Source organism: Papaver somniferum, chromosome 6 (assembly GCF_003573695.1).
Source record: "Papaver somniferum cultivar HN1 chromosome 6, ASM357369v1, whole genome shotgun sequence".
Classification (NCBI taxonomy): domain Eukaryota; kingdom Viridiplantae; phylum Streptophyta; class Magnoliopsida; order Ranunculales; family Papaveraceae; genus Papaver; species Papaver somniferum.
The window spans coordinates 82,623,482-82,695,570 of NC_039363.1; the positions used below are offsets into that span (position 1 = coordinate 82,623,482).

Genomic DNA, 72,089 nt, shown 5'->3' on the forward strand with positions numbered 1-72,089 from the left:
ATATTTTGTCTTCCCTATTGGGTTTCATTAGGACTGCCACTCCTATCACGGTTGCTATTATTATCTACTCTCGGTGAGTTTTGATCAAGAAGTTTCTTGCTTTTATAACTTAATTTTGTCAAGATGTTCAGTTGATGTAATCAATAACCTTCGATAGGTTGAGTAACTTATACTTCCAGCTGAAATTCATCATCCAATACAAACCTTTATAGTAACAATTTTTGTGCCCATTCTTTAAGTGGTTCACCAAAAGTTTCTGCTTATAAATATGCCTTGATATGGGTAGCGAAGTATGATGGATTAGCTCTATTATTTCACGACAGACCACACATGATATCAAAAACAAAAAGGAATTGGTTCAGTTGATTTGGCAGTTTACAAAACACATGACATCGACGTAAAGGATGATTTCTCAGCTGTTACAGAAAAGTTGTAGAGACTTTAAGCACTACTATAAAAGCGCGTTTTGTGAAGAAGTTGACTTACTAACTTGTACGTATTGCGGTTTGCACAGGCTCTGAAGGATTCTAACAACATTTAGTTGTTATTCAAATTTTATTCTCAAAATATTGCTTACTCAAATAATCGGAAGATCGTAGTGGATGATTAATACAATTATTTCATACTACATGTCACTTATATGAAAGAGTTCAACAAGACATCTACATCGTCGTACATAATTTTAAAAATGTTTTTACACGTCAAGAACAAAAACTGAACTAAGAAATCTTTCCCAAAACCAGATAACTTAGAATCAAATGCCTCAAATAGGTCAGGAACAAAAACCCTGTCTAGATTATTCACTTTTGAAGAGTATTTTTTCAGTGTCAAAAAGGTGCATTCTTTTATCAATGCGGCAAAGTGCCTAAAAATTATATATTTGTGTCAGTCGACTTAACGGATGCATTTTGATTTGTATTATAAGATACGAGTAAATGATGGATGTAAGAGGTTGTGCCGTTGAAATTTTCAATCGTTAATTTTATTATCATAATTCTTATATTTATTCTGGAGAAAGGCTTCGATAACATGGCTACATTTTATAATTCGACTATTCTCATTTGGTTTCAAACAACCGTATCACCTGGGAAGAGTCAATTGTTACTGACTTTACTTAAACGTGCATTTTGATATCCAACAAGATAATTTAAGGTGATAGTATATATGATCACTACTACAATATCAGGTAAGATAAGGTCAAAGATAAGTTAACGTCAGATTTGATATTTATTTCTAATAATTCTACCTGTTGACGGGATTTCGGGCCAAATTGGCCAAGATTCATGATCAACTTTATAACCCATTTGGCAGTGCCATAACTGTAAAAATTTCCTTTGTTATTTTCCCCCTTTTTCTTTGAGGTTTTCATGGATCTTTTCTTTTTACCTTGCTCCAGTTTGTGAATTATAGTATTACCAAATTTATGTTTACGGTAATGATCAGAAGGATATCTTTTGCGTGTTTTCTTTGATCTGAAAATATGATTTACTATGAATATATTTAGTGTTGGTGAACATAATTATCATGTTGTAGTTGAGTTTTTATACTATCTTGATAAACCTGTAAAAAGCAACACAAAAACTGATATATATATATATATATATGCCCAAAATAGTCCTAGAAGGAAAATGGTAAAATGGGGGAATGGTGAGTCCTGGATGTATGCCGTGGGACCTGGAAAACAAAAAATCATGTGACAAAGCGATTTTTATGTGGTATCTTAACATGGTCGGTTAAGATTGTATTATCATCAAAATAGGTACATCATTTACTTTTTTTCACTGTGCAGAATAATAACGTCAAAGCAGATAATGATGCAAGCCAAGTGTCCTGCAATATTTCATAATCTATACGTATTCGTAATTTCAATTTTCTAGATGGTAAATTGATCTTTATTTTTGTGATGCCTCATTACTCATAAGCATCTCAACAAAACAAACCAGACCAACACTGGTGAAAGATGACTTTTGCAGGTGGGTTGTTTTAATTGTTGTTTAGACTTAAGCAGTCAAACCATATTCATTAGATAACTTACACTTTTAGGGCGCATCGAGCCATTAGCACATTCTTAATACACTAAAATTGTTTGCGAATGACGCGTTTTTAATTCAGACGACTTCGGCGCGTTTTGGTGGGATTAAAATACTTTCATGTATCTGCTGATTCACTAAGTTGTAATCAATTTCATAACAAAGGCTTCACACGATTCTATATTTGGTTTATTATTAGACTATATAATATATGAATATTCATGAAATGTCATGATATCTAATCATTGACAATGCACATAAATCTTTTGAATAAATTTTCTGTAAATATTATCATCCTCAAAATTGGTTTAGTTACTTCAGTGATCTTTTTTTTAGGGTCTAAATTGTGTTTCAGTAATTTGTCTGCAATATGAATTTCTATTTGTCAACTAAGTATTATTTATATGGATTCTAATCATATACTTATTTTGTAGTTGTCCCATGTAATTTTTTAGTGCTTTGTCATGCATATTTTCTATTCACCATATTGGAGGAGACCGAGTATGAGAACTATCAGACCACCTGAAAAATAAAATAATAAAACTGTGTATTGTGTTGCAAAAAATGCCTGCACATGTATGTGAAGTTGAGATTAATGAATGTGCTGTGATAACTGATATGCTAACATGAGTTTGTTTGTTTTTTAATGAGTTGAACGATTTTAATTATAAGGAGTCGTATTGGTAATTATAAAGGTTGTCAAGTTGAAAAATGTAAATATAATTCAAAAAAAATTGAGTTGTGTATGAAATGAGAAAATGGGAAGCTCATTCTCATATATAAGTTGGAAAGTGATGTGGCTTGGAGTTCTTCCCTCGAGGGTCCAAAGGAAAATTTATTGAAGATAGATGAAATCCTTAAAAAGGGATGGTTATCCTGAATTCCTTACATACGTCTGCTTTTTTGGTGAATGGAAAGTTTATATATTTGTTATGCATTAGATACCTAAAGGACATGGATATGTGTGGGGAAAATCCAATTTCAGTGGGCACTGGCAGATAGTTACAGTAAAAACCTGGAGGCCCTGAATAACATTTAAGCGTGCTATTTATTTCTCATGTCAATTTAGACCACACTAAGACGATTTAAGTAAATTAGATGATTTGTTATTTTCATGCCTGGTGATTAGACTCTAACGACCTTTGAAAATATTTTAAAACAAACTTTTTAACATAACAATATTTAAAAAATTTGTTAAACCGTGTCCTTTTTAAGGGTGTACGGGATAAATATATGCATCTCGAGTTGATATTCCAGTGTGGTTTAAGAATTTGTAATAAAAAATTATTTGGCATACAACTTAAAATATCATTTATGCTTTCCAGATACGTAAGATGTTTTCGGAATACTTAAGTCTTTTAAAAACTTCGCGGTGGAATCATTAAACGGTATTAAATCTTCCAACCCATAAATATAATAAGATTTTTTTTTAAAAATGTTTAAAAGCATTGGGACCACGGGGCGGGGGAAGCCCCGCAACACCTGATTGATAATCTCCATCACACTCGGCGCATAGCACGGATTAAATACTAGCGTTGTTAAGGGGGGATCGCGGTCCTTATGAGACGACAAACCTGCTTGATGTAATGATAAAATTAGATATTGAATGGCAGTGAACAAATAAAACCAACTGGAAAATTTTAACATAATCCAGAATGCAAATTTTAACATAATCCATTACCTACTGAATTCACTATATGAGTATACCCAGCGGCGAATCTAAGACAAAAATCTAATGGGGGAACAATATATTCTTGAAGACTGTTAGTGGCAGGATTAGTATCCCTCCCAGGTCTCATACAACTTAACTCAAAACTCATTATGCAACAAGGATTAACTAAAAAAACTTGTATTGTCTTTCTGTTTAGATCATTTCATAAACTAATTATAAAATGAAACAAGGAGGTTTTAGTATCTTTGTTAAATGTGAATAGAAGCAGATATCCAATGGCTCATGTAACCTAATCCATAAAATCATGCACCATATATATATACACACACATATATACGCATGGTATAATAAATGAATTAATCCATGAAAGAACAATTTTAAAATTTTCTAATTTTTGTTACCAATAACAAAAGCAAGTAATGAGGCACAGTTATAACACTTTTCCTCTAAGAATCGATAAATTCATAATCAAGTTATTTAATACATATACATGTGTTCTAAATAAAATTTTTAGAAACATTACTATTAGGTGAAGGAGCTAAGAGTGATTCACTGGAGACGGTGCTACAAGACGGCGGAGATGAAGAATCGTTGTTGTTAAATGAAGTTTGCTTGATCATAGATGTCGATGTTTCTTTGAAGCCATTGTCGAATAATTTTGCTTCCAGTAAATTAGGGAATATAAGTAAAAAGAAAATCACTAAATTGAGAATCTTCATTTTATCTTGCTGAAAGACAAAAAGAAGTGGAACTTGTTTTTGCAGGAACAAAAAGAAATGGAGAAAGCTGGTTTTATGAACAAACAATGGTGTAGGTGTGGAAAATACTACTACTACATCCAATGGATCTTAAGAACACATAACATAAGTAAACAAGCAAGAAATAAACAAGAACACAAGATATACATGGTTCTGTATGATTACCTACGTCCACAGGAGTAAAGGGATGATCTTATTGCTTGATTCAAGGTTACAAAGGGTGTATCTTACTAGCAAGCTCTCTATTCACTCTACAAAGCTCTTAGTATTCTTTTCTCTCTCACTGAATTGCTTGGTTCTTAACTCTTTATAAAGCTCTCTATTTATAGTAGCAGCAAATGATGTACACAAGATACAGTGTAAGTCCTGGTACATCTTCCTTGATGTTCTTCTCGGGTGATGAGCAATGTCTCTTCCGAGATGTTAAGCCGAGCTTAGTGAAGTCTTCTCCCGACGTCCTCATATCCGATGTTGGTTGTTTTGTTCAGTGGGGTATGACCGATATCGTCCTTCATCTTAACCCGATATCATTAGTCCCGAGTCTTGCTTTGACCAGATTCTTCTTATCTTCTCAACGGCCTTGTCAGAGCATTTATTACCCTAGTACTTGACAGGCGTCACATCCGATCTTTACCTTTACACGTACTATCTTCACGGGTTCTGCTGGTGCATATTTCCTCGTGCCGGGCTTGGATAAGATGATTCGGTACTTCGCACTTTCCCTCTTATTGATGGATCATTTCCTAGGATTGCCCTACCTAGATCTGTGGATTATTTACACCTACATTTATTCCCTTTCTTTCACTCGTGTAATCGACACGAGGGGAAGAAACCGCTTCGCCTCCCACATCTTTGGCCATGCCGTGTTTTCCACCACGCTGTTCCCCACTATCCCCGTCTTTATGACCTGTTACCTCCTTCTCCTGTTGCGATTGTTGGGACTATAAGTTCAGCAGGTAAACCCTTGGTCTTTCATTTACTCTTCTCAAAGAACATCACCCTATTCCTTAGTTATTTTTACTTTAACCGCTACTTCAGTGACCCTCTGTTTTCCGCTTTCTTTTTAAGAACCCTATTCATCCTTCGTTTTCACCATTACTCCTCCTTTTCTTCCGTTGTGATTATCTCCGCTTATTACCTTCTTCTTCGTATTCCAGTTCGAGTTTCTCCTTCAATTCTCCAATGGCTTCTTCAACTCCCTCCATGACTGAGAAGAGGTGTGTGAGTTATACTTTTTCTGATGATGATGGTGTTCCTCTTGATTCATTATTTATTATTGACATCCCATCGTATCATGATAATCGCGCTCTTAACTCTATCTTTTCTGATGGTTCTCCCCCCTTTTCATGTAGGAATGACAAGAAAACCGCCAAGGATTTAAATGATGAACAATTCGTCAAACAGCTGAAGGATGATTATGATCTTCGCGGATATGACGTCAGACTCTTGTCGGGTCAGAAAGATACTTTGAAGAAGGAGGAAGTTCTAAGGTTTCGTCACTCGGCCGAGGCGACTGTCATCACCAAGGGTCAGCTAGAGATTGGGTTGCGCTTTCCACTGTACGATCCTAGTCGTCCGTTCACGTATGAGGTCTTGTCCCAGATTCGTCCGCCTCGTTCCCTAGCTCAATGGAATGGTAACACCTTTCATCTCATAAGCGAGTGGGAGAGACGAGGGCGAGGCGAGCACACTGCTACTTCTTGGTCGACCTATGATTCCTCTCAATCGGGCGACTATACCTCTTCCAGCTTTGTTGCCAACTATCGAAGCGGAACTGCTACTAATGGTGATCTTGCTGGTTTCGCTGCTAGTCCTCACCGCAATAAGGTTCCAACTGGGGGCTTTCCGAAGTTGCTGTTGGACGAGGATCTTGAGGTAGTGGCGACTTCTAAACAATCATGCTCGTCATACTAGTGATGTTGCCCGGGATCGGGTTCCTCTCGTCATTTATGGTCCCCTTTTGAGTGGCAAATTTCTGCCTCCGGCCGAGCCTTATCCCTTCTGGATAGTTAATGTTGATAGGGTAAGTTTTTTCGTCTGTTTGACTGGTCGGCCCGAGTAACTAGTGAGATAATGTTTTGATATGTTCATGTTTTGCAGCTTAAGTTCAAGAGCAATCATCCTAAGGTTCCAAACCTTCGGAAGAGGGATAGGGGTCCTAGCACAGGGGTCGAGGAGGAGACAGGGAAGGTAACAAATATACTTATTTAACCACAGTACATGTACTTGACCCTATTTTTTGCCTTGAATGAATCTGACGATGACTCATGTGCAGAAGTCGAAAGTTGACAGAGGAGAGGTTGGAGGTGCGTCGGCGAAAGATGGTGAGGATCCCGATGATCGGCTTCCCCTATCCCATTTCTTGAGGAAGTCGCCTCAGAAATCTTCTGATATTTCATCTACCATTGTAGGTGGTAATCCTGATGGAAAGGGTAAAGAATCAAAGGGCGATGAGTCTGCTCCAAAGAAAATCATGCCGCAGCAGCGTGCTGTGTCCTCTGCTGGCAAATGTGTTATCATTGCCGATGATGTTTTTTTGTTATGTCTGATGATGATGATGACGAGGATATTTTTGGCGTGGAGGAATAAACTGATGGCTTAGGAGGGGAGGAGGAGGAGGAGCCGAAGAATGTAGAGGAATCTTTTGGTGGAAAGAATGTTGTTCACGGGGTGAGTTGTTGAAAAATCTGCCTCATGTTTCCCCTGCCCCGAGCTCGAGTGGGAATACCTTCTTCACCTTCTCGGTTCCAGTGTGTAATTCCCTAGGGGCTCTTACTTCTCCCAATTTTAGTTCCTTAACTGATGAGGAAATGATCAGTGTTGCGCCCCTTTATGTTGTCGGTTTGAAAGACAACTTTAATCAGATGGTGAGTCATCTCTCTTAAACTGCATACTTGTAATGGGGAGTGGTTGTTGATGTCGTGAAACGTAATATCCTCAGGCTATCAATAGACAACTGTTGGAGGGTGCTATACGGTGTAGGGAGATAGCAGGAATGGAAAGTCTTCGCGCCCAATTGCAGCAAGAGCAAGAACGAACCCAGGGATTGGAGAGGCATCTGGACGAAACCCAAGGTATTTATTCAAAACTTAAATATCTATGATTGATTTTTTAGTGCCAATATCCTGAGTTTAGTATTATCTTCCTAGCCTAGATGTCTAGTATAGATGCCGACGCTGCTTCGGAATATCGCATGTTAAAGAGAAAGTTAGACATTGAGCTAGACCATGTTGATAACCTCCGTCAAAGAATCGTCAATAAGGATGATAAGATAGATCTCCAGGATTCCAAACTCGAGCATCTGCGAGCCGAACTACTTCGTTATCAGAGATTTGAGTATGTACCCGATGAGATGGACAATCTTCGGGCGAACCTCTCCCGGGTTTAAGGAATTTTCGCCAATAAAACGTTGTTAACCGATAACTTGGAAAGTCAGTGTGACAGGTTGAGACTTCTGATTAGATATTTGCACGTTAATCGCAAGCGGATCTTGAAGGAGAAAGACACTGCTGAGGGGTCTAACCAAGAGTTGAGAGAGAGGCTTCGACAATTCGAGCAGGTATCCCAAGAGTTGGAGTGGGTTCAAGATCAGTTTTCGGGTCTGCAGTTGGCTCATGATCGACAAAAGGCTAGTTGGAGCGATCATAAGAAATATTGCCCCACTAACGAGTCCATTGAGCAGCGCTATAATGAGTTGACTTCGAAGATTTCAGCCCTTGAGTGTAGTTTACTTAAATCCGAGAAGACCGTTAAAGTAGTTTTACCCTTGCTTGAAGGTGTTTTTCCTAATATTGTGTTACCCTCGTGCTTATTTCAATGTTATGATGTTGTTGTCTCGTGTCTAACCGCCTCTTCGTATTTGCAGTTGAGCAAGAAAGGGTGAAATCTTTGGAGGAAGAAGCTGCTCGATTGAGGGAAAGGGAGACTCAGTTACTCGGACATGTAGCCACTGTTGAAGCTACGTCGGCTCAACTGACTTTTCAACTTTCCACCGAGAAAGAGAAGTTCAAGACTGAGCTTGTTTCCAAGGTCAAAGAAGGTGTGAGGCAGTTGTCGAGAAGAAGCGGGCTGATGTGGCTGCTAAGAAGGCGAACTCGGGGTCGATTCCGTCGAAGGAGTAGTTAGATCTTTTGTAGTATTGCGTCATTAGTGTTCCCTTTGCACTGGGCTGTAATTCGTTTGAACACCTTTAATTTTCCCGACATCTTTATCTTATGGGGTGTTGCATCGCCAATCGGTTGTTTTATCGTTTCTTGACATTTTCGCTTGTGTTACTTCGATCGTACCTTGTTGTTTGTTTATGGTGGGTCCATTTTTACTTGCATTAAAATGTTTAATTAGTTAGTGTAAATTCCATTTCTGTCGAACACGCTCAACAGGGAGGGTCATCGGCCCCAATGCCATGTCCCGATTGAGGTATCTCATCACTGTCAATTTGATCTAGTGGTGAGGTATTCGGTCATTCCTAAGTTTTATTGGTTCGATATCCCTAGGGAGTTATCAATTAACTAGCCTGGGAAAGTGATTTCGGCCACTTACAATGGGAGCAATGTTGTATGCTCGACTGTCGGGTACTCATGCCCCGATAATCGGTCACTGGTTTCCAACCACTAGGACCCTTAGACTACCCCGGCACTTGCACACTGCCACTGCCCCGAGTTCGAATAGCCCGTCGAGTGTAAGACACCTCGGCACTTGCACACTTCCATCGCCCCGAGTACGAATGTCCATTCGAGTATAAGACACCTCGGAACTTTCACACTGACATCGTCTCGAGTATGAATGTCCATTCGAGTGTAAGTCACCTCGGCACTTGCACACTCCCGTCTCCCCGAGTACGAATGACCATTAGACGCAATTTTCACATTCCCTACCCCACGTGGATTTTTAAGGAAATAGATGACAGAGTATCATACCTGCCCGTACACCTCTCATGGGTGATATAACTTCAAGTGTTGAGCGTTCCATGGACGCGGTTCTGGTGTTCCATCCGGTTTCAATATATTATACGCTCCTTCTCCCACTTTCTCCACGATGGTGTATGGTCCGCCCCATCTTGCCGCTAATTTTCCGCCTTTCTTGTCACGTTCATAACTGGGTAGTTCCTTTAGTACCAACTGTACAGGTTGGAACTCCCTTGGACGGACTCGTTTGTTGTATTCACGCTGTAGTCGCCTTTGGTAGTTTTCGATTTTTTGGAGAACCATTTCTCTAGTTTCTTCCAAGTCATCGAGCTTGGCCAAAATTAGATTTACCGAGATGTTCCGCCTCCATGCCTCAGTATTTGTGGTGGGTATCATTGCTTCAGTAGGAAGGATGGCCTCGGTTCCATATGTTAACATAAAGGGAAACAAGCCGGTCGCGTCCCTTCGGTTAGTTTTGTAATCCCATAGAACATTATAGAGCTCCTCACACCATTCGCCGTACTCCCCATCCAACTTATTTTTCAGATTGTCTGCTATTATTTTGTTTGTGATATTGGCCTGCCCATTACTTTGTGGGTAAGTGGGTGTCGCCTTACTCTTTCGAATTTTGTAGGTGTTAAATAGCAGGTCGATGTTCTTGCCTAGTAGTTGTTTCCCGTTGTCCGAAACGATTGCTTCCGGTACGCCGAAAAGATAGATGATGTGTTCCAAAATAAAACGAAACACATCCTTGTCCCGAATGTGCCTTAGTGGTGCATCTTCCACCCACTTGGTGAAATAATCAGTAGCCACGATCAAATACTTTCTTTGTCCCGACCCGACATGCAACGGTCCCACGATATCGATCCCCCACTTGGTGAAGAGCCAAGGGCTAATTACTGAGTTTAAGGTCACCGCAGGTGCGTGTATCTTCTTGCCAAACTTTTGGCACTCGTCGAAAATTAACACCATATGCTTTGCATCTTCGTTCATGTAGGGCCAAAAGTATCCCATGGTATTGGCTCGGGTTGCCAGACTTCGTCCCGAGCTGTGATTTCTCGCGGCGCCATAATGCAACTCATTCAAGATTGAGTGCCCTTCCTCTTTGCTTAAGCACCTCAGGAACGGTCCTAGGTAGGATTTTCTATATAGGATACCGTCTCGTAATTCATATGATACTGCTTTGCTTTTGATTTTGTTGATCTCGGGTCGTCCCTTTGGTAATTCTCCCGTTTCCAAATATTTATGAATGGGTTTTCGCCAATCGCCAGCTTCATACTTATCGGACGTGGTTACAGCTACATATGCTTTAGTTTCTACTGTTTCAGATATGGATGGCATCAAGATCCTCATGACTCGGATACCTTCAATAGTCGGGTTGGTTAACATTGAGGCGATGTAGGCTAGTGCGTCCGAGTGACGATTATCTTTTCTGCAGATGAGTCGGAACTTAATATTGGGAATCTGATTGATGTAAAATTGGGCGAGTTCCCAATATTTCTGCAATACAGGATCGTGGATAGCGTATTGTCCACTAATCTGAAGAATTACTAACTGGGAGTCACTAGTTAATCTTACATCATGAATCCCCATCTATACAATTAACCGTAAGGCATGTATTACGACCTCGTACTTAATGATATTATTTGTTGCCTTGACTCTAGCCTGAACGAATGGACCATCTTTTTCCCTTTTGGTGTAGTGAAGACTAACCCTAATCCCGATCCGTATTTATTGGACGACCCGTCCACGAATACTTCCCATCGTGTCGGGTTACATGTTTCAAGAAGTTCGGATGGATCTTATCGGTCTTCTTACATTCCCGGAATATCCTCGATTTTATCCTCATCGTCCAAAGGAAAATCTGCTAGAAAGTCGGCCACCGCCTGTGCCTTTACTGTTGTCCTCATTTCATAGAAGATGTCGAATTGCTTAATTTGAGCACTCCCATTTAGAGATCTGTCCCGACCTTGCCGCACTATCAAGCACTGATTTTATAGAATATTTTGTGAGCAATCGGATCTTGTGAGTTTGAAAATACGTCCGCAGCTTTTGTGTTGCAAATACTAGGGCGGGCATCAATTGTTCGATTTTGGTGTAGTTCTTCTCCGTCGGGTTCATAGTCTTCCTTATGAAGTACACGGGTTTCTCTTCTGCTCCGACATTTTTGGCTAAAACCGCACTTATAGCATAACTAGTTTCCCTGAGGTATAGGGTAAGCACTTCATAGGGCTCGAGTCTTTGTAATACGAGTAGACTTGCGAGATGTTGTTTAATCTTTTGGAAAGCTTACTCACATTCCTCGCTCCACTTGAACTTTTCTCATTTTCTTAACGTCCCGAATAATTCTTTACATTTGTCCGACGATTGTGAAATGAACCGTCCTAACGCCGCCAAGTTTCCGTTTAACCATTGCACGTATTTAATCAATACCAGAGATGGCATTTCCAGGACGGACCTAATTTTTTCGGGTTTGGATTCTATACCTTTATCAGTGATTATGTACCCCAGGAATTTACTCGAAGTTACCCAAAACGTGCACTTGTTCGGGTTCACTCTCATCTTATATTTTCTCATAGTTTGGAAAATTTCTCGAAGATCATCAATATGGCTGGATGCCATCCTGCTTTTTACTTGCATGTCGTCCACGTAGACCTCGATGGTGTCATGTATTTTATCCTCAAAGATGTCCTCCGCTAACCTCTGATAAGTGGAACCTGTATTTCTTAATCCGAACAATATTTTAGTATAACAATATAGCCCCCTTGGTGTAAAGAAAGATGTATATTCCTGATCGTCGGGTTCCAAAGGGATCTGGTTGTATCCTGAGTACCCGTCCATTAATGTTATCGCCTTGTATCCAACTATGGATTCCACTAGTTGATCGATACTGGCGAGAGGAAAGTTGTATTTTGGGCAAGCTTTATTCAAATCGCTGAAGTTGATACAGATCCTGACCTCATTCCTTTTAGGGACTATCATCATGTTTGATATCCATTGAGGGTAACAGGCCTTTCGAATGATTCCAGCAACTTGTAACTTCTTCAATTCATCCTCTACCGCTGCTTGTAGCTCGGGTGAAATTTTGCGCATCTTTTGTCGGATCGGCTTGAACTTGGGATCCATCCTCAGGTGATGTGAGTACACCTCCGGGTCAATCTCCTCCATGTCATGCATTTTCCAGGCGAATACGTCCATATGTTCTCGTAATAGAGTTGTCAGCTGCTCTGTCTGATCATCCGATAACAAGGTCCCGATTTTAACTAATTTCGGTTCTTCCTCGGTTCCTAAGTTGATCTCCCGAGTAGACTCTAGGGCCTAGAAGTTGGGCTTTGGTTCCTTGATAGGTACTATCTCCTTTGATTGCTATAAGATCTTTTTCTCGCCCTCTTCATAGGCCATGACTGCCTGCGAAATGACTTTCTATGGTTCTTCCCCCGCCTTGATTTCCTTAGATTTATTCTTTTGTCGACGCTGTCTTGATCGCTTCTCTTCGTTTTGTTGAATATCAAGTTGCATACATTGTCTCGCTGCCTGAGGATCACCTATCACTTCAACAACTCCCCGATAAGTAGGGAACCTCAACCTTTGGTGGTAGGCGGAGGCTACCCCTTTGATGCTTGCGATCCAAGGTCGGCCGCCAATCACCTCATAAGGTGATACGAAATCTACAACGTAAAAGGTGGTAAGGGTATCCAAGTACCCCTCCCCATCTGAGACTTTGAGAGTTACTTCTCCCTTTGGTACGGTTACTGTCTCATTGAAGCCATAAATCCGATATGTTGAAGGAATTAAGATGTCATCAGATAGTTCCATCCTTTTGAACGTGTCATAAAAGAGGACTTCGACTGAACTCACACTTTCCACCAATATCCTTTTGACTCCCAATTTTTCAATGAGTAAAGTGATGACTAGGGGGTCTCCATGTGCTTGGCCATTCATCGGGACATCTATAACAGAAAAAGTGATCGGCTGCATCATCCAGGATTCCATAGGTAAAGTTATTTCCACACTAAAAATCTCTTTTCCAACCCGATCTCTCTTGTGAATTCGTGATGTAATGACAGTCCCCAAGTCGAATCCTTGTGTGGCCGAATGCGGGATGGTGTTACAGACGAACTGGGTGCCCCGGTCGATCCTTACCTGATGCACAGGGGCGTCGGGTACGTTGGGTGTCGATGTTGTTTGTTTAACAAAGTGATGCAAGTATCCGTCCCGAATCAAATGTTGGACGATGTCCTTTACTTCCCGACAATTGTTGGTCGAGTGACCTCGGTATTGTTGATAATGGAAAAACTCGAGATGGTTCCTTGTCTCGTCGAACTGTTTCCCTCTAGTTTCCGGGTATCTGATGTCGCTTCTTTTCTTTACTTCCTTGAAGATTTCTTCTAGTGGTGCATTTAGGGGTGTGTAAGTTCTCGGCTCATGACGAGGCCTCTTTCCTTTTTCTATCCATTCCTTCTTTCTCGAACATTGGTGTGGTGCCATCGGCCTCTTTTCTGACCGTTTTGAGTCCCCTTGAGGAGTTTCCCCTACTGCCGCGCTAGCTTCTTGCACTCATTTATCTTTTGCTCCTTCATGTATTTCCTCCAGCGCAATGTAGTGTTCCCGAATCTTTCTCGTCTCCTTCAATGTTTGCGGTTTCTTGGTGTACATGGCTATCCAGATGGGATCGAACTTCCATAAAGAATTCTCGAACCCGAATATATGTTGGTCGACATGCACTTTCCCGATATCGGTGCACAGTTTTCTCCATATGTCCGTTAAAGATCTTAAGGGCTCCCGAAACCTTCGTGCCAAAGTGAATAACTTATTTATTCTTGGCCGAGAGATATTGTTATGCATGTAAGTTTCAAGAAATGTTCCGCCAAGACTCCATAACTGCCTATGGACTCGTAGGTTAAGGTATAAAACCAATTCCTCGCTTCCCCATCCAGGCTCGCCGGAAAAAATTTATGCATGACCACATCATAAATCTTCCATTGTAATAATGACATACCATACATCTTGATGTGCTCTCCCGCATCGCCCGTGCTGTCGAATCTGAATGGGAATGTGGGAAGTGTGCATTTCGGGGGAAACGGAGTTCGCTCTAGCTCTCGGGTGAACTGAGTCTTCTTTTTGCTTCACTAATTACCTCCGCTAACTTGTCATCCTCCCCATCTCTAGCCAACTTCATAACCATTTATTCAAGCTGCTCAAGCTTGGCTTTAGTCGAAGCATCGGGTCCACCATTTTGCACTTCTTCATCGGTCGAGGAATTCTCGGGAGGACCATATCCACTCCTCGCACGGTTGGGGTCGGTTTCCCTCCCTTGGCCGAGTGATGGAGTTCTGGTGAACCTTGATCGAGTGTGGTTGCTGGACGCCCCTTGGCTCGATGATCCTCATGACCTAGTCCTATGGTTCCGGAGTTGATAATTCTCGTGCTCTAGTACTAGGTTTCTTCTTTGTAATTCCCTCATTAGGTCGTCCTGCCTTCTCTGATTTTCTAGAATTGCCATCAATGTCGGGTTGGTGCTCTCATGGCTGGATGATTTCCTGTTGTGGTAGGTGGCGCTGTTGGAGGTGCGACAGAGGGGACGTCTCGGGATGTGTTATCTCGTCCCAAACGCACTCGCGTAAGCCTTTCTTCTTCTTGATCCAAAGCATATTGGTACTCTGCGCATTGCCGGGACCGCCTACGGTCCACTCGCATCATTTTCGCTTCCTCATCGTCCTCTGTGTCTGATGCGGTCATTCCATCTACCATATTCTCTGGTCTCATTTGGATCGGGCTGATGCGCAATCTTCTCGTGGGAAGATCATCGTCTCGGCCCAGATCGACTTCCTCTTTGACAGCGGCCATTCCTCCACCCGGTGCTCGGGATTCTTCCGGCTGGTGTTGTCGGCTATTTGGTTGTCGTGAATCTGTCACTCCTTCTTGTGCGCTAGTTCCTGCTACCATCTGATTCCTCAGGATCCTTCCTGTCCCTGAAGTGCTTGCCATCGGCTCGGGTGTGTTTTCTCCTACGAGTATTCGTCCCTACCTACATCAGCAAATACACAACACCTCACTTTTAACTGTTTTCAAAAAAGTTTAAGGATGAAGTGCAAGGGTTCTGATACCCAAAAGAGAAAAAAACCAATCAAGTACGATTTCCTTTTACTTTGACATGCTGAACTCAGCAAATTAGGCGGTTTTGACTAATATGACAGTTTTTTAAAGGGTGTTATGTTATGTCACTTTCGATACCTTTCACATGCATTAATCATTATTTGTCCTAAGATTCCTTGTACCAGAAATCATTAACCGTCCATACATCTGATCGGAAAGTTTCTTTCTTGGACAGGGTTTGTAGTGGTGACTTCCGCCAATCGTTTTGCCGGTGTCCCAACTACACAGGTTGCCAAAACAGGGTTTCTTGATTATTTCCTCGGAACTCCACAAGGATAGCTTTACCTTTGGATTCCTTTGGCTTTCTAGCGACGTTGTAAGGCTCTTGTCATGGGGTTAGGATGAGATCGTCATCGAAATGTTCATCATACCCTTTCTAGCCATAGTTTTGGTACCCCTAACTCAATGATTTTGAGTCGGTTTTGCCACTGCTACTGTTGTATTTTATTACTCTAGGACGAAAAATGACCAGCGAGATGAAGTTTCTCTTTAACTACTACCAAACATCAAAGATGATATTTTGGGAGCTTTTGAATCTTTCTAACAGCTCGTCATAGACATGTAAGGAAACGTGAAAGGAATAACACAATCGACCACAATTCATATCCGAGATCTTACTTATAATTTTTTCAAGGATCTTGATGTAAAGAACATGTTTTTTTGAAAGAGAGAACAACAAATAAGAAGTTTCCTTGACTCAGAAGATAAAGAAATTTTCCTTTGACTATAGGAAACGAAACGAGAAGACAATGACTTGATTACAATCATATGTTACCAAAGCTACTCGACTGAACAGAGATTCGAGCTCAACAAGTACAACAAACAAAACGATTGTAAAAGAGTTTAAGAAAAAGGTGCTTTCAAAGACTCATCTACCAACTTATATGTTGAACCACAAGAGTCTTTCACTTAGCATCGACTAACATCATGAGATGATTTAGGAGCTTTGGAATCTCTCTTAATGGCTTTTATGCAAGGTATCTAAAGATGTTACACGGTCCCCTTAGTTGGCACCAGAATGTAGATGTGGAAAATCCTATTACTAAATCCAATGGATCTTAAGAACACATAACATAAGTAAACAAGCAAGAGATGAACAAGAACACAAGATATACGTGGTTCGGTATGATTACCTACGTCCACGGGGGTAAAGGGATGATCTTATTGCTTGATTCAAGGTTACAAAGGGTGTATCTTACTAGCAAGCTCTCTATTCACTCTACCAAGCTCTTAGTATTCTCTTCTCTCACTGAATTGCTTGGTCCTTAACTCTTTACAAAGCTCTCTATTTATAGACGCACATCATGATACACACAAGATACAGTGTAAGTCCTGGTACATCTTCCTTGATATTCTTCTCGGGTGATGAGCAATGTCCCTTCCGAGATGTTAAGCCGAGCTTAGTGAAGTCTTCTCCCGACGTCCTCCTATCCGATGTTGGTTGTTTTGTTCAGTGGGGTATGACCGATATCGTCTTTCATCTTAACCCGATATCATTAGTCCCGAGTTTTGCTTTGACCAGATTCTTCTTATCTTCTCAACGGCCTTGTCAGAGCATTTATTACCCTAATACTTGACAGGCGTCACATCCGATCTTTACCTTTACACGTACTATCTTCACGGGTTCTGTTGGTGCCTCTTGCCTCGCGCCGGGCTTGGATAAGGTGACTCGGTACTTCGCACTTTCCCTCTTATCGATGGAACATTGCCTAGGATTGCTCCACCAAGATCTGTGGATTATTTACACCTACAAATGGAGAAGAGAGTAGATGTAGAGTGGATTCAGGAAATCACTAAGAAGGTGCTCAGAAGAAGAAAGAAAATCACTAAATTGAGAATCTTCATTTTCTCTTGCTGAAAGAAAAAAAGCAGAGGAACTTGTTTTTGCAGAAACGAAAAGAGAAGGAGAAATTTGGTTTTAGGAACAAATATTGGAGTTGAGAGTAGATATAGAGTGGTTTCAGGAAATTACTAGGACGGTGCTCAGAATAGCCTGCAATAATTACTGTTCCCATACCATATAAGGAATAGGATTAGTAAATGGAGAACCTCTTTTTCAAAACTTTAAATGGAGAATATAGCTTGCATGTCATAATTATTTTCTTGGTGAAGAAATATTTTAACTGTGCCAAAAATACTAAGTGATCATCCATAACCTTTTTGGCTGACTTGGGAAAAAAGTTCATGCATGTGTAAGAATAGGATCACAGTGGGAACTGCACTAATCCAGTTTAAGCTTAATCAAATTTAAGTATTGTATGTTTTGTTGCATTATCAGATAGGATATTCATCACTAACACAGTATGGGATTATGAATGAACTTGGCCTTTCCTTAGCAGAGGTAATTCAATTTCAATTTTGTCTCATCTCATATTAATGAATTTTATTATGGAAACAACTAGTTACATTTCTATGGGGATTTCATGTCGTGTGGTTGTTTATTTTATGCAGTACTCATTTTTCGGTTCAATTTTAACAATTGGAGCAGTGATAGGTGCTATAATGAGTGGCCGCATAGCGGATGTCCTCGGACGTAGGGGTGTACGTATTTCTTAGTATATGCCTGCCTCTGTCGTGCCACACCGACCCTGCCGAGGTACTTCGCCACTGCTTCAGCCTCACCTCTCTTTACTTGTAGAGTTTTATCTGCTTCACCTTTGTATACGCTAGCAAGTTGGAGCCTTTGAGCTGTAACATGACAGAAAAGTAAAATTACATAGTGAAGTTCTTGCTAAGAAAGAACAACAATGCGCTAAATAAACCTTTCGAGAGATGGGACAAATATAAAAGGAACACTTGCTATGAATTATTACCAGTGATCATACGCCTATTATTCACAATAGCCTAGTTTCAAAATTTGCATTCAGTCAAATAAAATTCTGCTTCCACTCATATATTCTTTTACAAAATATGCATTGAATCTAGATCGAGCACCCCTTTTATTCACACTATCTATTTCAGCATAATCTTTTTTACTGATCATGTGCAGCTTAAAAGCAAGCTATAATTTTGCTGTATTCAACAACTATCTCAACATCCTCCTCTTGGCTATCCCATGTTCACCATTAATGATGAACTTAACGACACACTAAAGTTTCATGTCAAAATTATAAGTAACAGCTAGAGTGACAAGGGGTTACAATGGAAAAGGTAGAAAGGCCTTTTATAACTTTGACAAACACTCCAGTGCTGAGCCAACTAATATACTGCTATTATCATCTTAAAACAAGTTTCGTTGATTACACTTTTTACCATTTAGTCCTGCATTATGCATGATGGGTATGTCATTGTGCAAAGCTTACACAAGATTATATGTTGCCGTGGCTTTTTCTTGGACAAATGCATTACACACAAACTCTTCTGCCAGTAAATTTACTCGAGCAGTAGTTCGCTGTTACATTGGAAGTTTGTTACTTTGAGCAACTGTGGTGGATGGTCACTCACCAATTTGTTTGGCATCACCATTGTGGGTTCTTTATGTATTTCTGCCGTGAGTATTAAGTTTGTGTAGTCCCCGGAGTGAGTGCAGATGGGATACGGCGATCTTTGTGCATATGGGGGTGACTCATTGGCGAGATCCAAGACCGCCAAAGTTGATTTTTTTTTTTTCACCATAAAAATAAATTTGGTCAGTCTCAGTCATGGTAATATTTCTAATTCAGTAAAAATGTATTCCCTGTCAAGAACTTATGCATACGAGGAAAAAAAATCTATTTTATTTGGAATGCCATCTCTGGCTGACTCGGCTGGGTGAGATGGGGATCCTGTCTTTTAATGTTTTCTAGCAGGGCCGGAGTCATCCAGGCAGAGAAATGTATTTTTTACCCAGTGTTATTTTTCACCAAACGCGTATGTCAGAAGGTTAAAGACCTAAAAGCATAAGTTGGAAACTTCTTTGCTGCTGCAGGATTAGGTGAGGGGGAGAGTTGATTTTCTGAAAGCAACATTAAACTTACTACTATTGCAGGAAACATACAAAATTAATTTACTCATAGCATGCGAGCCTATAAACCTCACTTTCTCTCTTTTTTTCCATTTTCCAAGTTTGATGTTGGTAAAGCCACTGCAGAGGAAACTTCGTCTTTGTCTCTAAATGTAACATTGGAGTTTGACGTATAACAAAAAGTAAAACAGCTAGAGTCCCCAGAGTAATAGTCTGAAATTCATCTACCTACACTACAACTAACAAGTAGTGAGCATTAAAAGGTGCTCTACCAGTGAATGAAATACTTCATAAAAGGATTCACATCTCTGATTATTACTGTCCTAAATGCAAGATAAAGTCTGAATCAATCATGCATGCATTAGTTACTTGTAAAAAGCTTGCAAGAGTTTGGCAATTACTAAACATCAATGTGATCAGTTCCGGGATTTTACATTTGTGCAAGGGACAAAATTTTGGTTGCAGTTGTATCCTTACCATGATCCTTCCTCGAGAGCTGAGCAATTTCCTTTGATTGCCTGTGTGATATGGTCTATTTGGACAAGTCGAAATGATATTGTGCACAATAATAAGCAGGAGGAACCAATAGTTATTCTGTCAAGAGCAAAAGTCATGATGATGGATATACCTAAAACCCCTATAATCAGTCGTATCTATGTAATTACACAGAATCAGTCAATCTTATCTTCTTGGGTAGCTCCACCTGGGAATCGGTTAAAAATTAACATTGATGGCGTTTGGAACCCGAATTCAGAAATTGGGGGTTCAGGTTTCTTAATAAGAGACTCAACCCACAACTTTATCTACGCAGAATCGACCAATCTGGCTTGTCTCTCAGCAGAAGAAGCAGAAGTTCGTGGAATCAGAGACGCGTTAAGAGTTACGAAGGGAAGAGAGTTGGACCATATCATAATTGAAGCCGATGCCGCAATTATTATCGAGAAGATTAACAAGAAACTCTTCTTGGGGATCTACGAACACATTATCTATTCCAAGATATTAAAGACTTAATTTCCAGTTTTCGGTCATTATCTTTTAAAGCTGTTAATCGAATATGTAATGGGGCTGCCCACGAACTAGCTCAATGGGGCAAGGATAATGCTAACCATATGGCTTGGGTTGTTCCACCGGTGTGGCTCCTTCCTATTTTGTGCAATGATTATATGAAAGGAAGAGCTGATAACTTGTAGTTGTGTTGTCTTATTTGCTTAAAAAAAAGTAGTGAGCATGTGCGATGCACGTTGACAACATTAATTTTTCATTCCATTTATGAAATGTGGTACCTTCATTTTAGTTTTCAATTTAGCCTAATGTTAAGTAAAAGTGGAAAGAAAAAAAATTAAAGTATCACTTTTAATGAAACGGAGGTAATCTTTCGTACCGAAACTAAAATCTATAGATTCCTCTAAGTAATTTTATAGTTTATCAAGTGAAGTATTTGAGCATTATACAGGCAACATATAAAAAGTACATAAGCTCTTTCAATGTACCTTTAAATTATAGCTATTTTTCGGAGAACTATAAATATATTAAAAAGTAAAAATTTGATATGGTTGTTTATACTCGTTCCGTATGTGATTGAAAGAGCTTTCCAAATATATAAAATTAACAAATATCCGATGTAGCATTTGGAAGATACGAAATTTTAAAATATTTATCTTTATTTTATAAAAATGATATTTTTGTAAATAAACGATTTTATATATTATTATTTTTATGTCCCTATTTCATTAAGCATTTCAGTCCTTATTTATATTTCTTAACTAAATAATTCTTATTTTGTTTAACATTTTAGTTTCTAATCCGTTTGGTTAAACAAAATCTGTTTGGTTAATCATTTTCCGTTTGGTGAACAAAAAAGAGAGTAAAAATTTCAATTAAACTTGCTTGCCTTAAAGAGGTGGGAGATAATGCAACTTAAACTTAACTATTTAAGGTGTATATCTTGGTAGTACTTGTAGCTCCTGCAACAAGGAAGAAATTAAGGAAAAATAGTGAGCTTAAGAGACACATCTGGTTGAGAGATTGAGTTCTTTTTTCCTTTGAATAATTTCACATCTTACAGAAGGAGAGGATGAATCTTCAGTTAGCAGGGTACGTTACTTGGAAGGATATTCATATATATTTCAGTCGTCAGATAATGTTGCTTTTGTCAGTTTTGTCTCCGTCATCTTGTATGTGTTTGCTGGATTCCCCCTTCTTAAGTACATATCCAATCCGTTTACCCGTGCATCCGTTGGATGCAAATACGTTGGATGTTATATTGGACGCAGATACAAAATTTGAAATCCGTAATATATCAAACGTATTTGCATCCAATGGATGCACGGATGAATGGGTTGGATATCAATAATCCAATAGATTTGTTTTAGTTAAATTTATAATAAAATAAAGCCAACACAAATGATTCCTTGTAAAAAATTAAAATCGAAACGAAATTACAATTAAAAGGATTAAAATCTGTACAAAATTATTATTATTTTAATATTTAATTAAATAATATTCAAAATAAAAATTACATTTTGTAATTAAGAAATATCATTAAAAATAATTTTATGCCATGTATGTTTTCTTCATTAGTCACATCATTAGCACTTCAACATGAAAATTTACCGAACAGAATTTACAATTTATTGGTTCTATGATATTTTAGTTTATCAAACATCTAACCACTTTATTTTTGCAAGACAATACACCAACTCACAACACTACACAATAAAAAATCGGTTTGGTAGAACTCACAACGACACCAAACTCACTTTATAGTGGATCTGGAATTTCATGTTTGTTGGAATCTATGTATAAATTATCAAATATGTCAACCTCAATAAATTTAATTGTGTGAGGCTTTTGATAGTAGAATCAAGTTGTTATTTCAGGTATTACATGTGAAGATTCAAGAGTCAGACACTGAGTTCGTTATCAAGTGAAGACTTAATTTACGGGGACACAAGAAGTGTTGGTTAATAACAATTAAAAATTAATCAATCAACTAATAATATAAGAGGCACTTATCTGTTTTTTGTGTGTTCTCCTTAGTCAACTGTTAATGTCTTGAACATCCTGTTAAACACCATGGAAACAAGGAAATGGTAATGGTAGATTGAGGCGCATGTTCAACATACTGTCCTTAAGACAAGAATGCCCGGCTACACTCTGAAAAAGATGATGCTATAGCCCTACGGGTACATCTGCCTCCAAGATACAACAATCTTAACAAGCTTGAATAGCACATTCAAACTTGTCCTTCTAGAACTTGGCAGCGGAAAAACTCACGAATCGTTAGCACTTAAAACCCTCGTATCAAACATCGAAAAACGAAGAAGAAGTACTCAAAAACACACGGGGATATATGAGAGGTTTTTCTATATATAACAGCAATAAAAAGAGGTTATTCATATATAAAACCCTAACCCAAATCCAAAAAATATATAGTAAACTTATCCCGTAAAAACTAAGAGATAAATTTGGAAGGTGTTTTTATTTTTTGGAAAAACCTTTTTATTAGTAATTTTTATTCACATAAAACTGTATTTTTTCCAACAATCCCCCACATGAATAAAAATACGATAAAACACGGAAAACAAGAAATATCACGAATAGGCATAGGTGTCCATAAGGTCTTGAACCTTTGCTTAGTGAGAGGTTACCTGAACTACTTATTAGCCAGTGTCCATTAGGTCTTGAACTGTCTAACATTTGGTGTAACTCGCGATAACAACCACACATGATATCTCCAAGGTTGCTGCCAAGCTCCGCCGTTGTGTCCATTTTGGCCCTGGACGTCTTGTTTCTCAGAATGCTCTAGAGAATCAGCTCATATTCTCATAGAAAGCGACCCACTTCCTCATTCAGATAGGTGAGTTCCATTAAGAGTGTTCACTGCTACACCCCACTTCAATCTTAAATTGAAACTATGGAACTCATTAAGACTTATTAAAAGTCACCCTTCACATGCAGTCACACTATCACATCTACACCATAGGGAAGGGACAGAGAGAATATAATTCTCTGATAGTGTTTACCTTTACCTACCATAAATTAGTTGTCTCATTCGAAACCTTGATCTTGGGATCTCCAGTCAGCAAGGTTGAGTATCCTTCATGGCAAGTTTATTTTATATGAGCTTAAGTCCCATTCCCCTCGATGTATAATTACGAACTATCTCTTTAGAAAATCCTTTCGTCAAAGGACCACTAATTTTTCTGTTGACTTCCCTAAGTCTGTGAGGTTCTCTTTTGACTTTACATGTCTACTGAGACCTCTTTTTGACTTCACGAATCAACTAAAATCACTTCATTAAAGAGTATAGTTGTCTTACCGAATTAGCCTTCTTCGAGTATGTCTAGACTTTGTCATTTCTCATTTACTGTAGACTCACATAGTCAATTGAGTTTCTGCAATGATGGCCACAGGCTTCGGTCACAGAGGAATATCTTCTAAGAAGCACCTTAGTAATCATTCGTCTTCCTCTTATGCTTGAATTAAAGCACACGAACTTTGATTTCTTCAATATACAAGTTCATCTTGTCTGTTTTAAGGGCTTCCTTAGACAAACACTCCTTAAGAGGATACACACATAGGCTAAGATTTTTCATCGCCTGAAACAACAACATCTCTTAAGGTCAGTACAATATGTATTACATACACAATTTAAGATGTACCTCAAGTATGACAAGTCATATCACAAGTCTCTGATCAGATTATCCCAGTAATTCTTTTGAGATACTAGTGTGTTTGTATACACCTGCTATACTGCACATTTACAACACACATTAACCGCATCGAGTTTGACAAAGACTAATTTCCTTCAGAATATCTTCTGGTTCACTTAGATCCTTTAGATCATATCAATCAACTTGGTCTTTCAGTCAAATCGTAAATATCACATGTACTATTCACTAGTACATTCTTTATAGCTACCTCAAAATTAAGGTTAGTGCAATATATATCACATATTTGTAATTAAACATGTACCTCATGCATTCCAATCTCTCGACCTCTAATCAGAGCATCCTGGTGATTTCCCAGGGTAAACGCGGATATGCACATCTGTTTTACAACACATAAACACGTTAGACAGAAACTATGTCCTCAAAATTTCTTTTGATTACTTACTGATCCTTTAGACCACGTTAAAACACATTAGTTTCCTGCCAAATCTTCAACATCTAAGATTTGTTAGTGGTTGTAAAATATATAACAATGGAATACCGAAATATATGCATTAATATCCAGCAAATTTTATATGTGCGTTTGCAAACAAACTGGCCAAAAGGCCTTGAACACGTTAAGCATTCCTATGACAGACAGCCCCCACATTTAGATGATTTAAAATTAGTTAAGGCTTACCTCTTTCTTTGAGCTAGTGCATAGCAGCAATGGGTACAACAACTAATCATCACAAAATGATCCTCATCTCTTTTCGTTGAAATTCTCAGCACAAAACATCACTTTAAAGGTGTACAAACTTAAGTAACTTCTTAAAGATAGTCACATGATTGTTAAGCCTAACGTGATTTCCATAGCACCTTTGCATGAGGAGATGCATTGTAAATTCACTTACTCGTTCTGCCAGGTATGTTTTTGCATGATGGAGGACTCACTTTCATTGACACAATCTAGTGTTCCAGTTCCCGCATCCATCGCCTCATCTTTGCACGCAATTTATTTACCTGACTAACAAGATCTTATGTGGTTTCCTGTGTGGCACCTAGCATAGCTTATACAAGCACAAGTCAGGGATTCAACACAGAGATTAATTGTTAATTAAGCTGAAAAATCATTAAACAATTCATAAGGATAATTGTTGTTTCCAGCTTCAACAGACCCAGGATACCGGTAGCCCGCACTACTACTGGGAACTGGATGCTCACCGTAACCTGCTTGAGTAGTCCCATATGGAACATGACCACCAACCTGACCACCTTGAGCATATCCAGGTGCTTCATGAGCAGTAGGTTGACTATAACCAGACAGGGCGCCTTGCTGAGCGTAAACATGAGGTGGTTGCTGCGTGTACTCATCATCAAAAGCAGCTGGTGCTGCACCGTCTGGAGGATATGTTTGCTGTGATGGGTGAAGATACATTCTCCACCCTCCTACCCCTTCCAAATTGAGAATACTATTTCCGATGTATTGGAGCAACATTTCACTTATTTTCGTGAGAGACTAGAATCAGCAATACTATAATTTTCCTTTGAAGTAAATGCGCAAGGTATTCAATTATGAGAAACTGAAACAGAATTGTACCCCTTAAGTACATTCAACCTCACAAAATTTTTCGTCCTCAACTCGTATTGCATTTCCACTAAAAGGCAGTATATCACTCTCATACAAGTCGGTGTTTAAGGTTGCATCTAGGACAGTCCATGACCATCAAATGATTCTGTAAGCCGAGGACGCTTCAACACAGACAATAAACACATGCTCCAACAGCTTTACTGACTTGGGCCTCTCTCACCCTACCTGCCAATGTTATATAGCACCTGATGGCTCCGGTAATCGCTTTACAATAATATTTTTTGTACAACCAGCAGGTCCGGAACCCTCAACAATTCAATATAGGCCTGGAGAGTCAATTTTTAAGAAGGATAGGAACGGACGTCGAATAGGTCTTCAGTCATTGCGTAGAGATTCTCCACAGCAAAGAACCTTCTACTAGAAGTCTCGAATTTTTGTAGGCGGTAATAACTCTCTCCAGAAGTAATCTCAAACCACATCGACTGCCTTAAGTAATGCAAATTATCGTGTCGATCTAAATCCTCTCCTGTACAACCAGCCGCCTGCTCAGCCAAATTCCCCTGCACAAAATCCTCTCCTGTATAAGCAGCCGCCTGCTCAACCAAATTTCCCTTCAGAAGCAAGACCAGCGTGCATCTCAGCAGTCATAGAATCAGCAACTACTCTTAGTTTCTCAATTGGTGTAGCCCAAATATCAAGTTCAAATGTTGATACACCTCTGAAGGTACTAGACATGTCGTAGCTTTCTGATAATCAATGAACCGAACACCAACTGGGAACAAAGCAAGGGATTCTCATCTTTCCATCGTGACTCGGCCTCCCTGACTTCATCTCGATCTCGTCATCACCACGATCAACTCCAGCAATCACCGGAAGTATACCAACATTACTGCCATCATGAACAGCATCCCTGATGAACCAACATCTCAATTACTGGCATAACTCTTCATCACGAGCTCCTATTTCTCCATGTTCTACTTCATTAGTCACCGGTCAATCTCCATCTTTAATCTAACCAGTATCAAACAGAAACCATGACTCTTTTCTCTCGAGTTTCATTATATGCCATCAGTATTGGCAGCACAACCCTGCCGTGTCATCACAAACTAACGACTCTTCATCTTCTCTGTTTTCTTACTCGAGATCTTTCCAAGACTCCATTGCTGACATTCATCCGTAAGGATCCTTTCTTATTAGGGTTCAAAAAATTCAACTCATGAAAAATCAAGACCAACGCTTCACTTTAAAGTTCAAAAAGTTTCAATCCCAGTGCTCGCAATTCTCGTACACTATGTTGTGTAGGCTTTGTTTTCTGAACAGTCTTTCCGAGATAATCTCCCCTCCTTTCTTTCTCAAGCACCGACTGATATATCTGAAAGTGTCCCATCTTGGTTTAGTACGCGACGTACGTACACAAACCACTTCGTATTCCTTCTTAAGCGGATGGAAGTAAAATCCACAGACACGGACAAGAGTATATCTTCTAGGAGAAATAAGTACTTGCTCGTTTGTAATCGGATTCCAAATACGGAAAACCGATGGACCAAGTAGATCCAAGCTTGTTGCAGCCTTAAAGTTATCAGCTGTACCATCTTCAGAAATAAAAAGTTTGACGACATTTCCCACGTATTGCGTAACAGATTGGATCACAATGGTGGGAGTAATAGCTCTGAAGCCTCGGTCTAAGTGCTCCCGAATGAAATTGTCTTCTTGGCGTTGGTCCAGTAGTTTGATTTCAACTGATGCCCTTAACTTCTCCAGGGCTAGCTAGCTCAATGAAAAAGGATACGTACTCCTCGCTAGCATGATCACAGCCGTCTGGAAAAAAAAAACGTATCTTCCAATCATAACCACCAACTGCGAATTTGCCACTAGACTTGTATTTACCAACTCCCATTCCTTTGCATGAGAATATCCGTTTATCTTAAACTCATGAGAACCTTGCACAGTCTCATAAAATAACTGCGATGAAGAAATCTCCGACTTTGAAACTCTCGGACTTTTTGCTTCGTTAGGGGCCATGATGATCTTTAGATATTGAAACTGACAGAGAAAAATTGTTATTAAAAAAAAAATCTTGTCTTAAGATTGTTGGTTAATAACAATTAAAAATTAATCAATCAACTAATAATATAAGAGGCACTTATCTGTTTTTTGTGTGTTCTCCTTAGTCAACTGTTAATGTCTTGAACATCCTGTTAAACACCATGGAAACAAGGAAATGGTAATGGTAGATTGAGGCGCATGTTCAACATACTGTCCTTAAGACAATAATGCCCGGCTACACTCTGAAAAAGATGATGCTATAGCCCTACGGGTACATCTGCCTCCAAGATACAACAATCTTAACAAGCTTGAATAGCACATTCAAACTTGTCCTTCTAGAACTTGGCAGCGGAAAATCTCACGAATCGTTAGCACTTAAAACCCTCGTATCAAACATCGAAAAACGAAGAAGAAGTACTCAAAAACACACGGGGATATATGAGAGGTTTTTCTACATATAACAGCAATAAAAAGAGGTTATTCATATATAAAAACCTAACCCAAATCCAAAAAATATATAATAAACTTATCCCGTAAAAAACTAAGAGATAAATTTGGAAGGTGTTTTTATTTTTTTGGAAAAACCTTTTTATTAGTAATTTTTATTCACATAAAACTGTATTTTTTCCAACAAGAAGTTCGTTATCTTTGAACATAACTCTAGCGGAATCAAGGAGTTCATCAATGGAACAACCTTGTGTAATCAAGGAGTTCAGTAATTGCACGATAAATTGTTGACTTGAAAGATTCACATATCTTTTGAGGATGAAAGTAAGTGATTGATCATATATAATTTTTTAATATCTATATTGACTGGACATCCCAAAGGAAAATATAGTCTTCTAGTTGGAGGTCGAGCAATGATAGTCTTATCGACGGACTGGGGAGAAACTCCCGGGGAAAAACGAATATCTAATGAAAACATTCACGTGAGTGGATCATATTGATTTTAGGCACAAGGATATAGAGTACGCATGGTATCTAGGGTTTAGATCACCCTTTATAAAATACATTAGACCAAATTTGGGTGGTGAGCAAGAGTATAGAGTATAACGGTACAATTATGAGAACATTCAAAATCGGATTAGGACCCGAAGCTTTTTTTCCAACGCAGTTTTGCTTGTTAACAAAATCTTATGTGTTGTGTTTTATTTATGTTTGCATTATATATTTTTTATATAGAAGTATTTGCACTTATACATTGATTACATATTGATGTTTTCGAGTAAAGATCAATCCTAGGTGTGTCTTCTATAGGTTTTAAAAAAAAAATTAGAGTATATTAGGACAACAAAAAATCTATATAAGAATAATATGAGAATATCTTTGGGAAAATAGTTTTATTAATTGCTGTTGGCGTGATTGATGTTGCATTAACATTAAGTGGTCGTCAGAAGGACCTAGGGATCAATGCCATCTGAAATCCCAAAGAGTGTAGATAAGCCTTGGATAATTTCCATTGTTGTATTACCTTACCTGAAATAGAATTCTGTTGGCTCAAACAAATGGTTTTTTTTTTCTAATTGGGGTATAAATATAAATTATTTTAACTCCAAGTTTTGAAGGTTCATGAATTGACATGTCCAACTTATCTTATTTTAACTCAGATCATAGAGTTGTTTTTAGGGAAAAATATCGTTTGGTCCTTTTTTAGGTGGTCCCATGTCTGTTTAGTCCTTTGAGAAAACGCCTTTACTGTTTGGTCCATAATAATTTAAAAATATAAAACAGACAAAATTATCCTTCTGTGTTAATTTTTACTTATTTTCTTGTAGCAGTTCATTCGTCAAAATGAACTCATGTTAATTTCTACTTAGTTTTTCAGAAAACATATAAACCAGAGTTCATTCCAGAAATGAACTCCATATAAAAACCTAAAAAAACCAGAGTTCATTCTAGAAATGAACTCCACATAAAAACCTAAAAAAAAAAACAGAGTTCATTCCAGAAATGAACTTCATATAAAAACCTAAAAAAACAGAGTTCATTCCAGAAATGAACTCCATATAAAAACCTAAAAACAACAGAGTTTATTCCAGAAATGAACTCTATATAAAAACCTAAACACACAAATCTTCATCATCTTCATCGATTTCAACAGCAGCAGCAACATCGATCGTCATCAAACAACAGCAACAAACATCAAAATCGTCTTCATCATCTTCGTTTCAATCTTCATCTTCTTTGACAGCAGCAGAAAAAGTTAAAATCAAATCTTGTGATGAAGAAACACATAAATCTATCGTCGTCTTCATCATCTTCATCATCATCTTCAACCGCAACAACATCAAAATAGAGAGAAAACAAAGAATCTCCATCGCAAAAAATCGTGTTCATCATCTTTATCATCTCTGCAAATCGTCTTCATCATCTCTGCAAAATCAAAACCCTAGAAATCACACAAATCTTCATCTTTTTTGGAGCAGCAGAAGAAGAATAAAAAAGAGAGAGAGAGAGAAAAACTAGATCTGAAAATATGGAGGTGAGAGAAAGTAAATCTGAAAATGATTTCCTCTCTCTTGATAATTGAGTATATATCCCTAGGGTGACGTCATGGATGATGTAATGGTCCCAAAAGGGTATTTCTGCCACTCAAGATGACAATTACATCATCCATGACGTCACCCTAGGACCAAACCATAATTTTTAGGACCAAACTATAATATATTTTATCAAAAAGGACCAAACAGACAGTTGACTGAGTCAACTGGACTAGACTCATCCTATTATATTATTTCTAGGACTAGATGGTATTTCCTACTTGTTTTTATTGAGCTTTCCAGTTCATGCTTATCATAAAAGGTCTTTTAGGCTTGAGGAAATCTGGACCGAGGAACCATCTTTTTGTTGTTGTTGTGCAATCAGTCTGAGATGGCTTCTTTTCAACAAGCGGCTGCCTTATGGAGTAAAAATTGTTATGGCCATTTGCATCAAAGAATTCTGCAGGCTCGTTCTTTTTTGGTTCAAGCCCAATGTAGTTTTGATCACACACCTTCAATTGAGAACAAACAAGCTATGACTTTATGCTTGTATAAATATCTTCAAATGCTTCGGCAGGAAGAGACTATCTGGAAACAAAAGTCTCGCATTCAGTGGCTTAGGGAAATTCCTATGGAAGTTGTCAGATGCAAAATTTTGTTGAGCCAGGTGGATGGCCAAACTGGTTTTTCCACTATGGTAAAGCACTGGGCGTTGGATAACTAAGCACGTGACCGAGGGAAAAACGCTGGAGTATGCGAGAAAAGCGCCGGCGATCGAAGCTTCGACGCGGCGTCTTAACATATGACGCTGGCGTTTGTAGCAAAAACGCCAACGGGTTTTTTTTTTAAATTCAAAATTCACTTTTTACCTCTATAAATTACCATTGAATTCAAACAATTCACTCACACCAAAATTCACTTCTCTTGAATTTTCTCTTCTAAAATTTATTTCTCAATGGCTGAAAAGGCGATCACACTTTTTTGCGATGCAAAACTTGAAGTTGTTGTTTCTAAGATATGTGGGAGTTTTAAAAAGATTGAAAATTGTAAGAGGGAAGTGCAAGTTTTTGAAGTTGCTCCAAGAAAATGTTCCGCTAAAAGGCAAAGAAGAGCTCCAGTTTTGAAAGTTAACAACAAAAAATTCAAAAACAAAGGTGAAACTGTCAAAAAGCGCGTCGAATGGAAAATACGTCAAATGAAGATAAACAGGAGGCGAAAACTTGTACTTGATTTTTATTGAAGTTTTTATTATCGTCTAATAAGTTTATATCTTGTAAAAGAATTGGCGGTAATATCAATGAATGAAAATGTTTATATTTTAAAAAAGATTTCCACTTCAGATTAAGTGAAATTTATTACAATTTATTAAACTTGCAAATAACATCGAACTACATTTTAATAAACCACAACAAAAACATCAAACTACTTCAAATCTAGCGACATTCTCTCTGTAAAGTTCATAACATTCAAAATGCCTAAACTCTCTCCTGCTTTCTTTTGTAAACTTGGTCTGAGCGATGGTTTCCAATTCTTTGTTGGATAATCTAGAATTGCTACGATGAACCATCCCTAGTCCTTCCGTATAATGTTTGACTTCATTAGTGATGAATGCAATTCTTCGTTCTAGGCTCTTACTGTTTCTTATGGCTTCATTCCGCGATGCTACAAAATCTCCCAATACTCATTCCCAGAAATTGTCATTGTTCATTGGTATCACCATACGATGTAACCAACATCGAACAAGAGCAACATCTTCTTCCATTGTAAATTCCGGCAGCGGCATTCGTGTGCAGTAACGATGTGCTTGAGATGGACCATCTTTTAAAATTCTGAAACACGCTTCGTAACGAAAAGGCTTACCGTGAGATTCCTCCCAATTATCAAGAGCTGCTTGGATCACTTCATCTTCAGTTACACCGCAGAAATTTTCTCGATCAAGTTCTACTACTAGAGCAAGAAATGGCTGGACTGCAAGCCTAATAGAATGAAATCGAGCGCGCAATCGACGAGCATCTCGGTTTCCTAGGTTTCCCGTCAATGAGACGAACATTGAAAAAATATTCTCCCAAAAAGAACTGTCATGAGAAATAACAACACCAGTGATTACCCTATGAAATAAATATGCTTTGCATAGAGTTATATCCTTTTCTTGAGTAAACTTGGGATCACGATTTCTAACAGACATTTCTGCAAAGGAAGAGAGATGTAGGAAAAAAGAAGAACAACAAGATGTGATTTTGGAGATAGGAGGAATGAAATTTATAGGTCGAGAAAGAAAGTTTGCCATTGGGAATGGAAATTTATCCGTTGACGTTTGTAGTAAAATCGCCCGCGACTTTCCTTTGGGCGCCCGTTTGAATTACCAACGCCTACTCCCTATGTTTCAAAAAGACCGCCCTCTATTCCATTTTGGTTGGTTTGGTTTTATTCTAAACCAAACCAACCAATTTTTCTCATCATCCACCATATTTTCTAAAGGCAAAGCGAAGCAAATATTATGTGTCGAAGCAAAAGAAGTTTGTCCATTATGTTTCATGGTAACCACAGTCTTATGCAATGTCCTTGGATGTATTCAAAGTGTCCCCGGGAAGGTTGTTCACGCATCAAAACGGTGATTTAATCACAATCGGAAAAACTCAGGTACTTGCAATGTCAGGATCCCAATTGTCCAAAGGAACCACATATGCTAGATGATGATATGAAGATTAAAAAAGAAGAAGAAGAAAAGATTGCAACACTCTGCAAAAACTTCAAACTTAAAGCCAAATTTAAGAAACCGTTATTATACTGCAAGCATTGTGGATATGGAGATCACGAATAAAAACATTGTCCACATAGAATCGGTTCATGCTCAAAGCCCGGCTGCAGGACTTTTATGCATTTGCGGACTTCTTCTGAAAAAGACACATATGGAAGGCATTTCTGGGAATGTCCCAGGTGTTTTTTGGTGGAGAGGGCTGATTGAAGTTGTAGGACAAATCGATTCACTATGGTATTATGTTATTTAATTTGTTGTTTATTTTGTGTTATTACGATTATTTAAAACCATCAATATCAAGTAATTTAAATTTTTCCTGGATTAAACATAGCACCATCAATTTCATAAATAAAAACATACTGCATTGAACAACCACACCATACATGAGAATAAAAGAAATACATCAGATTAAAACAACTACCACATAGGCGGCGTCAGTTCTCGGCGGGTGGTGGAATTCCTAGGGAGATGTAGGGATCGTATTTGATGAGCACCCTAAGAATGTTTAAACAAGCATGAAATTCGAACTGAAGACCGCGGTGAGATGCTGTCCACATCGCTAGAGTTCTGGGTTCCACTTCATATTAGGCTTCACCGTTGAGCTTATTTTTATGATTCTCCATTAGTTGAGCGATGAACTCCAATACATTATAACTAACTGCACTAAAACGATGCGCCAATCCCTGAGAATCACGCCCATTAATGTTCATCGTTTCAGCAGTGAACATTTCAAAAACTTTCTCCCAGAATGTCGATTGTGATACATTCCTACCGGTATCAACATCAGCGGAAACATCTTGTGTTTGAAAACCGTAAGCTCTGCAAATATCTAAATCCTCTTGTTGAGTGTATTTAACACCACAACTCTGGGAGGCATTTTTATAGATGATTTGAGAGTGAAGAATGTGTGAATTTAGAGTTGAAATGAGGAGTAATTATAGATTTCAAAAAATGTAGCCGTTGGATCATAAGATTTCTCAGTCGTTCAGATTGAGCCGTTGGTGTCGTTGGGCCGGACGCTGGCGTTTCTAGTAAAGACTCTGGCGCTGTAAGTTAGAACTCGCGTCTGAGGTACAAACGCTGGCGTTATTTCTCCTGACGCCAGCGTTTTCATCAATGTCGCCCGTCCTTAACACAGACGCGCGCTAGATGTTCCGACTCAATGTTGAAATCAACAAATCTTTTGATTTGAACATCCATTTTTCAAGTTTGTTCATTCCATAGTGGGAGAAAAATGAACAAACTCCAGGTTTATTCATTCCGTAGGAACTGCTCTTAAGGCTGGGGATTTGAACACCCGATTTTTCCATGCTAGTACTGTTATTAGGCGTAGGAAAAATAAAATATTTGCTCTTAAGACATCATATGGTAGTTGGATCCATGATAAGCATGCAATTGAATCCCATATAATTAGTCATTTTCACTCTTTATTCATTGACTCCCCAACTAATTCTAATACTCAGCTTGATCTTCGTTTTTTTATTGATCCTGTCATTTCTCATGATGTTAATTTGAAGCTGGTTCGGCCTATTTTGGAAGAAGAAATTCTCCAGACCATCAAGCAAAATGGGTCCCCTTAAAGCCCCTTTGTATCCGCTAAGTTCACGAGCTGGAGATAAGCGGACTTGAACCGCTGACATCCACCACAGGGTAAACCACCGCGGGCCTGACGGGCTTCAATGACTTTTATAGAATGATTTTTTGGGCACTACTCAAAAATGAAGGGGGTACTCTTCATTTTTTGAGTAGATATTAGAAGTAATTTTGAGTCACCCCTTATCTAAGTTTTTTTTAATACCAAACTTGTCCTTGGTAATAAAATTAGTTAGTGTAATGATTAGTGAATTAACTATTGAGTGGGAGAAGAAGAAGACGAAGATGATAATGAAGACGAGGGATTTGAAAGAAAAAAAGTTACATTTTTTTCTTTATGAGCCACAACAAGAGTACGATGTTTTGGATACTCACGGATACTTCAAATTTTGTTAATGGTGCATTTTTGTAGATGATTTGAGATTGAAGAATGTGTAAATTTATAGTTGAAATGAGGAGTAATTATAGATTTCAAAAAATGTAGCCGTTGGATCACAAAATTTCTCAGTCGTTCAGATTGATCCATTGGCGTCGTTGGGTCGAACGCTGGCGTTTCTAGTAAGGACTCTGGTGTTGTAAGTTAAAACTCGCGTCTGAGTTACAAACGCTGGGGTTATTTATCTTGACGCCAGCATTTTCATCAATGTCGCCCGTCCTTAACACAGACGCACGCTGGGTGTTCCAACTCAATGTTCAAATCAACAAATCTTTTAATTTGAACATCCATTTTTCAAGTTTGTTCATTCCATAGTGGGAGCAAAATGAACAGACTCCAGGTTTGTTCATTCCGTAGGAACTGCTCTTAAGGCTGGGGATCTGAACACCCGATTTTTCCATGCTAGTACTGTTATTAGGCGTAGGAAAAATAAAATATTTGCTCTTAAGACATCAGATGGTAGTTGGATCCATGATGAGCATGCAATTGAATCCCATATAATTAGTCATTTTCACTCTTTATTCAATGAGTCCCCAACTAATTCTAATACTCAGCTTGATCTTCGTTTTTTTATTGATCCTGTCATTTCTCATGATGTTAACTTGAAGCTGGTTCGCCTTATTTTGGAAGAAGAGATTCTCCAGACCATCAAGCAAATGGGTCCCCTTAAATCCCCTTTGTATCCGCTAAGTTCACGAGCTGGAGATAAGCGGACTTGAACCGCTGACATCCGCCACACGGTAAACCACCGCGGGCCTGACGGGCTTCAATGACTTTTTTAGAATGATTTTTTGGGCACTACTCAAAAATGGAGGGGGGCTACTATTCATTTTTTTTGAGTGGATATTAGAAGTAATTTTGAGTCACCCCTTATCTAAGTTTTTTTTAATACCAAACTTGCCCTTGGTAATAAATTAGTTAGTGTAATGATTAGTGGGAGAAGAAGAAGACGAAGATGATAATGAAGATGGGGGTTTTGAAAGAAAAAAAGTTACAATTTTTTCTTTATGAGCCACAACAAGAGTACGATGTTTTGGGTACTCGCGGATACTTCAAATTTAGTTAATGGTGAATTTTTGTAGATGATTTGAGAGTGAAGAATGTGTGAATTTAGACTTGAAATGAGGAGTAATTATAGATTTCAAAAAATGTAGCCGTTGGATCATAATATTTCTCAGTCGTTCAGATTGAGCCGTTGGCGTCGTTGGGCCGTACGCTGGCGTTTCTAATAAGGACTCTGGCGCTGTAAGTTAAAACTCGCGTCTGAGGTACAAACACTGGCGTTATGTCTCTTGACGCCAGCGTTTTCATCAATGTCGCCCGTCCTTAACACAGACGTGCGCTAGATTTTCCGACTCAATGTTCAAATCAACAAATCTTTTGATTTGAACATCCATTTTTCAAGTTTGTTCATTCCATAGTGGGAGCAAAATGAACAAACTCCAGGTTTGTTCATTCCGTAGGAACTGCTCTTAAGGCTGGGGGTTTGAACACCCGATTTTTCCATGCTAGTACTGTTATTAGGCGTAGGAAAAATAAAATATTTTCTCTTAACACATCATATGGTAGTTGGATCCATGATTAGCATGGATTGAATCCCATATAATTAGTCATTTTCACTCTTTATTCAATGAGTCCCCAACTAATTCTAATACTCAGCTTGATCTTCGTTTTTTGATTGATCCTGTCATTTCTCATGATGTTAATTTGAAGCTGGTTCGGATTATTTTGGAAGAAGATATTCTCCAGACCATCACGCAAATGGGTCCCCTTAAAGCCCCTTTGTATCCGCTAAGTTCACGAGCTGGAGATAAGCGGACTTGAACCGCTGACATCCGCCACAGGGTAAACCACCGCGGGCCTGACGGGCTTCATTGACTTTTTTAGAATGATTTTTTGGACACTACTCAAAAATGGAGGGGGTTACTCTTCATTTTTTGAGTGGATATCAGAAGTATTTTGAGTCACCCCTTATCTAAGTTTTTTTAATACCAAACTTTCCCTTGTTAATAAAATTAGTTAGTTTAATGATTAGTGAGTTAACTATTGAATGGGAGAAGAAGAAGACGAAGATGATAATGAAGATGAGGGTTTTGAAAGAAAAAAAAGTTAGATTTTTTTCTTTATGAGCCACAAAAAGAGTACAATGTTTTGGGTACTCACGGATACTTCAAATTTAGTTAATGGTGCTTGAATTGGCCAAAACATTCCTAAAAATGAACAATTTACAAATTGATTTCGGTTTGGTTAACAAAGTTCGGCTACGACATCTCAAAAACTGGTAGCCGAACTCATCTGCAAGTGTAGTTCGGCTAATGTTTCTGAAAACACAGGTACCGAACTCAGCTTTAATGGAGTTTTTTCTTTCAGAGAAAAGTTCGGTTAGGAGAAGAAAATTGCGACGAAGCCGATTCTTTTTTTTTGCGACCAAACCAGACTTTTTTGTGACATGACCGAACTTTTTTGCGACGAAACCGAACTTATTTTTGCGACAAAACCGAACTTTTTGCGACGTAGCCGAAATTTTCTCTGAAAAAAGAAAACCTCCATTAAAGTTGAGTTCGGCTAGTTCGACAAAGTTTTTCACATAATTCCTAACCGAACTTCTCTCTGCAACTTCCATTTTCAACTCATTTTAATGATTACTTCTCATTTTTCAACCAAAAACGAACGAAAAGTAATGGGTTTGTTATAATTTTTATTGTTATTTTATTTTGTTAATGATTTAAATTAAGCTATATATACCAAAGAGAGATGGGTCATTCTCTTCTTCTTCCTCTCTCGGTTTAGAAAAAACCTAAGCAGTATACTCGGGTTCGAAATTTCTTCACTTCTAATTTTTGCATGTGTATTTCAAGAAGATAAATTTGTATCTATTTACCCTAGGATTCAATGGGAGCAAAGGGTTTCCTCAAATCATTCCAACTAAGTTCAATCAAGTAGATTCAATACTGAACAAACCCTATTGATTGTAAGTGATTTTCACTTTTTTTGTTGTTTTGATGGCAAATAGAGGTAGAAATACTAGAAAGTTTGTTAGTGGTGAAAGCTCATCAACTAGGAACAAGATGCTCTATTCTACTATTGATGTCAATTATGAAAATATTTCTAGTCTCACTTATGATATTGCATCTCAAAATTACTTTGTGAATGATGAATGTCTCACCAAATTCGGTTCAATCAAAGAACCCATCATGGAAATGATCTATGTGGAAGTCTCGGATAAGAAGTACACAAATTTTTTGAATGATAGAGAATGAGGCATTATTCACGAAAGCTCATTCAAGGCTACTTCGGACCTTGTCAAACTATTTTATGCAAATATGCATGAAATGAACTTCGAAGGATGCACCTTCCGTACCATGATCGGTACAAATTTTTTTGAAGTTAACAAACAAGTCATCTCAGAATTGATTCTCTATTCTTACAAGAACAACTTCTTACCATGTGCGGATCATAGGTGTCGGTTCGACAACAACACCATTTTTTCCGAAATAGGTGGAGTATGGTCAGGTAATACTCTTCTCATTCATAATGTTGAGCTTCATCTCAAGGTGTTTGGAAAACTGGTTTCTGCAAATCTTTGTCCTAGCAACATGCATAAGTCAAAATGGATAAGAGATGTTGTTGAATTAGTATATCATCTTATCAGAGGAATTAAGAACTTTGATTTATGTGGTCTAATAATTATACAGATGATTACGATTCGAAGAAGTAGAAGTAGAAGTAGAACTCCTGGATTTGCTTGTTTGGTTACAAGAATATGCAGCTCTCTTGGAATTGTATGGCCAAACTCCATAGAAAAAGTCCCAAAGAAACTAGGGGAATGAATTCTCAAAGACATGAGAGGACAAGTGTACAATGCTTCTTCTCCTATAAGAGTTGAAGGTGACTCCCAAACACTCAAGAGAAGGCCACGGAGAAAGAATAACTGTATCGTTGACTTAATTGATCATGCTACAGATAAATATCCAGATCTCATTGGTGAACTGTATGATATCTCTGACAAGTATCAAGACACTGCATCCGAGGAAGATACTGATTTAGGTATCTCATATTAGTATATATACTCCTAATATGTATAATATTATGTATACTATTGTGGTTCTGTCTTGTAAACAACTATTATCGTTCTACGTACTTGTTAAAACTGGTTGTATTCACTCTGTCTATAAGAGTGCATGTTTTATGCGATGTTTAGTTTCAGTTTTTATCATCATAAATATTCGATCTCATATAGTGTAACCCTTATGATTTGTGTGGCTTTTTGATTTAGCGGGGTTAAGTTTTAGTCCATGTTGGTAGGCTTTATCAAAGGATAATAAGGTGTTCCGATTGAAACTCATATGTGAAAAGTCAAAATATGTTGATAATCAATTTATGTTTACATAAGTTGTGTTTTGCATAACATATGTGATTTGGGTTTCAACTTTTGCTATTGGAACGCATTAGTTAAAAACATTTCAACCTTTCTCTGGTAAAGGTTGCTTTTGTTGTTATTATTTTGTTCTTGCAAGAGGATGACAACATACAGGGAAAGAGTTATTATTTGAACTTGCGCTTAATGGTATATCTTTTTGGGGAGAAGTGGATGCGGAAATTGAGGTAACGATTTTATTTGTTAGTTAATTGTTTTTCTTGTTTAAGAAAAGCATGTTTATATTGTATATATTTTTCTTTTGCTTAACAAAATTTCGGTAAATTGATATTGAAAAAACGGGGGTCTAACAACCTCACCCAATATTTCGATTAGCAATCTGTATGGACTAACTCAGACTCAATCTTAATAAAAAGTATATCGAGGAGTTAATATCTCAATCTCTTGATTTGATACTCAAGCAAATAGAAATCTGCGAGTCTAAATTAAATCGAGAGAGATAAACTTGGATGGTACCAAAGACCAATATCCAAGGATCAATCAATTTCCAATCAACAACCAAAGGTTGGATTTCACAATTGATTGGTACAACGCACAACCTGTGTTAACGAGGAAACCGCAAATACAGAAAAACCCCGGGACCTAGTCCATATTGAACACCACACTGTATAAACCGCTACAGACATTAGCCTACTACAAATTAACTTCGGTCTGGACTGTAGTTGAATCCTAATCAATATCACACTGATTCAAGGTAAAATTGCGCTCTTTACGTCTCTGATCCCAGCAGGATGCTACGCACTTGATTCCCTTAGCTGATCTCACCCACAACCAAGAGTTGCTACGACCCAAAATCGAAGACTTTAATAAAAAATCTGTATCACACAGAGAAGTCTACGGTAATAGATAAATCTTTCTCCCATAGATAAACCTATGAGTTTGTTCCGTCTTTTGATAGAAATCAAGGTGAACAGGAACCAATCGTTAACCCGGACTTATATTCCCGAAGAACAGCCTATAATTATCAATCACCTCATAATAATCTTAATCGTATGGTAGCAAAACAAGATATTGTGGAATCACAAATGATGAGACGAAGATGTTTGTGCTTTCTTTTTGTCTTGCCCTATCGGAGATATAATGTCAAGCCAATCTTACAATTGAACTCGTACGATAGAAAACGGCAAGATCAGATCGCTCAACTACAAGAGAAGTAGTTTCGTCTGGCTTCACAATCCCAATGAAGGCTTTAAGTCGTTAACCTACAGGGTCTCGAGAAGAAACCTAAAGTTAAAGGAGAATCGACTCTAGCAAAACCAACTAGTATCACACAGGAGGTGTGGGGATTAGTTTTTTCCAGTTGCTAGAGTTCTCCTTTATATAGTTTTCAAATCAGGGTTTGTAATCTTAGTTACCTTGGTAACAAAGCATTCAATATTCATCGTTAGATGAAAACCTGATTAGATACAAGCTAATATCTTTCAACCGTTAGATCGAAACTTATCTTGTCATACACAAATGAAATGTATTTCATTTAGGTTTGATTAACCGTACCTAAACGTGTACACTTGGTTGGTTCACAAATAGTTAATCAATGGTTAGCCATATGAGTGCTTTCATATTAACCGTATTCATCTTTCTCATAACTAGTTCCAATGACTCAAAAGAACTAGTTGAAGAGTTGTTCAATTTCTTAGGTATTTATTCATAGACACAATTGAAACAAAATCGGTTTGATTCATTTGAATCAATTCATGAACAATATAGCCACGGTTTGCAAAGATTGGATTCCTTATAATTTATTGTTTTAAGTTCATGAGCTACCGATTTGAAAAATAACCAGCTTGAGTATGCGTACGGGTATGCGTACCTTAGCTTATTGGATTTGATTTTGTTTTGGTTTCCAAACTCAGCAGAATTTTTCGGGTAGAAAAGTTAATTATGGGTCTCACATATATGTTAATTAATGGTGGGTTTGTTATATATAAGAAATGATTTTTTGGGGCTACAAATAATTTCCTCCTTTCTAAAATTATCATTTTGATTGATTATCAGTAGTATAAGTAATATGTATAATTTGATATCCATGCTTATATTCGTTACATAGGTGTTTTAAAATGCTTTTCAAGGATACAAAGTTTACGAAAACCCATCGTATAGTTTGAGAGATAAATCAATTCTAAATTTTACAAATTATTATCATAAGGGTATAATTGTAAAAAATACTCCCTTTCATTTCTTGCCTTAAGAATTGTGCAAACTTGAATTAGGTCATCATCTAATAGTGGGACGGAGGGAGTACAATATTAAAATGTTTTTCTACTTTTCATATAACTTTGGATCAATATTAACAAAATGAAGGATACAATAGTAAATTCGTTTAGTAATTAAATTTTATTTTAAATTATTAATAATTATATTACAGGAGTCAAGGTATAACACGGTCAGTGTGGGTCAATGTTGGTCTTTAGAACGAACGCAAAGGCTGGACAAATATTAGACCAAACCCAAACTTTGGTCAAAAAGTAAGTACCAAAAACTAAATAACCCATTAATTAGAAGTCATTGACTAAATTAAACTTTAAAACAAAAAATAAAATTGAAGGAAATTTTTCAATTAACTAGTAAAATTCTGAAAGATTTATTGGCTCATTATAGCTTATTCATCGTGGTCCTTTCTTATTGTGCTTGTCGACAAATGACTCCTTCAACATATAAATGGAGTTTTCAGGAAGCCTTTCAATTCTTTATTAATGTATGTGGCGTCTACCCTTTGATATTTGTTGTGTTGTAGTTTGAGCTAAGTTTTAGTTTACCATCCGGACGATGGGAAAATGTTTAAGATTTTGAAATGAACCCTCCTAGTACAGATAATACATCACGATTTGTTGGTTCCTTCTACTGGCCAACCATTTTTCCAAAACAATTATCCTAATTTTTCTCCAATCTATTTTTTCTCCATCATCTTTCTGTTTAATTTAGTAATAGTTTGTTGTTTTATTTTCTAATCAAAATATTGTGTTCTTGCGATATTTAGGTTTTAGACTACAATTTTTCTTACTTGATTTCAATAAATTTTATCAATAGCTACTACATGTCATATGTTATTTCATTACGCTTATATGGTGTTTATTATTGTCTTTAGGGCTTTTTAATGGGGTTTTATAGATGATATCATCATTATGTGTATTTGTTGCCACAAAGTTTTTTTTTTTTCAAATAGTGTTTCTACAATCTCATTAATCTAGACTAGTAGAAGGAAAAATAGAGAAAATATGTTATGTTGGAAGAAATCTGATTTTGTTATTTGTATGGAAGATTATTCAGGAACTTCCATTACAAAAATCTGAATACCAGACTGATTTTGATACAACTTGTTCTCTGATGGACGAGACAAAGGTATGTGATTTGGAAATTGATTTGAAGACGAAGTTTTGGAGCATCTAATTTCTCACTTGTAGGATCAAAACCTCTGTTAGTCTCTTCCATATTATTTGGATTTATGTAGCCTCGGAAAATATAAATCACATTGCACGCTTGTTGTGTGAGTTTGAAATGTATCACGATTAAACAAGAGGGTGACTTATCTAACACCTGTTCTATGTAATCCTTCAATCCTCAATTTAAATGAGGTAGTCGAATAAATAAAATCGACGGGCATCTTCCTTAAAAAAATGGTTCCTTCTACATGCATTTGCATTATTTAGTGACGCATAGAATAAGATTAGTTAAATGTCATCTCTTTTCTTTGTAGCTACCACGTCTACCACATGCGCTACACAACTCAAAGAAATTCCAAGCCAACCCTAACTATTTTCTTGGCAGGCTTAGCTATCAACATTTTGTTAGTTTGTTTGGGAGAAAGTATGAAAGAAACAAAGACAACTAAAAACAATAAATAGGTAATTGCCAAGCAAACCCACATGCTTAGAAATTGTGCATACCATGAAATGCATGGATAATAACCTGCCAATATGTTTCCAGAAATGCAAAAACCAAGTAAGGGAATACGGCAAGGAGACTCTTTATCCCCGTATCTCTTTCTTTTGGTGGCAGAAGTCCTTTCTAAATTGATAAATGATGTCGTGGAGAGAGGTCAGCTTTTTGGGTTTCAAGTTGTCGAAAATGGTTCGATTATTTATCATCTTCAATTTTCAGATGATACGTTTATTTTTATTGATGCAAGCGTGGAAGAAGTTAGAAGGCCTTTGATTATTTTGGCGGTTTTTGAAACTATCACCGGCTTGAAATTGAATTTAGAAAAAAGTACAATGATAAGTGTTGGAGCAGATGTTGTGATTGAGGTTTTATCTAGGGAGCTTGGTTGTAAGACGGAGAAATCTTCTTTCATTTATCTTGGAATGCCAATTGGGAAGCATTGGCGTAGTACTTCGGTATGGGAGTATGTTCTCATCAAAATGGAGCAGAAGTTGGCGACGTGGAAGAAAATAAAATTGAATAAAGCATGTAGACTTATTATTATCAAGAGTTGACTTGCAAGTTTAATTTACTACCTGTCTTTATTTCATCTTCCGGTTAGTGTCGAGAAGAAGATGGTTGGATTATGCGTAATTTTTTGTGGGGTGCTGTGGAAGATAGAAGGAAATTAGTTTGGGTAGCTTGGACCAAAATATGCATGCCTAAATAGAATGGATGGTTAGGTTTGAATATCTTGAGGACCACTAATTAGTCTTTATTGGTTAAGTGGATTTAGAGATACTCGAAGAACAAAAAACATCCTTTGGAGGAAGATAGTTGACCAAATTTTCAAGAGGAACACGGAGTTTTTAATGCCGGATGTCGATACAAAGACTCAGTATAGAAGTCTTTGAAAGAACATAGTGAATATGGTCCCCGCAGTTCGATCCATGTTACAGTCTACAGTGAAAATGACAAAGGGATCAGGTTATAGAAGGATAAATGGCTAGATAGAGGAAGATTGCAAAACTTATTCCTTGTTGTTTATAAAGCTGCTAAAGCGAAGGATACGACTATTGCTGATATGATTGTGGACAACAGATGGAGATGTGAATTCAAGAAGGTATTGAATACGCGAAAGAGCAGCTGGGATGGGATTTGCTGAGATAAGATGATTCTTACATACCAGATCTTATAGAAGATGATGATGAATTGGTTATTATGGATAATTTCGGTGCACAAAGGTGTTACTAAGTTTTGGATGGTAATTTAGACACTTGCAACTTCAATAGACATTTGTGGAAATGAAATATTCCTAATAAGGTAAGCTTCATTCGTTGGGTTTGTTTTCATGATTCGCTTCCGATTAGGGACATGCTAGATCATCGCGGTGTAGTCACTGAAAGTGATTTATGCGTTCTTTGTAATGGGGAGAGGAGACAACAGATCATATGTTTATGCATTTTAATATCTCTTGGCATATGCCGCAAACTTTGTTTCAATTATTTGAAGCATGTTTTACGAATATGTTTCATGGTAGAGGTAAAAAGGTGTGGAAGATTATTCATTACGCCATTTGTTGGATTTTGTTGAAGGAGAGGAATGGAAGAGTTTTTGGTGGTCGGCAGAAAAGTTCCGCAGAGACTATAGATCTTGTGAAACAACTTGTAGTCTTATGGTCTCGTGACACTAATACTTTCAAGTTTGTAACCACTAGTCTCATTTTAGAGAAATTGAGAAGACCTTATGAATGGGTGATTTTCTTTGTTCTTTGTAAGGTTTTTTTCCTTTTAATATAACCTTTTCTTCGCAAAAAACAAAGAAAACAAAAAAACCATGTCAATTCGAGGGATTCCATTGTAGCAATAATTAATCATGATTAACTCTTTGGGTAATTTCCAGTGACCCAATATTTTAATTTCATTTCAATATATCATCAAAATTTATATTGAATCTTAATCCGTTCGGTGCCAAAGAAACAACTCTTATTATAGTTTTGAATGTTTTGCTGGAAGAGACAACATTTAAAAGGAACCCACATAGGCATGGACTCATGAGAGAGAGATCCTAACAATTAAATATTAGTTTGGGTGGATATCAACGTTATTGTGAATCTATACTTTTCTAATGGTTGATTTTTTATCCCTAATGATTACTAAACGTGGTGAGAATTTCATTTAAGCCAACCAAATCTTTGAACCAACATGTAATAATAACCTACCACCTCCGGTAAGAGTGGGAACCTTTTAGTCATTAGCGGGTTAGCCTCAGTTTAGGGAATTCGTGGTTAACTACCTGGTCATGGAGGAGCATAAGTATTGAACTGAAGTTTATTCAAAAGTATAGCTACCGGTGCATAGGGAATGGAAACAAACTGCTAACATGGAGCCACATATGGATTTCGGAGTTGAATGATCTCCCCTTGCTAAAACAGTGTTCCAATGATACTCATCACTACACGTATGTAAATCAATTCTTTTCTCATGAATCTGGAATTTAGAACATAACTCTTATTTAATGCAATCACAGCTAAATGTATCCTTAACATCTCAATCCATCGAAATTTTGAGGATAAACTAATATGGACTCTGGAGAAGAATGGTAGGTTATGTGAAGTCAAGTTAGCTTGTAGAAAGATGTTTTAGGATTAAAATTGAAATAGTAGGGTATGTTAGAGAATGCATAGAATATGCAAGAAACCCTTGAAACTGCCTAATCTCCCAAGACTAAATCATTTCATGTGTAGGTGCATTAAGAATATCTTTCCTACTAGAGATAAACTAGCTACAGTTATCCCAAATCTGGATACAAGTTGTACCCTTTGTGATCAAACTACAGAATCTCCATGTCATATCATCTTGCTCTTCATGGTCTCAAAAGTTGTTTGGTTTGTTGTATTAGGGATGCAGCTGGATAATCTTCAAATCTATACAATAAAATTGATGAGGAAGTACTCTTCAAGATTGCAATTGTTTCTTGGAGTATTTGGATAACTAGATGTGAGAAAGTATTTCAAGAGGGTGACTCCTCTCACGCGAAGATAATGTTGGATTGCAGAAAATGTATTTCAGAACACGTTTCTAAACCACAGGCTATCAGAAACACAGTTGCTCGTCTAATCCGTTACAATATTCACTGGATACCTCCTCCCTTTGCTTATTTCACTATAAATTCAGATGGTAGATATCACGATAACACTAAAGTGGTGGAATATGACTAATCCGTCGTGGTTTTGCAGGATCTCACAAGGGGTCCAAATGTTTCAACCTAGTTGAGGCATGGAGTGCAGAGCAGGATGAGTGTAAAGATCTATGGGAGGCGATGCACAGGAAAAAAGCTCATAACTGATGGAGACAACAAACATGATAATCTTATAGCTCAGTTGGGATTTTTACAGTGATGTAGGTAGGCATTAGGATCGCGAGCTGCAATCAGAACCAGGGATACTACATCACCTTGTAAGATTTTTCTTATTTAAAACATAGATAACAAAAAAAAAAAAAATTATTGTATTGTAATTCGGGGAAAAATGTTTTTCTTGGTGTTTATTACTAGATGATTGGTGGATAGTGAATGACGGAATGGATGTTCCAGAATTCCAAAAATTTGTGATAAGGGTCTTGAGCCAGCTTCATCATGTGAACGAAATTGGAGAAATTTCGTCAATATAAATACTTAATCTTTTATAATTATCACATCAATGAAGTTACTAGTCGACAAAATCAGTGGACTTGAGAATTATTTTTAGTATTAGCAGTTCTATATTTGGAAGAAAAAAAATTGTGCCCCATATGTTTTCATGTCAAACAAACAAGAAGATATTTATACCACTGATATATTTGTATCACTGCTATATTTGCATCACTGCCAATATGTTTTTGTTCTTATCTTAGATATTTGTATTACTGCTATATTTGTATCACTATCAAACAAACAAGAACATATTTGTATCACTGCCAACCATGGGTGTAAATGTTCATTGATGTATCGTTTTTTGCTAATCAGATGCATACAAAGAGGTGAAATCGTTTCTTACAACAAAGCTAAATGACCGTGTGTATACCCAATACAACAAGAAGTTGTCGTGTAAGTATGAAGAAATAAAAAGACATAATTTTGGAGGTCCTGAAATCCTTATTTTCTTTGATACACTTGTTGAAGAAGATAATTGGTTGGACCAACTTGAGTGATTTGATTCATCATGCTAATGAGTTTACTGGTGCTCAAGAAAACAATGCTATGGGTGTTAGTTCAGGACCAGTTACAAAAGGAAACAAACAATTCCTCGGGATGCACTCTCCAATTTCAATAGAAGATCGATTTGATTCTGATTTCAACTTGAAGATCGAGGACCTGCTAGAGTGGGATATCATTGTGTTGGACATACTTTGGTTGATCCTGCAAACATTATTATGGATGATTTACTTTAAAATGTAATCAGTGTTGGTTTTTTGTCTTTTGATTATGATGTTTTGTACTGTCAGTTCAAGAGTTTTTTTATACAGCATGAAGCTTTGGGATGTGACTACTATAAAAAAAAAATCCGAAGGAAAACTTTATATGAAGAGAAAAACTTCACAAAAAGTGAAGAAAGAAACAGCAAGGGAGTTACACAGACATTAGTGTTTCCCAGTTGCTCCAAATAAGAAGGATAACCTTTTGCATAATCGAATAAAGTCGTTCCACGAACTTAAAAATATTTTCAAAAGCAGACAACAGATCATTGTCAATTTACCCTTCATGATAGTATTCCTCGAATAGATTGAGAAGCAACCTAGGGAGATTCCATATCTTTGTGCTTTTGTTAGAATACTTCCTGCCTTGACTTTTCTTAGAAGAGCTTTTTCTTTTTCCTATCGATTTTTTTTCATCAACCGGGATTTTTGAAGTCTCAGATGACTCGAGATTATCTTGAGAGACCAGAGATCTTAAAGAAAATAAACTCTGAACAATCTTTGAGGATTTCTGGTGTGCGCTACAGATGCACAAAACAAATTTTCCAAAGTGATTTCCCTTGAGGACAAACTTTAGGATCAAACAAACACAAACTTATTAGGTTTATCGTGTTTCCCTGCTCTGATACCAATTGAAAAAGCGAGGGTCTAACAACTACACCCAATATTTCGTTCGGAAATCTGTATGAACAACTCCAATATAATTCCAAGAGAATCAACTAGACAGTAAAACTCAATCACGGAAAAGTATCCAAGATTTATATCCCAGTTTCTCAATGTAATCATCAAATCAAATAGATAGAATCCGCAAGCCTGATTATTATGAGAAACAACTTGAACGGTATCAAAGATCAATGTTCAAGTGTCAATCAATTTCAGTCAACAACCAAAGGTTGGATTTACCAATTGATTGAACTACGCACAACCTGTGATATTTCAATTATATAAACAAATATCATGCTGAAAATAAATAACACAGACACCGGAAATTTTGTTAACGAGGAAACCGCAAATGCAGAAAAACCTGGGGACCTAGTCCAGATTGAACACCACACTGTATTAAGCCGCTACAGACACTAGCCTACTACAAGGTTAACTTCGGACTGGAATATAGTTGATCCCTAACCAATCTCCCACTGATCAAGGTACAGTCGCGTTACTTACATCTCTGAATCCCAGCAGGACTCTACGCACGAAGAACAATGAAGATGGACTAGATTTTAAAAACAGTTTATAATTGGAAAAATCCTGATTTATATCCTACATGAAGATTGTTGTCCACCCGGTCTCTGTTCTAAAAATCGAAGGTGATTGCAAATCACTAGTACCAGCGCAACGAAGTGTAGATGTAGCGAAATTACACCAACCGCTCCGATTTGTAGGGTTACCTCAAGTAGGAGCCTGACTCTCAAGTAGGAAGTCAGCGGATCGAGTCTCCGCTCATGAGTTTGGAGATCTCATGAAATACTTCTCTTGTGTAAATCTAGTTTAATTTCTTAATGTAACGTGTCATCTTTCCCATTTAAAAAAAGAAAGAAAGTAGGGCTTACCAAGCTTGACAATTTAGGTATGTTAAGTTGGCGTAGCATGAAATTTCTTAACATCTCCTTGTACTCCCGCTTTTTGCAATTAAACTAAAAAAGAAGGTTGTAATGTACTTACCTTTACTAGAGGGCGCTTACCAAGCTTGCTAATTCACCTTTTCAGCTTTTAAGTTTGGTTGAGGCCCATTTAAAACAGATCGCAGTCACCATCATAAATGTCACCAGTAACAACAGCACTGATGTTTCAAGTTGTGCCTATGACATTTAATATCTATATTGAAAACTTCAGCTCGTTACTTTTTTTCTACAAAGTATTGGTATCATAGAGGATTGATGGAATTGGAGATAACTTCATAGGCGAAGTCCGGAAGCCAATGTTGTGGTGGCCTAGTATCTTGCTTCTTGTTGAATAAATGATGCACCTCTAAATGAGTTCATTTGTTAAACATTGATGGGTTCTGTTAATTTGTATACCCGTATACATGTTAAGGTTCATTAAAATAAAAAATCTTTGCGTTGGAAACAAGATTTGTTAGTTTTATTACGATGAAAACAACATTTTTTTGTATTGGAACGGGGTTTGTTGTTTTTAGTGCAAGAATAACCAATTTTTAATAGAATAAGACAATAAAACACAATTTCCAATACCCTAAAATAATTTTTTATTAAACCTTAACATGTATACGGGTATACAAGTTAACAAAAACCAACATTGATTTAGGAGAGAAAAAAATTAAGAGAAACCCATTGGTGTTCCTCCATCATAAAAGACCAATAAGGTAAGAGACGCAGCTGCTCAAGACATTGGAGAACTAAATCTCTTCGGAAATTCCATAATGAAGCCAAGCAAATAAGTAGGAAAACTTTTCCACTAGCCATCTCACTTTCTTCCAGTGTGTGTATTTCTTCTATATGACTATATATCCTAACTTATTTGGTTATGTAGTAGTTTTCAAACATAGAGCAACTGAAAATGGAGATTCCATGAGATAATTTGGTTGCCTGATGAGGAATGAGGTGCTTATTCGGTGGTATAGCTGGGCTCGAATGTATTACCGTGTTCATGGGACTTGTGATATGTACTTTATTTTTTAGTCTAATTTGCTTACTTCCGTGAGACTATTTACCGCTGCAACATACAGTCATGGATCAGATGAATTTTTATAGAACCTAGAATAAATTTAAGGAGTATAAAATAGATGACTAAGTTAAACAAGATTTAGATTGTTAAGATTATCAACATTCTAATTTGTACGGAGTCAGAAAAATACTCCCTCTGTTTCTAAAAAATAGGCATGTTTGGCTTTCACAAAAATTAAAAAAATTAATCATTGGAGCCCTTTTTTCATGTTTTTTTTCCTAATCTTTCCTTTGGTGGTCTCCTTTTTGTTTTAGGAGAAAAAATTGAGAGAGAGAAGTGGTCCTCCTATGGATATGGTAGTAAAATCATAATATTTGACTTTCCACATATGTAAATAAACCTTTTTTTTTTTTTGACATACCCATAAAAAAAAACCTAACTATTTTTTTAGAAACGGAAGGAGTAATAACTAAAAAAAGTAAAAAGAGTAGGGAGAAAAAATACCTTTCAAGATCCAAATATGACTAAATGATTTATATGATACAGATATTTTCATTCTAATTACACGCCCAAGTGACTAACTAAACACAATATTATCTATCTAATCCAAATTTAACCTCATCAAAAAGAAAAGAAACAAGAAAATGACCATGACCATTTTTAACAAAGAGAACGGAATTATACGATCACACATTATCAACATAATCATGCATCTAACTTAACCAATACTATCTTACCCTTCCACCACCACCGTCAAGAGCTGAGCTACCTGAAATGCCCTTACTTGAACCACCACCACCAATGCCCCCTACCATGTGTTGATAAGAACCAGATCCATATATTGGTCCTTGTTGATGATGCCCCATCATCACAGGATTCATAGAACCTTGTAACCCACCATACATTGCACTTCCACTGTAACCACCACTATTATTGCCTGAATTTACACTGCCACCATTCGCACCACCTCCTCCTCCTCCTCCACTACCACCAGACCCATCTTTTTCACCGGGCCGACCGGTCATCGTGCTTTTCTCACCTTCCATTTCTCTAAACTTTTGTAGATATATCTTTAATGGTTCAACGTACTCTTCAAAACCTAAAGTAGTCATTGCCCATAATAAATCATCGCCATTGATCGTTTTTCTTTTCTCTCTTTGACATTTATCTGATGCTTCTCCTGTTATAAAACTTATAAACTCTGATACACACTCTTGTACTGTCTCTTTAGCATCTTTCGATATCTTTGCATTCGCCGGTAATGCTTTTTTCATGATTCTACTTACGTTAGCTATGGGTAAAAACCTATCTTGTTCCCTTGGTGATAATTCGGTGTTATGGTTATTATTTCCTCCCGATTCATTATCAGAATCCGCCATTCAACAAAAAACGGAAGTAAAAAGTACTAATCGGAAACCAGAGGGAATCAAAATCTTACTTCCTTAACGTAAAAAGATGATGTTGTTTTCACGTTTAATCTTAAACAGGAACAAACAAAGATATAAGCGTTTGACTCAGGCGAGACTCACCAAGGATGACAAGAGATAATAGAAGTTTTGGAAGAATAAGGGTTTGAAAGTAAGTCTGATAATCTTCTGTGTTTGGAAGAAGAAAGGGCTTTTTTTTTTCTCTTTAGGCAGAGAAGATTGTGGAGGAGTGAGTGCCGGATCCGTTGGATCTCTGGTCATAATAACGACATCGAGTGTGACACGTGGATGTCTTAATAACCGTTTGTTTACCGATAAGTTAGTGTCGATGTGGCTACCACTGTTATCGTTAGTTCATGGATAGGTTAAAATATCTGAACCGTTAGATTTTCATTGGCACGTGGAATCTTGAGTCCTTTTGTGAAAAAGAGCCGGATGTGTAGGGACTAAAGTGTCTGCAGAATTGATTGCCGAAGATTTGACCCTTGTTTCAATTTGCGTCCAGCTTAGCTCTCACCCTTTTCTTGTCAAACAGAACCAGCACCCGCACTTCAATCTTTCAACACAGGAAAGTGCAGAGATTTAAACTACAGGATTAGGTAATTGAATCCTGATAATGCTGATAAATGAAAAATGCTATGCCCAAGTGAAAATATTTCATAACTTTTTGTTCATTTCCAAGATACTGTTGGAGCAAAGGCAGTGGGCCACTTGGCGCCACACAGAGATCATCCACATCCAAGTGGATAGATAGACAATCAATTTGGTCACCACCGCCCATTTTTTGTGGGGCCGGTTATCAATATTGTCACCCATCAACTTATTTCCCATTAGTTGATTGTCCACGAAAGACTTTATAAACGAGTATAAACTGATAAATGTTTTATTTTGTTTTCTGAGTTTAATTAGCAAAAGAAGACGCAAGAATTCTATAAATTACAGTTTTTTGTGAGTACTTTTGTTTTTGATTCGGTGGAGGTGACTACTGTTAATGTGGTAAGCAGTTGTTCCATTTAGGTTGATAGTGGAGATGGTTTTGTCTGTTTATACATCATCATTTAAACAACACTAAAGCTTTTGCTTTTTTGACTTTGTTTAGTAGTTGCTAACGCTAATTAGCTGCTTTCTTTAATCATCTAATGTTTCTCTTTTGTGCTAATCTTAACTTATATTAGGTTAAAAAGTGGGAGTGGAAGTATCTGGCCTATGGGTACCCATCATTCACGTCATGTGATCTTCAGGATTAAGCTGTGTGGACTCCATAAGTTCGATTTATGGGTGCAGGGTGCTTTCATTGTGCTGCTTGCAGCTCTATTTCGTACGGTCATCGCATCAGTCTATTCACATACTCTTGCCGCAGCTTATAGGTTAGTAGAACAAACCAGGGAACCAGGGGAGTCATCTAACAACAGCGCATCTGATTAGAACTTAAAAGGTATCTCGCGTCCGGAAACCTCACATCGGAATCAACAAACAGAAATAAGAGCATCAACGTCTAAAAGTGGTGTTTTTACCCTTCACATGCTCACAGCCATTAGTAATTAGTACTACACTACTACCTATATTTATGTGGAGTAGGTAATGGGAATTGGGGCCCTCAGGCATCAACTTCTTCCCAAGTGGGTAAACATCTCTCTTTGATTACTAAAGACCCTTGTATTCATTTGCTAAGTTGAAATTTTGATTGAATAACCCCATGCACATGGACCTTTCGCATCAATCCCGAGTCCTGACCATATCAACCTTAACTGGGACCATCTTTTAGTTGCCCAACTTTTACACTACACATTGTAACCGTTTGTCCGGAGTGATTCATATTACACGTAGTAACATCACAACATTCATGAAGGACAATGTACAACATACCAATACTTCTAGAGGCTGGTACATTTACAGAATGACCACAAAAAAGCGCCAAATAGATCATCAAAGAATCTCTATCTAGATTTCCCACAATTTATTGATCATTTCTTTATGTTCCCCTGGTATACGCCATACATGCCAAGGCAAAGGCAAAGGCAAAGCCAAACAAGTGAACAACTATTGTGGCCAATCAGAAAGACAAAGAAGTCCCCTTCCCTTAAAACAATCTCACATTTTTAATTTTATAATTATATAAAACATATGTAGTTACGGGCTACCTAATAAATAGATATTACAGATCACTTTGATTCCCCGAACTGAAAGCATAGCCAAGTAAGGTAGAGTCAGTTAAAGAAGAGAGATTGAGAATAGTTACAGCTATAGATATGGCTTGCCAACTCGGATGCATATTGAGCAGTTGCAACGTCTAACTGCTTCCTTGCATGTCTTCACTTCATAAAGAGAAAAAAGGAAAAACTCCGACTGTTGTTTATTATGTCAGCTTGTCCCTACTGGTGGTTGGGTACAATGATCACATAATTTACTAATATAACACAGATAAGAAAGACAGTAAATACATCCCTTCTAGTTAGTATGATCATACTGATCAAGTTTTCACCTTTTTCGCAGCAGGTTCGGGAACCTCGTCCTTTTCGGAATCACCTTCATCGTCCTCTTCATTTTCTTCCTCTTCATCGGCTAGTTTGGTCAACTCTTCCTGGATCAAATGTTTAATACGTTCCTTCCTAGGTGTAAGATCCATATCATAATGAGCAGCTGGAAAACAACAAAATTAATAATCAGCAGATAATGGAAAAAGCAATACAAGTATTACGATAAATGAGACAACAGCATCTACAGCATTAAATACTGCCTCCTGTGTACTGTAAAATGCTACACTATATATGGATACGACATATAAGCATCATGTACACATGGCTCTGATAGCCATGGTACACATAACCCAGCCTTTTGCTTTTAATACAGATATTTGAGAATCGGTTAACAAATAACTAACAAATTCAAGTGCACATACCAAGTCGCTTGAGAATGTCGGTGAATGTTGCCTGCAAAAGATAAATAAAATCAGTCTTGCTTTACTCGCAACATTTTTTTTGCAACCACCAGTCTTAAAACTAACACTAACAATCAGATGAACTTTACTGGGAAAGAGAGGTTGGTCCAAAAACCACAGAGGAACAGAACCACTTGGAATGGGAAACCTTGACCAATTATATTCACAAATAGGTATGGGATTACACGAGTTCTTCAATGTAGCTTACCGTGTTAAAGTCAACTTCTTTCAGAATCTCAGCAATTGTGTCCCGTAATTCATCTTCGGATGGATCAGAACCTTTCTTCTTTGGCTTATCTTTTCCTTTCACCACCTTTTTACCTTCATAAGAAATATATAAAATTGAATATGACAAGACGAAGTACCCATCAGCTTTTTATGTTCCTCCAGCTTAATCTTAAGATAGATTTCTTATTAAAAGATGTATTGAACAGATTATGACTTTGAAACAAAGAGAACGGCTTTAAGAGAACACCGACAAAGAAATCAAAAATGTCTTACCTTTGTTCTTGGTTGAGGATTCATTGGCGGCGTATTTGGACGGAGTTGTGTGTTTCCTTTTAGTTGGTTCCACATCCATTTTCTTCTTTGAGGAGACCACTGGAGTTGTACTGCTATCAACCTTAGAGTGCTTGGATGATGATTTCCCAGAGCTCTTTTTAGATGAGCTGACAGCAGTGGTTTTCTTTGGTGTAGGAGATTTGTTAGACACAGTTTTTGCAGAAGCTTCCTTCTTTGCTGATGATTTGACTGAACCCTTTTTAGGCACTTCCACTTCTTCGTCTTCTGAGTTGTGGTCCTCATCCTTGCTTTCAGACTGCTCAGGGACCTCATCCTCGGACGCATCAGGAGCTCCATTCGCATTTTCCTTGTCTTCTTCATCAGATTCATTTTCCGAATCACCCGAGTTCTTCTTTTCTTCATCTTTAGCAGAATCATCAGTCTTTCTTCTTTTCTGTAGAGTATATAACAGTAAACCGAAAGGAAGATATCAACCACAAATGCATAACCTTTAGTCCTTTACTTATCATAGAACAGATCTACAATACTTGAACAGACATGTAAGCTTCTCCTTTTTAATTAAAATATATATTTTGGCATTTTAACCTTTCGGTAATTTGGTTTTAATTTGGCACTAAATACAGCTCTTGCTAAGCAATAATATTCAAGATAGCCATTTGAGCAAGAAAATATCCATTGGTTTCTGTCTCAAGAAAATATAAAACTGCTAGAGCAAAAACACACGTAACCTGACCATTGTGTACATTAAAATACCCTGGTGTATATATATAAACATTACTTCTATTAATGTGAATATAACTCAAAATATAAAATCCCAATATGGGTTTCACACTTTAACTGAAAAAGTCAAAAAGATAAATTACCGCTGGCGAGCGCTTTGCAGTTGTGCCGCCGGATGTTGACGCAACTTTCGAATTGGAGCTCCTCCGTTTTGAACTTGACTGGTAATTTGCAAGAAACAGAATCACACATTAGATACCGGGCCTAAAGAAATGCAACGGAAGTATGTATGCATACAAACCTGGTCAGTCTCTGCTAATAAGACATCAGTCGTAGCATGAGGTGCAGCCAAAAAGTCTAGCAGCTGTGCAACAATGTCCTCCTGCATGCCAAGGTACCATTAGCATCCCAGTTGAAATGCCTTACGCAGTAGATGGCTAGGCTTATATTGGTGTCTTTTGGACTATCACAAACACCAGTCTGTATCACTTACTGGTCAGAAAGGTTTTTAAGCTTCACGAAAATCATCACAGAACCAATATGTGCGGTGGTGAAAGAACAAACCTTTCTGGACGTAGACTTGGTAACACGTATGTCAAGCACGTCACAGAACTCCAACAGTTTCTCTTTAACATACTTGTCGAGTTTCTCTTTGATTTTACTTTTGTGCTTTTCCTGCAATAAGCAAAAGTACTTCTATGAGAAGCTAGAGCAGGCGTGTCTGTTACAGCACCGTCATATAAATCAAAACACAATTTAGACTATAAATGGACAACTTACTCATTTCCCTCACTGGGAGAAACAGATCCAAAAGGAAAACAAGCAAGAAAATTAGAATCCTTAAGAGTGTGAATATTTCTTTTTACCTCATTTTCATGCCATGCAAAGCCAGAAAACTGGGAAAGGTTGTTCTTGAATGCCTGAAAATATAGGATGAAAAGTCAGCATCATGTACATTTGGTGTAGTTCCATCCCATTATAGAAGTCCAAACTTGGAATCCCAAAAAGAAAGTTATCTTAAGTTGCAGAAAACCAAACGAAGAAACTCATATATTGAATAGGCCCAGAAGTTCCAAAATAAAAAAGAACCCAGAAGGTCCCCAAAGTTAACATATCAAAATCCAAAACCATATTGCAAATAATGATTGAATTTCCGACGCTGATAACTACTAGTACCATAAACAAAATTACCTTTGCTTTTCTCCCAAAAAGTATGGCATGTAACATTTTGTATGTCTCGTCAGTCTTTTTCTTCTTAAGCTTAAAAGCAACTGCAAATATGCCAAAAAAAACATGGTACAAGATATCACTAGCTGAAAACTAAAATTAATGCATCACATCTTAATTGGGAAAATGATGATAGATGCTGTCAGGACAACATCACATCTTCATTTTAATGCATGAGATAATAGATGACACAATTCAAGAAGAAAAAATGGTTTTACTAGATGCTCGGGACATACATACCATTGGGTATATCTTTTAGCGCAGTGCCACGACCCTACAGATTGCAAGAAAAAAAGGGACAAAAAACAAGTATTTAAAATATAACTAAACAGTAAAGCAAAATAAAAGGAAAACGGAGAAAGAAGGGGTAAGCATACCTTCTAAATAAGTTCTATTAAATATGACTAATCCATAAAGCAAAATAATAGGAAAATGGGGAAGAAGGGGTATGTATACCTTCTCAATACGAAATTTCTTGGATGTGTCTTTTTCAACAACAGCAACCAGCCTCTCGACAGATTTCCGCTCACGTACAGGACGATCAAATGTAAAGGACACAGGAGTCACTGGCTCCTTAACTTTTTTCTCGCTCACCTCGGCTTTTTCAGTTTCTGCTTTTCCACCACTTCGCTTTCCTTTTACACGCTTTTTTGGTTGTTTTTCTTCCTCGCTCTCATTTGGCATTTCTTCTTCAGCATTGCTCACTTCAGCCGTCTTATCGACTTCTTTTGCTTCCCCCTGTTCTTCCCTGTTGTCTTTTTCTTCCACCGGAGCATTTTCTTCGTTAGCTTTCACAGCTTGAGCTGATTGTTTCTCTCTGTTTGCTCCCGCCTTCAGATCTTCAGCTACTTCTTCCTGCTCAAGTTCTTTATCTCTATCTTCCACTGTATCTTTTTCATCATCGGCTTTCACAACTTCAGCTGCTGTTTCGTGTTCCTTTAAACCATTTTCTTCATTAGCCTTCAAAGCTTGTTTATCTTCTTCTTCTTTGCCATTCTCCTCTACAGAATCCTTTTCTTCACCAGCCTTCACAGCTGGTCCCTGCTCTCCTTTACCCTTCTCTTCCTTCGAATCGTTTCCTTCATCACCCTTCACAGCTTCTTTGGGTTCCTCTTCTTCTTTCCCCTTCTCTTCCTTCAAATCGGTTACTTGATCCTTTTCCACATCTTTCCCTTTCTTACTTCCCTGCACATCCTCTTTGTTTGTCACCCCATTCTCACCACTCTCTTTCTTTCCAGATAAAACTTTCTCCTTCTTACCTACCTCACGAATTCCATTTCCTGATACCACGACAGTTTCTGAAACTGCCTCTTCTCCCCCCATAATAGATAACAACTGCTTTCACTTTGTAAATCCTGAAAGCTCGAATAGCTCAAAATCACCTATAACAAGTAAAACAACATCAAAGAACCACGAACCAAATATCAAGGTACCTCAAAAATAATTCTACCGAACACAAAATCAATTTAAGTGCTAATCAAGTAAGAACTCTTCAGTATACGTTACCTGATCCCATGAAAAAACCCAACAACTTTCAAGGGAAAAAAACAAAAAAAACCTAACTTAAGAAACCGAAATAGGAGAATCACATTCGTGATCTTTGCATGAGCACAAGTAAATCTGGATGCTTTTTATGAGCCCAAACAAGCTCAAATTTTAGCAAAAGAACTTGGTAACCAAAAACCTAACCCTAACTGAATAATACATGAACATTATACTCCACAAAATAAGACCCAAAAAGGAAAAATACAATATTAACAACAAATCTGAGAAGAAATTCGACTTACAGAGAATTGAGAGCTTCGAAATGGTTGGAAAACCCACAGATATTCACCGGAGATCGTCTTTGTATTTAGTGTTCTCTCGCTATTTTGTGGTCACTCACTCAAAGTCGTTTTAAAAAAGGGTTATTTTTTTCCACCTGTTTTTGTTTCGGAAGGTTGTGCACAGATTAGTACATTCCGGACTTGAAACGAAGATTTAAATGCGATGTAAAAATCGTGGAATCGTGGGCAGTCATGAGAGTTCAACGTGGTCATCTAACGGTTACCATTCTTTTTGGTCTTGGTTGATCTCCTTGGAGAAAAGAACAAATTTCTGTTTCTATTTCTTTTTCTTTTCACCGGTGAATTTCAGATATGTCAGTATTAGATTATAGTTGCCCCAATCTCAATGGAGTTCTCTAGCATTATTGGTGCTTTTATTTATTTAATTCAAAATTTTCTTAATATGGTTTTATTCATACTTTTGGAAAATGAAATTAGATTGTAATTTGATTAAATTAAATAACGATTTAGTTTCAGTTAGTATCATAATCGGGACGACCGAAGGGAGTCCCATCAGTACTTTTATTATGGGGCCTAAAAAGATTGTTTGCAACGTTTTTTTTTTTCATTTTCAGTCGATTCAATTGAGGGTATTGGTCGTTTTTTCTCGAAATTAAGTCAACAAGCGGAGAGTCATCGTCCCCGACTACGGTTAGGAGTGATGAAAACGAATGGAAGTCGACCCGATTCACGGCTAATACGGCATGAAAATAGTCAAAACCGTCACCTAAACGTTCAATTTTAATCTTGATCGTTGATTGCCAATAAAATTCAGCCATTCGATCTAAAACTGTTACAGAATTGTTATAAAATATGTTACACAATTGTTACAATATAAGTGTTACACGAATATAACGCTTATAAATGTTATAAAATCATTGTTACATATATTGTTCCAAAAGTTGTTACAAATTGCGTCACAAAAAACAATTCCCTCTAGTTTGGACGTCCCAGCGCTGCTGAAGCAGTCATCTATTCCCATTATGGTTTAATTTAATCCATCTTGGATGTCCGGACGTCGCTTATTTATCGAGTAAATATGCGGTACCTTATAAATATGAAATCAGCAATTTTTGCATAAACTAAGCTGGATAGTTCTGAAAAAAACTATATCGATCATTTGTGAATTATAGATTATCTTAATAGTCGAACGACATATGTTTTGAGTATTGTAATAAAAGAGTTTGGCAAAACATTTAGACAAATTTTCTTGTGCATTTAATGATAGTAATGAGATGGTTGTATTTATGATGAGGTGGCGGCATAATCTTTTTTTTCTGTTTGTGTCGTCCCATTTAACCGGACGCAAATTTTCATTCATGGTAATAATTGGATAATAAATATTGTTTTATTATTCTCAGTCACAACTTCTCCATGTTTATTCAAAAAACAATAAAAAACAAATGTTGATTGCATATAAAATACTTGATGACTTTCCAAGATCCTCCACAAGTTGTGTGTTTGAGCACTTGATCTAGGAGTTGTATTAATTTGTGTAGACTTTTTATTATCATTATTGTTCACTGAATTAAGATTGTGTAATTTTGTAGCTCTCATTTTTAATTTGTTTCACATTTATTACTTTGTTTTTCCGGTAAAGATTAAATTGACAACTGCAATCTCCTTACAAATAGTACGGTAAAGAAACTCTTTATGTTAATAACTAGATAAGTTCTTAAGAAACGTGCAGCTGCTGCACAAAAAGTTCGAGCAAATATATGAACAAACATAAACTATATTTTTACTTTAAGCAACAAGTTTTAAAATTTTTTGAAAGAACTCAATTACTCAAATTGAGTCGCAAGTACAAATCAAAATGGAAGTATATATTGTGCCTACAACTAATCTATCCAACACATATTATTCCCTCAACGGAGTCCGTTGTCAAGATTTGCTTCACAATCCACCGTGAAGACCTCTGCAACCCGATCTTTTAAAACGACTTCTAAGGAGTAAAAGAACAATATGTTTGGTATCCCACTCATTATTAAATCAGTATGATTGATTTCAGATTTACGGTTCTCCCATTTAGATAGAAAATATCATAATACCATATCCAAAACTCTTTGATTAAGATCAATTAAGATTTACGATGACAGAACAATCCGCTCGATTAGATAATTTAAGTTAATAATAAATCACAAACAACTTGCCGGTCAACGGGACTTACTTGTATTGAAATAAAATAACTTGTTTGGCCCAGACAATCATGTTTTGTAGATAACTACACCAAGATTTTCAAAAAAAGAAAAATACAAAAGAACTTCCAGTTTTCAAAGTTTTAAATCTTCTTAATCTTCAAAAGTAACAACCTGCACTTGATTCAACTATATGATTTGTCTCACATAACGGAGTCAGTTAATTTTGACAAACCAATAATTCCATCAACAGATTCTGAATCAGTTGAGTTTGTTATAGTCTGATATTCAAAGTTCTCGAGTGACTTCATATTAGATAAAAAGGACCATGGAATAAACAATAACTTATCTACAAAATAACTATGTGATAGTTCAATAGCAAATAATCTATCTTACAAAAACAAATGGTTTTTGGCCAATCCGACGGACGTGAATAAGCTTATTTCCCGACAGCTGCCATTCCTATGGAAGTGCAAAAGACAAATCGCAGTTGAGAATGGGCCCATTTTTTACGGGAACATCCGACGTCCCATATATCTTTTGCACTTAATCCCCTATTTAGTTACCGAACCCATCATCACTGATATATTCTTGCACTTAATTCTCTTCCGTTACAAAGTAAATTAGGGCTCTTCTACTGAATGTTCTCCTCCATTAACAATAGGTCAGACTCTTTGATTGATACCCGGATAATCAATTTGATTTGTTACGTTAGGAGAGTTACTCTTTGAAGTTCCGCTACATAAACCTCAACAGGGGTTATCATCTTCCCAAGTTTCTCCATTTGTTTCTTTCGCATACTCTCTCAGTCTCAGAACTAATATGTCCGACTGGTCAGTACTATTTTTAATTTTTTTTTCTTTAAATATGCATTTGATGAGTTTCTTCGATTTGGATATTGTTTTTTTCCCATCTTCAATTGATTTTTATTGTGACTGACTTTGTTGGATTTGCTTAGTTTCTTGAACTGGAATTCTATTTCTTCGTTCAATTGAATTTTAATTGTGACTGATACCAAAGTATTGCTTATATACAGTTGAAGAATATTACAACCAAAATGCACAGCTAGGAACAGAACCAATCTAACAGTAGTTGTTTAGCTAAAGAGCTTACAATACTTCCATTAAAATATGTCACAAAGCTAGCGAAATTTGTCGGTCTTACTCTTTTTTGTAGGTAATGTCATCCTTCCCTATAACGGCACTCAGTCATGACTCATGATAGATTGATGTTTATAATTTCGGACTACAGATGAATCTTACACTACACATGTAGTTTTTAGTTTTGTGAGAAATAAGAAATGCAACCCTTCTTAAAAGATGTATTATTCTTTAGTCCGGGCCTTGAGCTTATTCATCTGTGATAATATTACCAGGGGGTTAGTCCTCGAGTGATTTCAGGGGAGTTGAGTGTATTTTAAATCTCAGGAATTTTGAGAGAGTTTGAGAGAGTGTAGAGAGTTTGAGAGAGTTTTGTGTTTTTGAGTTCAGGGAGTTTGGGGGAGTGTAGGGAGTTTGAGAGAGTTTATTAGAGGGAGTTTGGGGGAGTTTGAGAGAGTTCACTCCTAACTCATTCTCTTTTAAGAAATAATAAACCCTTATTTGCAAATAACATTGATCTTTAATCAAAAGAAAAAAATAAATGAAAATGATCATATCTCTGTATCAATAGTATGTTATTTTGTGCAACGAGATAATTTTTTTCCCTTCAATTTAACGGTCTTCATACAATTCTAACTCCCTTTGTTCACGAACATCCACTAGTGTCTTTCTTCTTCTCAAGTGTAGCTTCTACCAACAGTTCCAATAATTTCTCAGTCTCTCGAGTTGTCCATTGTTTGTAATTCGTAGTAACTTCCGTTTCCGGTTCCGTATTCTTATTCTTCCTAACATTCTTTTTCTTCTTGTTGTTTTCAGCAGGTTGGCTGGATTTTTCCATTCTATGGTGTGACATGTTAGCTACATTAGTACTTAGACTAATACTAGAACTTAACAAAGCAAGGATAGTAATAACACCAAACAGTCTAATGTAAACATGATAAAAAAATGTGATACTAGATTACACAGTACTAACGCGCAGAGCTACTTATCCAAATTGTTAATCAAAGAAAATCCCTTAGCAACTCCTTGCAACAAAAGCACCGTATGAATTGGCTAAAATACGCCAATACGGAATGAAGTACGCCACTGTATTGAACTTTGGCATATAGAATAGAAGAGAAGTATGTGTCTAAATAAGAGGACTTAACAAGTGATAGTGATTCTCAATGACACCCATGCAAAGTAGCAAGCCAATTAATGCATGATGACATAACAAATTATGAAGATAGCTGTAAAGGAATTCTGTTTCACCGAAACACAGTTTCAGATTGTTCAATCTTTGCAGTACTAATACTTACCTGATCCTCTTGAAATTTTTACGATACACTTACAACTCAATATTCCACAACACACTCAAAAATCATAGCATTCCAACGGTTCATTAAAAAGATACATTACTCAGAACCCGACTACTTTCAATACGTGCATACAGAATTCAGTTCTGGATTTCTCACACTTTGGTGTACCTAAAGTGATCAGAACTTCATGAAATTTCTACAGTAGGAAACCTTCATATATACAAACATCATACTAAAATTTCAGCTTTGTCCGATAAGCGGAGAATGAGATAAATAGGAATCAGTCCCCTATTCGGGATTTAAACTCAGCAGACCATAGTCATATATTGTGCAAGCTTTGCAGTAGCAAACGTGACCTGATCCACGTGAAAATTTTACTGTACTTATATAACAAGGTAAACTACGACATACTCAAATTTCATCATATTCCAACGGTTGAATTTAAAGATATTATTATAATCAAATCATACAATTTCTTACCAAGATCTTTTGAACCACAAATTAGGGTTTTGACAGAGAGAGAGTACCCACAAAAAAAACTATACACACAATCAAAATAAACAATCATGGAGATCAAAGATATGAAAAAAAATCAAAATAGTACACAAATCAAACTATTATAAACAATCATGGAGATCAAAGAAGAAAAAAAACATACCTGGAAAAAAACGTTTCCTCTTCTTTCTCCTATGGTTTTCTACGCACCAAACTCCTTCCCAAATCTCTACTCTTTTGAGAGATTTGTTGTGAGACCAAAATACACTAAAAACTCCTTCGAACTCCCCAAAGCAACCAACTCCCTAGTATTGTAGGGTTTTATGACTAACAGGGAGTTCAAGAGCTTTTTTTAAACTCCCCAGCGACTAACAGGTGTTTTCTAGAGAGTTTAGGAGACTCCTCTAAACTCCCCCACGACTAACGGAGATTTGGAGAGACTCCCTCAAACTCCCTCAGGACTAACAGGAGAAAACTTAAATACATTAAAATCTCTCGAACTCTCCCACGACTAACCCCTGTACATATTTGACATTAAATTTGGGATTGAGAGAAAGATGGATGCAGAGAGTTTTGGTCACTGCTCCTAAAATATAGGTCTAGTAATTTCCGTGCGTAATGTTGCAGATCTGTGAGCTACTACACATATTGGACCATCAATCTTAGGTGTGTATCAGTTTTTTCTTGATCGAAAGGACATGACAAAACTCATAGAAGCCACTTTCCAGTGTATGGAAGTTAGAAAACAGGTCGTAGGTCAAATAATGATCGTTAAAAGAGTATATCCTCTCATAGTCTCATGTCGTACAACGCTGAGTGGGAAATTTTGTTTCAGTATGTGGTGAAGGTGTATGATCACTACCAGTATTCGACTATGAACAAAGATATTAGGGTAAACAGGTGGATTAGTACCAACCCAGTCATAGGATTATGGGATTATAACATCCAACAATGAGTTCCCTGGTGGTGGCTTTCCAAAACAGGAACTCACCTCCCATGCATACCTGTACCTGACGTGTTTTTTTTTTCATTTCAACTGATTTTTTATTCTTTGACATTTCTTAGAGTTTGTGTTTGGCTACTTTCAATCAAGTTTGTTAAAAGTAATTTTGTTACTTTACTTTGGCACAAAACAGTTTTGTTTTGAACTGTCAAGACCTTTTTGGTGATATACTAGAGTCTTGCTTTGGTTTCTTTGATAGTTAGTCTGTGACTCTATGGTAGTAGTTGACTCATTGGTCTGTCTTGCAGTTGTGAGTTACCAATGGCTAGGCCGAAGAATATCCGTCGGATATTTAAAAATTCGATATCCGACATGTTAAGCACTATCGGATATTCGATATCCGATAATATCCTACAGGATATCAAAATCAGATATCGATTCCGATAGGCTAAGCTGTCGGATATCCGATAAATATCCGATAGTATCCGGTTATAACAAAAAAGCTTAAAAACCCTTGTAAAATATTTTCATAATTGATACTTATGGGATATTTATCCGACAATATCCGATAGTATCCGATACTAGACTCGAAATTAGAATAAATTACAAATAAGTTCCTATACTATCGGATATTAACATTTCGGATGGGGTCTAATCCGTTTCCGATATGTTAAGGAAGAAATATCCGATATGATATCCGATATCCGATAAAACGGATAAAATCCTATAGGATTTCGAATACTCGGAAACGGATACCGGATATCGGACAAATATTGACAGTCCTACCAATGGCTGAATTTAGTTTATGTATTTGTTTGATTTTGCTGCTCCTGTCCTGTACGCTACGCGATTATCCACATGTATACTAATCCAGTTCAGTTGTACAACATAATAATCATTGTTGGAGACTACAGAACTAAATTTCTATTTTTTGAAATGTGGAAATGCTTCCAATAATGGCAGTAGCCGCAGTACCCTTTTACAGAATATTGGAAAGTATGACACTATGACATACTGCATTTTATTTGAAAGTGGATTTATTTTCTCCATTTAAAGATATATATATTTTTTATACTCTTTAATTTATGATAAAGTGCTATGTTGCCGAACTAATAATATCAGTTCTAAGTGGTCTCTGTTTGGTTTTTTTTGCAGCTTCATCTAAGGTTAGCAATAGCAAAATAACCACATTGTGCCAACACGTATACAAATCTTCACATATGTATAGCAAGGTATGAAGATTGCCTACTGCAACTACTTACATGTCGGTCAGGTATCTAAGACTATAATTAGGGGTATTTTATATCCCCATCATGGTTATGGCTTCCAATGTTTTGGATTTTTTGTTTATGTTTATGTGTAGTGTAGAGTTGGCATCTGCCCAATGTAGGTAAGGGGAGGTTAATGGCCACTATAGATCACCTAAAAAGATGTGGTTGGTGTTTTGAACGATGTATAAGTCAATTGCAAATATTGATGCATTTTTTTTGTAAATCCAGGATGAGAGATCTTTTTTCACTGCTAGCAACAAAAACGCAATCAGTAATTTTTCAAGGCTGCAGAGAAATGAGGTGTCTCCTCCTGTTGCTGATGATGAGATGGCAGAGGATATTCGAGAGAATCAACATTTTATTTCGGAACCAGCCCATAATTCATTTGATCAATGCTGATAATGAAAAAATATTAGAGGCGAAGAGTTGGCCAATGCGAAGAGAACACGCCAATACTCCAGATTTGGATGCTTCTCATGGGGCTGAATATACACTTGCCTGGAGTATTGTCTCTACTACATTACTTTATATTTGGACGAAAATGGCCAGAGACTTGGTTGCTAGGATTGCCAAATTATAAATGCAGTACAAGTATGTGACAAGATGGTGGGATTTAATGGCAAATCCAAAGTGATGTATTATCAACACCGTCCGTCTGAACTAAAATTGTAACTAAATTGGATATTCGCAAATCATTATGCAGCTTCGGTACAGTAAACTGCAGTTACTTTTACTGATGAGCGAACTCCTGATGACCAGAATACAAAGATGTCTACTCTTTAATTAGGTACGTAGAGACCGACTTTTTAGTTGTACATTCTTAGAGCACCTCGAATGGTGTCTCGATATATATCCTATGTGAAAACCTAAAACTTAGGCTTCTAGTAAATATTTTGTATAAATAGAATCCTGTTTTTATAAGCATCTCCGGTGGTAGTTGTATTTCTATTATTTTAATACAAGTGTCACCAATTTAATATAAAATGTGGGCCAAAATAATTTTAAATGGAAAATATTTATGACGTGGGTATGGATGGAAGCATCTAAATTTAGATATTCTCATTCAAACTCAAATTTCCAACTCATGCTAATTTTTAATTATCCAATTAACATTGGAGGGAGTTTTTATATTTGAGTGTCTAAAATCTCATGTGGCACCAATTTTTTTAAGACCCGGACATTATTGGAGATGCTCTTACTCTTCTAACATTAGTATTGTTGTTGGGGAGCATCTGGGTTATTACCCATGCGGCGGATATACGTATTTGGAGGGCAAGTATCCAATCTTCAGGTATCTTAAACCTTCGAACCGTAAGGGTATGATCCGATGGAATTTTGTTATTGTCTTTAAATTCTAGGTACCGTTTTGTGCATAAAAGTCAGGATCATCATACCTACGCCATTCCATGGGCCAAAAAAAGAAGGAAAAAAAGTCTTTTTTTATCTTTTTATTAGTAATTCAATTTTTTTCATCACTAGAAAAAAAAATTATCGAAAATTATTAACAGGGCCTTGAAAAACCGTTAAAATGGTCGTCCTCTCACATGATCTCTCTCCAAAACTTGCACCCTATAAATCTCTAGCCCATCCGTGTGTGAGGAAGCGGTATTTCTTGATGGTTTGTGAGGCGGTCCGTCCAGAACGATTGAATCACAAAGCAATCAGTGGGATCCATACTGATTGCTATAGAACCCACAAAAAAGATATATATGTTCTAATATGGTTTAGCTGGGATGGTTCGTAAAACATGTCATTTTCGTTTAAAAAATTACTAAACTTTGTAAGAAAATTTGTGGGCACAAACACAATACGAGTGTTGATGATCCATCTAAACTGACCCATCATAGTACCCAATCAGTTTATTACTAAAAATGGCGGTTATTAATAAAAATGTCGGTTGTAAATTTTTTACAACCGGGAATTTTGGATTTTCACTGTAATTTGCTATTTACCCTAGGATATTAGGATTTCGGTCGGAAAATTTAGTTATTACAGTTGGGAATTTCCAAGCCGTAAATCCAACTCCTTTATCATTATTTTTTTTCTAGAACTATATACGTTTAGGAAAATCTTAACCATAGACAAATATTTACGGTTGGGTTTAAAAATTTCCCAAATGTAAACCTATTTTATGGATGAGAATTGCTATTTTTTTTAGGCGTAATAGCTAAATTGCGGTTAAAAATATAAGAATCCCGGGCTGTAAATAGTTTCAAAAATACGATTTTAAAGTATAACTAATCAAATCTCGCCTTATAACTAATCAAGAGAAGAAATAAATGATGAGTTTTCAATTGTTATCTTATAACAGCCATTTTTGGAGTATTAATTTCTATTTTAACTCCTTTTTTCACCGATTCTCCATTTTCTGTTCAAGAAAGATTCTATTTGAGAATTGATAATGCATCGAAGAAAAAACAAAACTCAGAGATGAAGGTGACAGAGAAGAACATAAGAGGAAATATAAGAGAGGGGTTAAAAAACTTGACGACATAAGGGGCGACCTTGAAAGAATTAGGGGCGACAAAATAAGACAAAATAGGTTGAAAATACTTATATGTCACTTCATAATCGGTAGTTTAGCATAGGTTTTAAAGAACAATCGGTAGATAAAGAACATAACGAAATTTCCGATTCTAATCGGTAGATAATAAACGTCGGGAAATTACCGATTGAGGAAATAGAGAAATTCGAAATTTCATTGGTTTTTGAAAATTTTGAATTTGGGGCTACTCCCACAATCGGTAGATAAAGAACATCAAGAGACCATCCATTGTACAATCGGTAGATAATAAACATCACGAGACTACCAATTGTGCAAATAGAGAAATTCGAAATTCCATTGGTTTTTGAGATTTTGAATTTGAGGCTACTACCACAATTGGTAGATAAAGAACATCACGAGACTATCAATCGTACAATCGGTAGATTTGAAACATCACGAGACTACCGATTGTGGAAATAGAGAAATTCAAAATTCCGTTGGTTTTTGAAAATTTTGAATTTGGGGCTACTGCCACAATCAGTAGAAAACTAACATCACGAGATTACTGATTGTACAATAGGTAGATAATAAATATCATGAGACTACCTATTATGCAAATAGAGAAATACGAAATTCCATTGGTTTTTGAAATTTTTTAATTTGGGGCTATTACCAGTCTACCACAATTGGTAGAAAAATAACACAACGAGACTACCGATTGTACAATCGGTAGATAATAAACATCACGAGACTACCGATTGTGCAAATGGAGAAATTCAAAATTCCATTGTTTTTTGAAAATTTTGAAATTTGGGGCTACTACCACAATTGGTAGAAAATTAACATCACGAGATTACCATTTTAATTACCGACTATATTTTCCGTAAACACAAATAAACATACATCGGTTTAAACTACCGACTGTAATATTATCTACCAATTATGGAGGGCATTTTAGCCATCTCGAAAAAAAAATGAGATAAGGGGTGGCTTTTATTTTACTTTGGGGTGTTTTATTAGTCGCCTCTAATACTTTCAGGGTCGCCCCTAATGGCGCCAGGTTAAGAAAACATGTTTTTTTTTTCGAATTAGATTTAGGATGGTTATATGAGAAGGGTATTTTTGGACTTTTCTAATGGACTAGGTTCCCATATCCAGATTAAGGATATTTCAATCCCATGAAGTACCAAACCCCTTTCTTTGCATCCTGAATAACATGATTCAAAATTATGGGTCGCTCCACGTATACGAGAAGAACAAACCATGGATCTCTTTTTACGACAATAATTAAAATCCGGGCCGTCACGACACGGGTTATATCCTAGTCTATAATACAAAACAGAATAGGTTTTTGAGCTGGACGATCAGATAACATTTTGAGAGACAAACGTTCCATCCGACCATCCCAATCTCATCCCACCTAAAGACATCCGACGGATATGAAAGTTGTAACCTATTTTGTTATGAATTTTAATTGATTGGTTCCCTCATAATTAGTGTCATAAACTTCATATTATGAATGTACATTGATTGGATTTCTTCACTTAAATATTAAAAAAAAATGCATTATGAATTTCTTTTAGGAGTATTCTTTATGTCTTTTACGGTTATAAGCACAATAAAATTATTATAATTTTTTTTTTTTACAAAAATGAGGTAAATTTTGTCAATCAAGTACAAGTGAAAAAATAAAATACTTTGGTACGGATTTTTTTACTTATCATGTTGTGCCCTCCCTCATTTTGTATGTTTGTAGAAAAAAACCAGAGGTAGATCAAAAAATTATTTTTCAAGATAAAATTAATAACACGTAAGAACTTTTATCCAATAAATTTACATTTTTTTTATTTAGAAAAATAGATCGATATTAAAATGCAAAGGGCTGTCAAATGGATTGATGATACAATCTTAAAGATATTGTATATTAATCCAAGTTTGATCGAGCTTATGATGTTTTAGTTTTGGTCATCAAAAATAAAATAATATATAAACAACTTGACTAGCAAGATTTAATTTAGCAATTGCTCTTAAATCAACTAATTTTAGACCAATTTTAAAAATTATTCATATCAAACTTCCGGGTTCATAAGTTCTTATATGTGGAATTCCGCCTAACAAGATTTCGATACCTAATTAAATATAATCTTTGATTAGATGCCTGTCGAAGTGCTCTTTTTATATATATTTTTATTAAATATTTACTATAACTTTATGTTAGCGGCAGGGCTTACTTCTAGTCTATAATACAAAACAGAATGGGTTTTCGAGCTTGGACGGTCGGATAACATTTCGAGAGACAAACGTTGCATCCGACCATCCCAGTCTCATCTCATAGAAAGACATCCGACGGCCGTCGTTTTCGTAAGCCCTCTCATTATGAATCCAAACTTATTAATCTTTAATTATTGCATCACTCCTTAACTCAGGATATACAAAGAAACACTAATGAAATCATAATATATTATACATGCATTAATTGGATTTAGTGGTGGCATGATGAATCTATTGGGAAATGAGATTTATTTGTTTATTTTTATTCATAACTCATAAGTGAGATATGCATACACACTATTATTTAAATGATTTTGTATTCGTTTTTGGATAATATATGTGAATAATTTTACAATGTACTTATAGACATTATTTTCGCTTAAAACAAAATAGAAAACTATCTTGCAAAGGAACACGATTTAAAATCCGGAAAAGAAAATTTACACCAGTCAGATATCATAATAAAGCAGTGTCGTTATGGGACGAGCTATCTCTAGATATTTATTAGAACTCTCTGTTAACCTCATGTTGTGCCATTACGGCACATGTTATTTCTAGTAAACAACGTAACTAAATAACAATCTAGTTTCCCTTAAATGGTACAACTAGGGCTCCTTGATCCCCATAAAAAAGGTTTTAAACTAGTTGTGCTTTTTTTTCAAATTGAATCAGATTACTTGCTACTGACAATAACCTCACACTTATCTCAAGTGTGTTCCGAGATGAGTTTGCAAGAATACGAAGCTTCACTGCTTATAGTGTTATGATCAAGGCTTGATTTGGAAAAAATATATTCTAGAATCTAAAATCAAAACATATTTAATTAATGTCATTTCTGATTTTAGCATATATCTTGATATTATACGATAATAGTTACATGTATCATTTCTAATAAATACAAAATATTGTTTCCAAAATATATCATCAATAATATTTTCCAAAATTAATACTTGAGATATCCTACTAGTATAACAACCATAATTTAAGTACTTGCAAATCCATATACTTTGCTAAATCAGTCAACTAGTTGCATG

General features: G+C 36.8%; 3 protein-coding genes across 3 annotated transcripts; all 3 read right to left on the minus strand.

Moving 5' to 3' along the window:
• Positions 1-12,787: 12,787 nt before the first annotated feature.
• On the minus strand, positions 12,788-14,549 carry LOC113290995. The gene is made up of 2 exons (XM_026540576.1): positions 14,502-14,549; positions 12,788-13,336 (listed from the first exon to the last, which is right to left on the minus strand). Exons 1-2 carry the CDS (start codon positions 14,547-14,549, stop codon positions 12,788-12,790), a joined length of 597 nt encoding a protein of 198 aa, XP_026396361.1.
• A 36,339-nt stretch (positions 14,550-50,888) lies between these two features.
• On the minus strand, positions 50,889-52,063 carry LOC113288183 (nuclear transcription factor Y subunit B-3-like). Its single transcript, XM_026537139.1, has one exon. It carries the CDS (start codon positions 51,771-51,773, stop codon positions 51,123-51,125), a length of 651 nt encoding a protein of 216 aa, XP_026392924.1. The 5' UTR covers positions 51,774-52,063; the 3' UTR covers positions 50,889-51,122.
• Positions 52,064-53,896: 1,833 nt separating this feature from the next.
• Positions 53,897-59,174, minus strand: LOC113288184 (ABC transporter F family member 4-like). The gene is made up of 12 exons (XM_026537140.1): positions 59,016-59,174; positions 57,685-58,610; positions 57,469-57,502; positions 57,193-57,272; positions 56,868-56,921; positions 56,566-56,676; positions 56,303-56,383; positions 56,145-56,222; positions 55,261-55,714; positions 54,968-55,080; positions 54,721-54,751; positions 53,897-54,461 (listed from the first exon to the last, which is right to left on the minus strand). The coding sequence occupies exons 2-12, from the start codon at positions 58,549-58,551 to the stop codon at positions 54,292-54,294; spliced, it is 2,073 nt and encodes a 690-aa protein (XP_026392925.1). The 5' UTR covers positions 58,552-58,610; positions 59,016-59,174; the 3' UTR covers positions 53,897-54,291.
• Between the last annotated feature and the right edge of the window lie 12,915 nt (positions 59,175-72,089).

Excerpts from the sequence above, each read along its gene's own strand:
- LOC113288184 (XM_026537140.1), bottom strand. The coding sequence starts at position 58,551 with ATGGGGGGAGAAGAGGCAGTTTCAGAAACTGTCGTGGTATCAGGAAAT. Across the intron at positions 56,922-57,192 it reads TTTTTGGGAGAAAAGCAAAG|GCATTCAAGAACAACCTTTC; the intron begins GTAATTTTGTTT and ends CTATATTTTCAG. Across the intron at positions 56,384-56,565 it reads CCAAGTCTACGTCCAGAAAG|GAGGACATTGTTGCACAGCT; the intron begins GTTTGTTCTTTC and ends CTTGGCATGCAG.
- LOC113288183 (XM_026537139.1), bottom strand. The coding sequence starts at position 51,773 with ATGGCGGATTCTGATAATGAATCGGGAGGAAATAATAACCATAACACC.
- LOC113290995 (XM_026540576.1), bottom strand. The coding sequence starts at position 14,549 with ATGGTTATGAAGTTGGCTAGAGATGGGGAGGATGACAAGTTAGCGGAG. Across the intron at positions 13,337-14,501 it reads AGGATGACAAGTTAGCGGAG|CCGATCACTTTTTCTGTTAT; the intron begins GTAATTAGTGAA and ends TGGATGATGCAG.